General features: G+C 36.6%; 4 protein-coding genes across 5 annotated transcripts in view; all 4 read right to left on the bottom strand.

Annotated features, from left to right (window-relative positions):
- Positions 1-15,287: 15,287 nt before the first annotated feature.
- Positions 15,288-17,084, bottom strand: LOC126706170 (15-cis-phytoene desaturase, chloroplastic/chromoplastic). The gene has a single exon (XM_050405485.1). It carries the CDS (start codon positions 17,012-17,014, stop codon positions 15,554-15,556), a length of 1,461 nt encoding a protein of 486 aa, XP_050261442.1. The 5' UTR covers positions 17,015-17,084; the 3' UTR covers positions 15,288-15,553.
- Positions 17,085-19,324: 2,240 nt separating this feature from the next.
- On the bottom strand, positions 19,325-21,211 carry LOC126706171 (zinc finger CCCH domain-containing protein 15-like). The gene is made up of 2 exons (XM_050405486.1): positions 20,703-21,211; positions 19,325-19,972 (listed from the first exon to the last, which is right to left on the bottom strand). Exons 1-2 carry the CDS (start codon positions 21,192-21,194, stop codon positions 19,601-19,603), a joined length of 864 nt encoding a protein of 287 aa, XP_050261443.1. The 5' UTR covers positions 21,195-21,211; the 3' UTR covers positions 19,325-19,600.
- A 3,790-nt stretch (positions 21,212-25,001) lies between these two features.
- LOC126707040 (uncharacterized) lies at positions 25,002-30,068 on the bottom strand. 2 transcript variants are annotated; one of them, XM_050406629.1, is made up of 3 exons: positions 29,872-30,068; positions 28,168-28,385; positions 25,002-27,420 (listed from the first exon to the last, which is right to left on the bottom strand). In XM_050406629.1, exon 3 carries the CDS (start codon positions 27,087-27,089, stop codon positions 25,152-25,154), a length of 1,938 nt encoding a protein of 645 aa, XP_050262586.1. In that variant the 5' UTR covers positions 27,090-27,420; positions 28,168-28,385; positions 29,872-30,068; the 3' UTR covers positions 25,002-25,151. The 2 variants fall into 2 exon arrangements, with proteins under 2 accessions (XP_050262586.1, XP_050262587.1); XM_050406630.1 differs by lacking the exon at positions 28,168-28,385.
- Positions 30,069-66,275: 36,207 nt separating this feature from the next.
- Positions 66,276-72,089, bottom strand: part of LOC126706953 (sulfate transporter 1.3-like) — a 10,740-nt gene continuing 4,926 nt past the window's right edge. The window contains exons 5-14 of the mRNA XM_050406544.1: positions 70,246-70,420; positions 70,057-70,122; positions 69,864-69,977; positions 69,651-69,767; positions 69,420-69,546; positions 68,936-69,222; positions 68,662-68,852; positions 68,083-68,168; positions 67,918-67,994; positions 66,276-66,624 (exon numbers count right to left, since the gene is read on the bottom strand). Of these exons, the coding sequence (XP_050262501.1) occupies positions 66,487-66,624; positions 67,918-67,994; positions 68,083-68,168; positions 68,662-68,852; positions 68,936-69,222; positions 69,420-69,546; positions 69,651-69,767; positions 69,864-69,977; positions 70,057-70,122; positions 70,246-70,420 (1,378 nt within the window). The 3' untranslated portion in view covers positions 66,276-66,486. The remainder of the gene's footprint in view (positions 66,625-67,917; positions 67,995-68,082; positions 68,169-68,661; positions 68,853-68,935; positions 69,223-69,419; positions 69,547-69,650; positions 69,768-69,863; positions 69,978-70,056; positions 70,123-70,245; positions 70,421-72,089) is intronic.

Raw genomic sequence — 72,089 nt, forward strand, 5'->3', positions numbered from 1 at the left:
CACTAGGATGACCTAAGGGTTCAAAGACTTGTTGCACATGGGAAGTGCAGTCATGTAGCCAACGAAAGTGGCTTGTATTTTAGTTTTAATTTTTCACTTTTAGTAGACATGGATGCTTTGTGGATTGCTAAGGACTAGCAAGATTTAAGTTGGGGGGTGTGATAACGTCCTAAAATGTATACTTGTTATATATTTATGTGGGCATTATCTCCTTATTACTATGCTTAATTTGTATAATTAACCCATGATTTGCATTAGTCACTATTATTTATCTTTACATAATTTCTTAAATAAGATGTCATTCATTGCATGTAATTTTTTACTTTTAGGAAATCATATGAAAAATATGAGTTTACAGGAGTTTGTGAGAGAATTGAGGCCAAACTAGAATTAAAGAGGAGCTAAAGGACCATGCTTAAATGTCTAACTAGAGTACTTGGGTCATCTACCATGTTTGGAAGCTTCAAATAAGGAAAGAAATCAAAGAGGTAGAATCTGAAAAGGAAAAATCAGATTTGAGCACTGATCAGTATTTTGGGTGTCTCTCTCTTCTCAAAATTCCAATTGACACAAAACTAGATGGGTTGGAACCATGACTTAAATATCTACAACTTTCCAGTTTTGAGTTTTTCAAAATTCACAATTTTTGAAGGCCGAAATTAACTTACAAGTTACTGCTGTAAATTTGGACGAAAATTAAAATAGTAAAAGTTTTATTTTCTTTGGACACTTTGACGTTAGGGTTTTGAATGGAGGCGGAGCAAAACAAATTTTGGAGAATAAACCTTGTATTTACCTTTCTCTAATGGTAGCCTAAACTCTTTGTTAGGGCTAGGGGTTATGTATTTTTTAATTTATACGGTATGAATATTCAATGTGATTCTTTTTAAGATTTTATCAACAACACATTTGATTGTTCAATTAGATTTCTTTTGATGTATTAGCTCTTCTATGCTTTCAATAAGTTCAATCATGTTTTCTTATTGTTTAGATGAATTTCTAATAGTTTCAAATAGAAATCAGGTTTTAAAGTGAATGGGTTTTTCTGAAAATTTTTCTAACCACATTATTAATCTAGGTTATCATGCGTTCTTGAATTGTCTCAGTTCAACCAAATCATAAGTATTTAACTGTATAAGAACAATCAATTTTGAAATATATAATTTCTTAAATCACAAAGAATTTCATATCGATATAAGGAAACAGCCCGATTGCCTATTACTTACATTATTGACTTAAATCAGTTATCACTATTATTCTTGTTTACAATTACCAAGCAAAAATTATTCTTCATCTTCACCAAAAGTTTTTTTTTTTTTTAATTACATTTTCTTTGAATTTACCCCGCTCTTTGTGGTTCAACCTCGGTTCTCTGAAAATTATATTGTTACGATCTCCTGCACTTGGGAGTGAGAAAGCAAGCAACCCCTCATTCATTTAGTCTGTGCTTGCTGTTCTATTGTTATTGGATTTGTAGAGAAATTTTAAAAATATTTTGTTGAGGTTTTGGGTTTGATTTTTTAGGTTATTTGATGTGTTTATAGAGATATTTTTGGAGATCCGTCTAGGATTTTTTTTCTAGTTTTTTCAGTGGGTTTTTTTGTGGCTTTTCTGTAGAGTTTTCATGAGTATTTGGCTAGGAATTTGAGTGTTTTTCTATGGAGAGGGTAGAGACGCGAGAGGGAAAATCTAAGGGATTGAGAGTTTTTTTTTTTTTTTTCCTTTTTTCAGTGGAGTTATTGGAGATGTTTTTTCTGGTGTTTGGTTGGATATTTTTGCTAGTAATTTGTGTTTGGTTCTAAGTATAAGAAAATGCAAGAAATGTTTATCTTAGTATCATGTTCTTGTCGATAAATTTTTTTTTTCTGGGTTTGTGTTATTGTGATTGAATTTTTTGGGTTTGTGTTCTTTCTTGTTCATGTTTAAGATGAAACTAGATCTGAATTCATGTGTATTTTGGGTTCTAATTTAGTGTGCCAACAGTACACTCCGTCTACCACGTAGGATATTTCCATTAGTAAGATGACGGTAAGGACCAAAATGGAACGCGTTTTTCATTTTAGGGACTAAAAGTGGTAAAATAAAAAAGTAGGGATCAAAATAGAAATAGGGTCAAAATGTAAGGACCAAAAATGCATTTACGCCAAGGAGGCAATTGAATCCTCTCTCTTAAGTTTCAACTTGGTTAGTGATATAAAGCAACAATATTTTTGTTGAATGGTAATCGTGGGTAAGAAGGAGGCAAAAATATCATTTTGGACCCTTCATTTTGGGGTCACAGTTAATTTAATCCTTACATTTTGAATGTTCAAATAGTGTATAAAACACTTTGAACGTTTAGACCCCCAATTTACAAATTACCAATTCAAGCTTATTATCAAATAATATATGTGCAGAACATGAATATAAGCTAATACAGAATTGATAAAACAATCTAAACCATAAATAATCACAACCACATTAATAATTAAATGGCAAAGATAAAGGGAAGAGAGATGCAAACACAAAGACAACACAGCAATGTGTTATCGAAGAGGAAACCGAAGTCCTCGGCGTAAAACCTCTCCGCCGCCCTCCAAGTAGTTAATAATCCACTAAAGAATGAAGTTGGGATACATGAACAGCAGAAGACCCTCCAAGCCTAATCTACCCAGTGTACCTAAGCTCTCCAAGCTTTTTGCTCCAATGAGGTTATGCCGAACCTTTGTCTTCTTTAGCTTACCGGATTCCGCTATAACCCATAGCATCAACCAATATCAATTAGTCCCTTCCTAATTGCTTCCCAAGCACCAAACATCCTTCTCACAAATATGGGTATGGTGAGAAAAGATTTTGGCTAATGTACCTCTCAAGGATTTAATAATGGAGAAGGTGAGAGTAGAGGAATTTGGAGAATTAAAGGATGAAGATTGTGGATAAGTCAATCTTATTTTTCTCTAGGGTTTCTCTCTCAAAATTCTCTCTGGAAGCTCTCTACATTTCGTGGGTATAAGGGGTATTTATACTGGGGTGTGTATGGAATGCAAAGAGTCAGTTTTTCCCAAATAGAGTGGACTGGCGACTTGGCCTCGCGACTTGATTGAGTCGCGAGTCCAAACCGCGAGCTAACTGAATGACCAGACTGGACTTTTTGTCCTGTAGTACTTCAGCCGACGTGACTGTTCAGCTCCTCTGCATGCTTCACTCGTGTGCATCCTTTGGCGACTTGCAAGCCGCGAGATCCAGTTACAAGTCCCTTCCTAAGTGCACAATCTTGAGCTTTTCTTCACACTCTCTCACACACTACCCTTACATGATTCCCACCTAAATACAGGGTTTCTAAGTGCTGAGTTACAAGCAAATTGGCACGGAATAAAGCCAACAAAATGGTTGATTAAATTCAACCTTACAATCTCTCCATTTGGCTATTCCGTGACAAAACCCTAAAACAAACTTTAGACTTAACATGTGAGTTGGGAACAGTTAAACAAAACTCATTTACACCTAACTCTAGAATCTGTGTAGCTCTTGAACCATAAGAACAAGTATCTCTTGAAAAACAACAACACAATATGATCATTGTATGCAAAAAACTTGTAATGCATATGAAGTAAGCACAATGCGATCAAGCAAAATGGAATAAAGCAATAAACCATGGCTTGACCAAAAATGAACAATCACTATAAATAGTGACCACAATGCTCATTCACACAAGGAATGAACATCCGGACATGCAACCTAATAAGCTCAATGCAAAGTATCATTTGCATGTCCAACACTTAACCAATGCAACAATGCAAGGGAATTGCATTAAGGATATAAAATCCAACAATGTACTTAAAGAAAATGCATAACATTTAACAACAAGTACTAAGTTGCAAAGCATGGGTACAAAACACAGTAAAATTAAACTAAATATAAACTTATATAAATAAACCAATGTACCACAACTTTAAAAAAAAAAAAAAAAAAACATAATCACAAAAGCACTGTAACCATGACCAAGAGTATATATAAACTATAAGCAGATAACTGTACTAAAAAAAAAAAAAAACTAAACTAGCTAAAAGTTAGGCTATCCAAAAGTATGTGCGAGTGTATGTATCAGCTTCCTCCTCTTAAGCACACAACTCCCCCTTTCACTATGCACACTTCCCTTTGTGTTGCTTTCCCCCTTTCACTATGCTCTCCCCCTTTTTGGCACGAATAGCTAAAGGTTGTCCTCTAGCTTTGCTGAATAGCATCTAGCTGTGTCTCCATTGCCGTGAGACGCATTTGGACCTGATTATTGGTGGAGTAGAGAACTTTTTCAAGCCGGCAATACGCAGATGCAAACTCTCAAACAAAATACCCAACCTGTCAGCTTAAGGACCAGATTGTTCTTGCAGAGTGCTGGTCGTCTGTAACTCGGGAGTAAAGGGAGAAACGGTATCGATATGCATAGGTGTAGCTGAATCATGACCAGATGGAGTGGCATGGGTGAGTGGCTCACTCTTAGGTGCCTTAGAGGAGTGACTCTTGCTTGCTTGGAGAGTTATCATGGATATTGGTCAAGGACGTGTCACAATTTTTCCATCTGTTGGTGGACGGACACCTTCAAGAAGCATGATCTTCATGATGAGACTACAAAAAGGAATACATGTTCGTGCTGCTGATCGAGTCGCTGTTTTCCCAATGGTCTGAAAGATGTGGGCACAGATGTCAATCAGAACTCTGGTAATGAGATCACATAGAAATTGTGCTCTTCCAAGATTGATGAAAGCGGTGTTAGACAATGGGTAGAGGTTGGAGAACATGATCAATTTTAGAGTCGTCAGTTCAGGCGTAAACTGTGCAGTGCCTATAGATGAGCCTTTGCTTCTAACCTTATGATCAGGCCCAAGAACTTCAAGAATGTCTTGTACCTAAACTAGTATGTGATCATACAGAGTGAGGTCCACATTTGTTGGTCTGGTGATGTGAAGAACCTTTGCAATGTATTCTAGATTGATGGAGAACTCTGTTCCTCTTACCCAACATTTCAACTCTACTTCGGTGTATCTGGCATTAAAGTAGAATTCCTTAACCAATTCATCAACCGGGTCTTCGAAATTCCCGAACAGATCAGCCCAATCTCTTGCTTCAAAAATCCTAGGGATAAATGTTGTTCCCAAGGTATCAAATTGTACTACTCGTTCCACAATAGTAGAAGCATCTACAAAAATGCTTGAGTAAGTCTATGAAACAAGAGGAGTCCTGAATCTTTCACTGTTTGAGTCTTAAGACGACTGAGACGAGCGTCGAGTCTGCTTAGCAACAGGGGATGGAACATCAATTACAATATCTTTTCCTTTAGAGGAACGACGTGACATCTACAAAAGAAGAGACACACAACAGAGAACCAAGAGCAAAGACACAAGACACAAACATCAACTTGATTAGATTCAAGTTAGTCAAAGAAATGAATACACATTGATATTTAGAGAGATATATCACTCAACCACAGAGCATGAACCAAGTCAGCAACATGTAAACATGAGAAACACTAGTGCATTATGTATATCTGGTGACAAAATATGATGAATGTGCAGGCACAGTAGAGAACAGTGTAATCTATGAACACCACAGAGTTACAAGTAACTGTCATTGTGACAATCTACTATAAACATGGCATGCACAACACAACACAAGCAAGATACACAACCCAACAATGGGAATAAATCATGAAAAAAAGCAAATCAGGCATCAGATTAACAAATCCAACAAAACCCATATAATCAAACTCAACACAATAAACCCAACCTATATCCAAAACAACACATAACTCAAAACCCAACAATCAACTCAAAAAGTCCGAGAAAACAAGGTTATAGGCATGAAATACTTAGAGAAAATAAGAAAACCCATACCTTTTCTTGAAGATTGAAGTTGATATGTCGAAGAAAAATGGAGGTTTTTGAGAGGAACACGGCGAGTTTGAGAGAGAGTTGAAAGGACAAGACAATGAACAGTTAAAAATGTTCGAGGGAAAAAGTGAAAAGTTTTAAAAAACTGTCCCTAAAGCGCAAAACACGCGATTTTCACGACTGAACCAAGTCATGTGCAAGTTGCCAGGACAAGCCGCGAGACACATGAGACGAAATTTTTGAAAAATTTGTCTAAGTGTTTTTCATGACTGGAAGTTCCACCTATGAGGAAGTTGCGAAGGGAGCCACGAAAATTTCTGTGTAACCCTCGCGACTGGAGCTACCACCCACGAATAAGTCGCCAGTATGAGTCGTGAGAAACCTAAAAACCCAGATTTTGAAAAATTTTCTAAGTATTTTTCGTGACTAGGACTTTGACCCACCAATGAGTCGCAAATATTCTTTGAGTGAAGCTCGCAACTGGGGGCATGCGACTGGATTGACCTGCGACCAAGTCGCTAGAACAGGGCAATATTGTTTTTGAAATTTTTGACATTTTTGCAAAAACAAAATACTTTCCAAAAAAACTAAAACACTCAAAAATCTTTTTGTGTTTGATTAACAAAAATTGAGCATGTGAAAACACATTTAATCAAGTACAATCACACAAATGAATATAGCATTCGTTGAATATAGACATGTGTGATGTGTGTGGATATCAATAATGAGATAGTCTTTATTCTAATGTGAAGTTTCAATGATCAACTCAACCAAGCCATACACAATTAGCACTAGATAAAGTGACACATCTCAATTATAGAAATATGCATATATGACCTCCCACATAACTTGATAACAAAACTTTGAAGCTTTTCATTTGGCTCCATATACATCATTTCATTTGATCTTTTTGAATCATTACATCTCATTGTGAGATCGATGCTTGAAATTTTTGATATTTCAATTGATGAGTAAGCCTTTGACTTTTTGGGCATCATACATTTTATATAAAGTCGCTTTCCCTTTTTCCTAGTCAAATACTAGTGTGTGTGACAGGCTTTTGTAGCTCATTATCTCTTTTCATTTGGAGATTTACATTTGTTGAGCTCTTTAAGCAAAAACAATAAAATAAAAGAGTGGGAAGATATATAGGCACAAGTCTATGCATGTCTCAAGATCAACAAAACCATTAGCTAATCATTCATGACAAGTTTGAAGATCTATTTACAACAATCACATAGAAGTCAAGATTTCTCCCATAATAATATGAGTGCATAGGGAACAAGCTACGCTTGTAAATGCATAAGGCCACTTGTACAAAGGTACAAGGCAAAATATGCTTATGACAATACACAATAATGTCAATTAAACTTCTTGGATTTTCTACTTTTTATGTGTTTTTGGATTTTTGACACAAAAGCAAGAAAAGATTGATAATAAAAAAAAAAAAAAAAAAAAAAAAAAAAAAAAAAAAAAAAAACAATGTAAAAACATTTAAGGTAAAACAAACAAACAAACAATTTTCAACACAAGCTAGCAAAAAGCACACAATCAAGCATAGTCACAAAACATAGGAAGTATTAATGCACGGACATGTTGTAATGCTTATGCATGAGTACCCTTCTTCACCCACACGTCATGTGCGTTTGGAGTGATATCCCTATAAGATTGGGTACGAGTGTTAGGGCTTTCAAACCTTTTGGTGAAGCTTGCCAAACAGGTGGTGAATGCATCAATCATCTTCATTACATCCATCACACTAGAATCACCATCTCAACCTCTTGATTACTGAACAGCCCAATTCCTTTTTTCATTTCTTGGTCCTCTCAACCTTTGAGCACCTGAATTCTTCAATGCTTGCAGCTTATGACAATTGGGTTTGGTGTGACCTTGAATTCCACAGTGATGGTAGAAGTGTTATGTTCTCGGACCTCTTTGTGACTTTGGGAGTGATTTCCCATTACCCTTAGATTTGACCACTGATTGTTTAGGAGGCTTAGTCATAAACCTTTGGTCAGTCACATTCTTCTTCTTCTCCGGCTTCACTTTCTCTGCATTTGTGGTAACTATCATCGGTTCTTTAGCTTTCACAAACTTCATATCTTTGGTCACTTTGACATTTGAACTACTCTCACTGGTGTATCCCAATCCGCTTTTATCGGAGAATGGCTTTTGATGAGCAAGTACTTCATCTTGGTGGACACTCGCTCTACTTTAGCATTAGCTTGAACCACCTCAAGCTCAAGAAATTTTATCTTTGAGTAGGCTTTGGTCAGCTCTCCATTCAACGTCTCCATTTCACATTTGGTCTCCTTGTATCAGATTAGAAGACTTCTACAATCTTCCTCTACCCTTTTCATTTTTTTTAATGGCTGCATTGGCCACTTTTGCATATTCACCGGTCTTTTCAAGGAGGGAATTGTAGGTCTCTTGCAGTCCCACTGTTCCGTCATCTTCCTCATCATCAGATTCCTCCACTATCCCAATTGACTCCAATTCAGTGTGCTCACCAAGCTCTTCCACTAGCACACTCAAATCATCCGAAGATTCTACATGGTCAATGGTCATGAAAGCAGAGAAATTTCCCTCTCCATCACAGCTTTCATCTGAACTAGAAGAATCTGAATCACTAAGAGTAGTGGCATACACCTTGCCCTTTGCTTTCAAATAATTGGGACACTTTTTCTTGAAATGTCCATGTCCGTTGCATTTGAAGCACGTGATTCCTTGAGAGGATTGAGAGTCCTTCCCATCTTTCCTCTTGAAATCCTTTTTCTCCTTTCCGAAACTTGGGAATTTTACTTTCTCAGCAAACTTTCCATTTTTCTTGAACTTCAAAAACTTTTGGAAATTCTTCACAAGGTATGCCACATCTTTATCGACAACATCCTCATCTGATGAGTCGTGAGCTTCTACCCTCTCATTGATCGTCTTAAGAGCAAGAGATTTGCTCTTTCTTTGTGAAGGTAGAGACAGCTCATATGTTTGAAGTGAGCCAATCAGTTCTTTAACTTTGATGTCATCAAGATCCTTACTCTCTTCAATTGCTATAACTTTTGCATGGAAGCTCTCTGGCAATGATCAAAGGATTTTCCTTACTATCTTTGAGTCCTCCGTTTTCTCACCCAAATTGAACTTGCCAATGACCACCTCATTCAGCTTGCTATAAAAAGAGTCAAATGACTCATCCTCACTCATTTTCAGCTCCTCAAACCGAGTGGTCAGCATCTGCAACTTAGTGTCTTTCACTATCTTCGTTCCTTTATACTTGGTTTCCAATATTTGCCACACCTCCTTGGCAATAGAAATGTGAGATATCCTGTGGAACTCATCTGGAGATACACCACAAAAAATAGCATTAAGTGCTTTGCTATTTGCATTAGACGCCGCGAGGGCTGCTTTATCCCACGTGAATTTGGCAACCTCCGGCCTAGTCCATCCAATATCCACCGCATCCCAAACGGTTTCATCCATTGAACACAAAAATGCTTTAATTCTGACTTTTCAAAAGGCATAATTGCTACCATCAAAATATGGTGGAGCATTTAAAGATTGAGACCGATCCATCTCAAACGGGGTCAAGGATCACACTAAGGTAATTAAACCACAGCAAGTGTACCCGCTCTGATACCAATTGAATATTCAAATAGTGTATAAAACGCCTTGAACGTTTAGACCCCCAATTTACAAATTACCAATTCAAGCTTATTATCAAACAATATATGTGCAGAACATGAACATAAGCTAATACAGAATTGATAAAACAATCTAAACCATAAATAATCACAACCACATCAGTAATTAAATGGCAAAGATAAAAGGAAGAGAGATGCAAACACAAAGACAACACAGCGATGTGTTATCGAAGAGGAAACCGAAATCCTTGGCGTAAAACCCCTCTGCCGCCCTCTAAGCGGTCAATAATCCACTAAAGAATGAAGTTGGGATACATGAACAGTAGAAGACCCTCCAAGCCTAATCTACCCAGTGTACCTAAGCCCTCCAAAGTCTTGCTCCAACGAGGTTACGTCGAACTTTTGTCTTCTTTAGCTTACCGGATTCCGCTATAACCCATGGCATCAACCAATATCAATTAGTCCCTTCCTAACTACTTCCCAAGCACCAAACAACCTTCTCACAAATATGGGTATGGTGAGAAAATGTTTTGGCTAATGTACCTCTCAAGGATTTAACAATAGAGAGGGTGAGAGTAGAGGAATTTAGAGAATCAAATGATGAAGATTGTGGATGATTCAATCTTGTTTTTCTCTAGGGTTTCTCTCTCAAAATTCTCTCTAGAAGCTCTCTACATTTCGTGGGTATAAGGGGTATTTATACTGGTGTGTGTATGGAATGTGAAGAGCCAGTTTTTCCCAAACAGAGTGGACTGGCGACTTGGCCTCGCAACTTGACTGAGTCGTGAGTCCAAGCCGTGAGCTAACTGAATGGCCATACTGGACTTTTTGTCCTATAGTGCTCCAGCTGGCATGACTGTTCAGCTCCTCTGCATGCTTCACTCATGTGCATCCTTTGGCGACTTGCAAGCCGCGAGATCCAGTTGCGAGTCCCTTGCTGAGTGCACAATCTTGAGTTTTTCTTCACACTCTCTCACACACTACTCTTACATGATTCCCATCTAAATACAGGGTTTCTAAGTGCTGAATTACAAGCAAATTGGCATAGAATAAAGCCAAAAAAATGGTTGATTAAATTCAACCTTACACATTTTGCTAACAATCAATTTGGTCCCTCTTATTTTCAATTTGCAATTAATTCAGTCACTACATTAACTCACTAGCAGAAAGTGCCTAAATGACAAGGGTGTGCATTGCCGGCACACTTGAAAAAAGTTTGTGGCTACTAAATTAACAGTTAAAAGATATATTGACATAAAAAAAATGCCACATCAGGGTTCTTTCTCTCTACTAATCGCACTTTCTATTCATCTTCTTCATTACATATGATGGGTTTTTAACCAATTTTTATTAACCGACGACATTTGTGGAAGAGGAACAATCAATGAGTAGGAATGTTTGTAGAAGGTTTTAACATTGGAGTGAGGTTTTAACATTGGAGTGAGTTTTTAACCATGGTTTCAAACCCGAATCAAGCCGTACAATCCAACCTAATTAACCGGAAACCAGATTGTACGGTCCGACCCCGTTTGGTTGAAGGGGTGAAAAAGTGAGAAGATAGAAAATGGGGAAGAGATGAAAAAGTGGGAGAATAGAAGAGATTTAATTTTCTCTCATATGTGTTTGGTTGGGAGGATAGAAAAATGGAGAGATGGAAAACTCATTTGTTTGGTTAGGAAGAAAATTAAAAGAATAAAATGTATAGTTTGTGTAAATTTACTCTTATGCCCATATTTATATATATATATATATATATATATCTAAGCAGCAAAGTATTTTCAACCCTCTTTTAAAAAAAAATTAGCAACTAAAAAGAACCAAAAAAGAAAAAGAAAAAGAAAAAAGTTTAACCCAAATTTAAATATATAAAAACAATGCAAGTAACAATTTCATTTATATGTAGGGAAAGGTTTTGTTGCATACTTGTATGCAGCAATTACTGCATATAGGGGTACGTGGCAGCAAAAAGAAAGGGACGTGTTCAAAGATCATGTGCAATGCATATGACCAGATGAACCTTAGACACATGTCAACTTCTTTTTGCTGCCACATACCCATGTATGCGGCAAAACATATCCCTTATATGTATACATTCCTACAAGTGGCACTATGGCAGCAACAAAAGGATGAGAATTATTAATTGAATAGAAAAGCAAGCATGAATAGACACCAATACCACACCACAAGCCAGCATTAATAACAAATGAGGGAACCCATGTCATTTCACACTAACACATCTTTTCTCTACTCTCGAATTTGGGAGGATTTGTTTTTGGTGGGCCCGGAGAGAAAACACTTGGACCCCACCAAAATCCATCCTATCTTCCCTCTCTACCAAATAGCCAAAAATTCTCTTTTCTCTCTATTATTTTCCATTCTCCCAAAAATCACTTAATACAAACGCACCATAAAAACCATTCTATGAAGAAAAAAAAAAAAAAAAAAACGAACCATTTGAACCACAGTTAAACTATTTGGGTTTGAAAATCATAGTCGGTTCTCACAGTTCAAGTCAAAGCTAAATATATATATGTGTATGTGTGTGTGTATGTGTGTGTGTGTGTGTGTGTGTGTGTAGAGGGTCCCATTTTTAAACAAAGTGAATGCAACCAATTAAAATTAGGCACATGTAATACCAAAGAGCCATACATGGTGACACATGTTCTGTACATTAAGCCTACACATTTCCTTGAACATCTACAACCACATGGTTATTTATAAAAGGGGGAGAGACCATTTGGAAAAGAGGACACTCTCTCTCTCTCTCTCTCTCTCTCTCTCTCTCTCTCTCTCTCTCTCTTATATTTTTTTAAAAATTCTCTTAGAGCACTGGTCCTTTGAGTGATTATCTCCCTTTGGTTGAGGAGACTTTCTAGAGCACTCTCTTAGAGTCTCCTATGTACTCCCTCTAACTTGGCCGAGGTGCACTAGGCCGAGGACTCCCTTTGACACTCCCAAGTACACACTCTTTGATCCTATTAGATACACGCTTTAACTCTTACAGGTACCTTCTACCGAGGACACCCTCCCTATGACTCATGATGTACTTAGTTTCAACAGAGCCTTCTTCAAATAACAAATTTATTGTAGGAAAGTTAACGGAATCATATTTTCACCCGCTACAATTGGTGCCATCTGTGGGGAACCAAACTAAAGCTATGGTACAACTTGAGATTAAGGTCTAGTCCTTGCATAAAAGTAGCTAAAAAGCAGCTACTAGCCACACATCAAATGGGGGCTGAATTAGGGTGGTCTATCATAGAAGACTCTTGTAAGTTTCTCTTAGAATGCATCAAATAATCAAAATCCTGATCAGCCCAAGTATGACCAAGCCCAGCGCCGCCATTATATCAAAACCCAAGCCAACCCAGGTATGGCCGAGCCCAGCATCACCATCATCTCTAAACCCTAGCTAGTCCAGGTATGATTGAGCCCAATGTTGCCATTATATCAAAACCCTAGGTAGCCCAGCACCGCCATCATCTCTAAATCCTGGCCATCCCAAGTATGGCCAAGCCCAGCACTGCCATTATTCTCTAAAGGCTTATCTACCTAGGTATGGCCAAACCACGAGTTATCCAAGGTCCCAAGAGTGCATCCAATGTCCATTTCCCCTCCTCCAATCAAGCAGATGGAAACTGGGGGGCTATTGTGGGGGGTCCCATTTTTAAACAAAGTGAATCAACCAATTAAAAGTAGGTACATGTAATACCAAAAAGCCATGCATTGTGACACATGTTTTGTACATTAAGTCTACACATTTCCTTGAGCATCTACAACCACATAGTTCTCTATAAAATGGGAAGATACCATTTGGAAAAGAGGACTCTCTCTCTCTCTCTCCTTCTCTCACTTTCTCATTCTTTTTAATTTTCTTAGAGCTTTTACCCTTTAAGGGATTATCTCCCTTTGACTGAGGAGACTTTTCGGAGCAATCTCTCAGACCCTCCTAGGTACTCCCTTTAACTTGGCTGAGGTGCATTAGGTTGAGGACCCCCTTTGGCCTAGGAGACTTTCTAGAGTACTCTCTCAAACACTGCCAGGTACTCCCCCTAACTTGGTCGAGGTCCATTAGGCCGAAGACTCCCTTTGGCCAAGGAGACTTTCCAGAACACTCTCAGACACTCCCAAGTACTCCCTTTAACTTAGCCAAGGTGCATTAGACCAAGGACTCCCTTTGACACTCCCAAGTATACACTATTTGATCCTATTAGATACACACTCTAACCCTTACAGGTATCTTCTACCGGGGACACCTTCCCAATGACTCATGATGTACTTAGTTTCAGCAGAGCCTCCTTCAAATAACAAATTTATTATAGGAATGTCAATAAAATCATATTTTCACCCACTAAAATATATATATATTTTCAAAACACTGTAAGATGTTTTATTCTTCTTCTCTTTCTCTTTCTCTTCTCTCTTGTTTTTTTTGCGTATTTTCCTTCTCTTTCTCTCTCTCTTCTCTCTTGTTATTTCTATGTTTTTGCCTTCTCATTTGCTCAACCTGACTATCAGCCACAACCTATATTCTTAGGCTTTGATTTTAAACTGGTGGACAAAACAATTTTTTTCCTTTCCCATTCTTCTAGTTCTCTAGCTTTAGTTTATATTTTATTTTTAAAATTTCATTAGGGAATGGATGAGTACTAGAGTCTTAACTTTTTTTTTATTTGTCTCTCAAGTCTTAACAAAAGTTTAGCGAGCAGACAAACCATTGTCTGCCACTGTTCAAACTTTTTTTTTAACTTTTATATTGAGTTTCATTAAAAAAAAATGGTTTATTGGATTGTATGGTCAAATATTTGGAACTGTTTTAGGTAATTTTTCAATTTTTATTAATTTAACATATTTATTTATATTCTAAATAATTATTAAATTAATTATGATATCATCACGGTTCGACCTCGATTCAACCTCGGTCCAGCTTCAAAAACCTTGAACCTCTCATTTTTACAGTTCGTTAAACGGTCCAAATTTGAAAACCACAATTTTGGGTAGGGTGGCTGGTGTTTTCTTCTTTTTTCTTTTTATACTGGTGGCTGGTAGTGGGTATGGGATTGTAGGGTTGATAATAGAGAGGTGGGTTTGCTGGGTTGAGAAGAATGATGTGTGGGTTTGTTGGTTGCTTTTGCTTCAAAGAAGAGAGAGAGAGAGAGGGGGGGGGGGAAGGAAGAGAGAGAAAAAGACATAGAGGAAGAATAACGAAAGAATATTTAAATGAAGTGGTCAAAAAAAAAAAAAAAAAAACTTTAATGTTGGGTGTATTATAAAGTAAGGTGTTGAGTAGTTTTTTGAGTTGCCAAAAATCTTTAATGTTGGGTGTATTATAACTTTATAAGTAAAGTAGTTTTTTGAGTTACCAAAAGTTAAATTATTTAGTACTACCATTATGAATGCTCTAAGTTGTTGTTATATTTATTTATTTATTTTTAATTTAAATAATTTTAAATCTCCAATATGCCTTTTTAATGAACTGCATAGTGAACCTAGTGCTTCCTTCTCAAAACTAGCAAGTGTCAACAGAGTATAATTTAGGAGTTCATCAATTCAACTAACCTCTTCTTTTTTTTTTTTTTTTTTTTTTTTTTTTTTTTTTGAGAAAGTTCACATATCGTGTTAAGCATATGCATAACAAGAGGAAATAGACATGCATAAGCAACTTTCTTAATATACCTTGACAAGTGAGGGAAAATCATCATTTTGGAGAATTAGAAATATTGAGGTAACAAATTTTTAATAATACACAATAAAGTATCCATAGCATGCCAATATGAGTATCAACAACTTATTAACTTAACAATTGTGACAAATATTGTGTTTATAGCAATTTTTGTTTGATATGTGCATTACAGATCAATGATAGGGCAACACTTTTGTACAGTAATGGGACACAATGTAAACAACCAAACATGCGATGAATTCAACATGTCCGAATGGTGTCGAGTGCAGTGCAGTCTAATACTGGACCCATACCAAACCCCATAACCGCAACAATATCAAAAGAGAAGGAGAGGGGGGGTGGGGGGATGAATTAACTAATAAATCAATATGTTATGAAACAGAAGTAGATACCCTATCTCTAAGCAAAGCTTCAACTGCTCTCCTCCCAGAAACCAAAGCCCCATCAAATGTAGCCGAAGTCAAATAATCACCACACACATACACGCCCGACCCAACTCTTGGATTTTTCATCAAATCCGTTGGTGGACATTGATTCGGTTGTGCATACCCAATCCGATACGTTCTCAAATGCCTCCACAACCTCACTATTGGCTCCCCAAACCAACCCGAAAGCTCTTGAACAACCTCAGCCGTCAGATCATAATCGGACATATCCTCAAACATCCCAATCAACGACACTGATATCAAAGCCTTGTCTGGTGGGCCATAAGAAGGAGCCACGTTGGTTGCGAAGAACATGTTATTCACAATCCCCTTACCCGACCCGTTTAGAAACAAGACGGGTTCGCGAACCGGGACTTGGGTCCGATCCGCACTGAAATACAAACAAACCGTGGTTCGAACTGGTTTTGGATTTGGCTTTGGCTTTGGCTTTATCTCTCCCAAAAGCTTAAGAGCCTCAGGTTCTTCAACTGCAATTATGACACCAAGTTCGCTCCTCAAAACGTCACCGTTTTCTAACCTCAAACTCGGCGGCGATTCAGATTCGGATCCATCGAAATCGATCGAAACAACCTTCGAATTGAACAAGATGGAACCGGGTGGCAATTTGTCCCCTAATTGTTGTGGAATTGCGGCAATGCCATTGGCGGGAAGAGCATTGTCACCGAGAGCAAGACATTTGAAGATAAAATCGAACAACCTCGACGAGGTTTCGAGGTCTTTGTCGAAGAAAATCCCACCAAAGAAAGGCCTAAAGAACCTCCCGACAATGGAGTCCGAGAAACCGGTTTTCCTCAACAGATCAATGGTGGGAATTTCGTTTGAGGTGATAATTTCCTCGTCGGATTTGGTGAGAACACGAATTATATTCGATGCAATAAGAAGCTTATCGAGAAGTGATCCAATTGGGTTTTGGAGAGAGTTTAGGGAGTCCCAGAAATGGCGTAGAGGATTTGCAACGGTGTGGAGTTTTCCGTCGTAATAAACTTGAGCGCCTGAATAGAACTTTTGGAGGTTTAAGGCTTGGTAGTTGAGGAGCTTTTGGGCTTCAGGGTAGGCAGTGATGAAGATTTGGAAGCCCCGGTCTAAAAGAAAGCCGTCGAGGAAGTCGGTTCTGACACGGCCGCCGACGGCGTCGGATGCTTCCAGGAGGAGGAAAGGAATGTTCTGGGAGTTGAGGTGAGTGGCGGCGGCAAGACCCGCGAGGCCGGCACCGATGACTATGACACCGGTTTTGGAGTAGGATGAGGATTGGTTGGATTGTGGGGGATTGGAAGAGAGTGGCAGTGATGCTTGGGGTTTGAGTCGGAGACTACGGTGATGGTGAGTGTGGGTGTGAATGTGGATGTTTTGGGGTGAGAGTTGAGGCAGAGAGAGGAAAAGAGTCATTGGTTTGGATTGGATTGGATTGGATGAGGTTTGGGATGCTTTTGTTATTGCCTGATGGCCACTGCTGTGCATTGCGTGCTTCTCTCGGCGCTGGTTTTGTTTTTGAACCTGCTCACGTGCCTTATCTGTCCACGTCGGATTAAGACCGTGACTCCTCTACGTTTTTTAAGGTGAGTTTTATTTTTACAATTCTCTTTTAATTCATTTACTTTTTACCATTTCCTTTTCTTTTCTTTTTTGTTGCACCAGGTTGAGAGTAGATGAACATATAATATGTGAAGTGTCTGTTTTAAATTGTGGTAGGAAGCAGAAATTTGGGGTTAAAAGTTTGGCAAAAAGAGAAAAATTATTATAGAAAAAAAAAACTATAAAAGCATTCTCATCAAGTATGTCAAATGCCAAATATTTGGCATTTGACACACCAAACTCTAAAAAACCGCATCCATCAAGTGTTTTAAATGTCATAATATTTGTTTCAAAAAAAATGCCATAATATTTGGCATTGATGAACAGTGCAATCTCATATTTGAGACCGCACTGTTCACTAATTGTAAAATTTATATTATTTTTTTATTCAATGGGTCCACTTTCTTTTCTTCTTATTATTCCTCTTTCTCCCTCATTTTTTTTCTCGACATTCTTGAGTTGGCGCCTTTTTGGTTGGAGTTGAGATTGGAGAGGCTAGGCCAATGGGGTGGTGGTTATTTTTGTGGCTAGGGTGGGTTTTGGCTGGGGTTTTGCAGTGGGTTTTGGGTGTAGAAAACTAATTTGAAGAATGGAAGAACAAGGGAAGGGTGGTGGGTGGTGTTGCTCGATGGGTCTTGCTAGGTTATTGTTGGTGTTTTTTTTATTTCTTATTTATTTAAATTTTACTCAGGTTGCTGGGTAACGGTGGTGGGTTTGTGGTTGGTGTGTCGTGGGTTGAGGCAGGGAGAGGATGAGAGGGAAAAGTGGGTTGGTGTGTCATGGTTGGTGTGCCGTGGTTGTGTTGTGGGTTGAGGCCGGTGGGTTATGCCGTGAGTGTTGCTGTGGATGACGTTGTGGGTTGTGCTGTGGTGGTGCCGTGGGTTTGTGGTGGCTTGGGTGATGAGAATAAAAAAGAATAAAAAATGATAAAAAAAATAATATTTTAATTAAGTGGTTAAAAAAATAGAAGTTTTGATGTTAAGTGTATTAAAAAGTAATGTGTTAAATGGTATAAAATTGGGTTTTTAGATACTAAATGCTAAAATTTTTAAAACTCTTGATAGCATTTGAGAAACTACAATTGTAAAGAGTTGAAAATGTTATATGCATTTGATTTTGATCGTAGAAGGAATACTAACTACTATTATTCAATATATAAAAACTAGTACTTATCAAAGAAATATAAATAAAAAACTTAAGAGCATTAATCATAACATAAATAATTGCGTTTTTCCACTCATTTTATTTATTTCCTTTGAGGAGTGCTACGTCCACAACATTTTCACAACAAATCATAAGTGATAAGTTGTTATTAGTTTTAATTTGAATTTACAACTTAAATTATTTTTTTGTCCACCAATAACAACCTACCACTTAGAATTTGTTATGAAAATATTGTAGACATAGTATTTCTCTTTTCCTTTGGCCAGCGGGTTCATTACAAATTATTTGATGATTCATTCAAAAGATCAGCAGCTAAATTTATACCAAAATTTCTAATCAAACCTAAACTTAGGTCTCTCTAATCGTGAACCACAAGAATCCAATAGCATCCAGACTCAGCTAGGAACTCTGCAACAATACTAACAAGTAACAACACTAACGTTAACATAAACAATTGAAAATCAGTAAGTCTTATTGATTGAAAATAAGACTCAAGCACTACTGGACTCCTCATTCTTTTTTACATCACCATCTCACTCCAAGTAGTCAACTGCTTCCAGAGTGGAACTAACCGCTTCCGCTCCATGGCCCATGCACATCCCACTTGCACTTCATGCATGTATCAAAGTAATAACATGTGTCCAGAATTCAATTTTTAGTTGTCCCAAATTACTTCTCCCATTTTAAATGTCAGTGATCCTTAATTCCCTAAGTTAAAGGTTTAAATTTTTGATAGTTTATAAGGACAATTTTAAAGTTTACATAAATTTTCCTTTAGAAACAATGTATTAAATGATACTCACTTAAACAGTTAGATTTTCTAAAAATGGACAAACAAAATGGGACAAAAGTAGTTGTAGTCCATGCAATTTGTTCCATATATGATATAACCAAATCACACCATGCTGTTCTCCTACCTCTGCAAGTAAGCTTACAAACAAAGGCAGAAAGAAGATAAAGTCCAGAATTAGGAAAATTGCATTCAAGTCCAATTATCCAAATGTGATTTGTTTGTAAGGTAGTATAGTAACTGTCTCATCAGCAAAATGAGACACAAGTGTGTACCTGGCCAACTAATATGACTATCAGTCTAATTCCAGTTACCTGCTATATGAGGAAATGAAAGCTGGATACGTGGAAAACAGAATATTAGGAGTCCCAAGTATAGTATATATTGTTCCTAGAGAATGTGTATCATATACCTTGCTCATGAGACCTGTTAAGCAAATGAGATCACTACTCTGAGCAAATTTCAGCGAACACCGACAGTCTCTTTCTCGGGGGGCCATAAAGGACGCCATGAATATAGGCATCAACATCTTTCTGTGATGGAGGCTCTGCAGTTGAAGAATGTGGCAGTACAACCTCAATGCCATCATCTTGGGGTGACCAGTCATCTCTGCTGGTGATGATGGAAATGGTGGTGGTTGGGATTTTGCAGCTGGTGTCGTCTACAGATAATTTGGTAGGTGATTCTGTTTGGATTGTCATCCCTCCTACTGCCATGATCTGGTTAAGAAAGCGACTCTTTGACCTGTTAATGCTCAAGTCAGATTTGTTCCTTGCAGAGAAACGAGGTGGACGTAGCTCTTCCTTTCCGTGTGCAAACTGCAAATTCAAGAAATTGTTTTATCAATACCAAAACAGTCTCTGTATGTTTGCATCAAGCCATCAAAATGATGAATGATGAGGTTGGGAACTTTGGTTTGATGGTACAAGTTAATTGCTTAAAGCAGGCTAGGATGCAAGAAACTCATTCCTTGGAAAAATGCCTCTTGACTATATACTCTATATTGAATACCAAAAACTGATTACATATAACACCTGCCTGCCTCCTTATAGTTAGAAAATGATGCATGCCATTGGCCCATTTTAGTGTTAGGACAATTATTCTCGTTATTATACATTGTTTAAGCACATTACCCATTTCACGTTTTATGTGTACAACATGCATGAAATCATGAATGTTGTGCATACAAAGTGTAAAACAGTAAGTGTGACTAAATATTTTTCATTAGTGTTATAGGTTCTTACATCTGATTGGCTCTTATGCAAATAATTAGACTCCTATGTATCTTATTAGGCTCCTAGCTTATCCTTTAACTTTTCTATAAATAGTACAAGCTTGTTTGTTACAAAAGCTTCAACTGGCATAATTCACAATGTTGGAATTGAATCAGAGAAATGGTAATTCTTAACTAGAAAACTTTGTTTAAATCTCCACATAATCAATGCTCTACATTATTATCCCTATGTAGTAGCATGTACCCCAAATCAGTTTAGTCCTAACCATTTGAATATAAACACTGAGTGAACAAATGAAGTGAAGTGAGGTAACCTGGCATTTGAAGCCATAGCGGCAGGTTCCAGATTCCTCCCAGGAGCGGCAAATGTCAGTCTTGTTCACACTCCTCCCACCTGATGACGACGAGGAGGAAGGACTAGAATCAGTAGCAGATATAGAAGACCTAGAGAACCTTCCAGCAGTAGTTCCAGTAGAGGGGAGAAAAATCCCATCCATGACAAGGGTCCCGTCCTCGTCAACCTTGATCGGCGTCACGGCGTAATGAGTGGGGGAATTATTATTAGGCGACCAGGCAATGTTATCAAGCGTCGACAAAGGGAGAGGTGGAGAACCGCTCCTGTTACGGAGGTACCTGAGGAGCGGCGGCAGCGGAGGCCGTGACGGTGACAATAACTCTCCTCCCAATAGCAAGTGGTGGTTGTTGCTGTTGTTCTCTTTGTCCATCTGTGAAACGCTGACGTTTAGGTTGCTGGTACTCTTCAGCCGAGCCATTTTTTGGAATTTGTGGACCAGTCCTGATTCCATTCACAATTTGCAAAATTCACCTTAATTTCCAGCAAATGAAATTCAAAGATCATTTTTGAATTCGTATCTCACATAAAAAAAATCAATCAATTGTGATTCTGAATTTCTATTTGCTTGCTTTCGATTTTATATTTAAAATTTTCCCGCCAAAATCTTCTTCTTCTTCTATGAAAGGCGATCTGTTAAATTTAAGTGTTCTTTCAATGAATTAAACAAGAAAATATGAAAAATATATATATATTTAAAAAATTAAAGAAAATAATAATTTTGAAGATGCAAAAGCATTTCGGTTTCCAGTAGAAATTCGATGCTTTGAACGAATTCGTTTCTATTCTGTTATTTTCACAGAGAATTTTTCTTACAGATGATCGATTTTCAATTTAGGTCTTGAAATTAATAAATTTCAAAAGCATAAATCACAGTATTTGCACTCAAATTACATTTCAAACAAGCAACAATCAACAATACAAAATTCATCGAGAAGCTGAACTAGAACATCACCAGGCCAAAAAAAAAAAAAAAAAACAGAGAATCGGAGAGAAAATTGAAAAGAAAATTTGAACATATAACAGAATTTCGTTTTCCACTAGAAATTCGATGCTTTGAACGAATTTGATTCTCGAACTGTTTTTTTTTTCACAGATAATTTTTCATAATTCATACACATGATCGATTTCGAATTCAGATCTTGAAACTAAACAAAAAAGAAGAAGCATAAATTACAGTATTTGCACTCGGCAACAGAATTCAAACAAGCAACAATCAATGATGCGAAATTTGTCGAGAATCTGAATTTGAAAAGAAAAAGTAATAAGGCTGAGAAATGGTGAGGTAGTGGAAATAGTACCTTGAAGTTGAAGGCTGTGGCTGAGTTTTGAGTGCTCTGCTACGGAGAGAGATTTTGAAAAGGAAATGTGGTTTTTGCTTTGGTTTGGTTTTGACCTAATTGGAATTTCTCCGATGAGTTTTTTGAGAGAAAACTACGATCTTGGACTTAAAAGTTGGGACTGAACAGAGTATATATAGGCACTGAAACTACGCGGGCAAGGAAATAGTGAACACCGTACAGAGCTACTAGAATTTTCAAATTCAAAAAGAGAGAGAGAGAGAGAGAGAGAGAGAGAGTGAGAGAGTGTTTTCAATTTATGCCTTGTGGTTTTGAGTTATTATAATTTAGTACATAAACTTTTAATTGCTATATTTGATCACCTATGGTTTGAAGTCTAAAATTATCAGGGTTCTACTTCTATTTTAAGTACTCCTAGCAATTTCATTTTAATACGAAGTTTGTGGCCAAAATGTAACAATTGAAAAGGCTTGTGAGACTAAATTGCTATTGGGTCAAACCATAAGAAGGAATTATTTGTCCAAAAAATGAAAGAAAAAAAAAATTGTTAATTTGGCGAAATCCTAAAATTTTCAATTTTTTTTAATTTTTTAATTTTAGATGGTTAAATATAGTAATTGAAAGTTTGTGTGCTAAATTATAGCAAGCTAAATCCCAAATAAGTACATTTAATTTATTCAAAAAAATATTTATTAGTGGTTCAAGTATTATCTCCTTCATCAAAAGTCTTATAATTCAACTGATACCTTTTGATACTTTACAACAAAAACATGCAAAGTTCAAATTCTCTATTTTCCATGATTATAACGAATTATAAAAAAAAAAAAAAAAAAAAAAAAAAAAAAAAAAAAAAAACAAAAACAAAAACAAACAAACAAACAAATTATTGTCCCTTCAAGGATATTTGATAAAAGTTATTCACAAAACCAAAGGATAGTAGATCGTTCTAAGCCTAAGGGCATGTTTGATACAAAATAATAGATCTTGTAATGAAATAGTTATTCATATAGATTAACTATTCAGTTGCATTTTTCTTACAAGGAATTGTTTTTTCTCAATTTTGAGGAATAATTATTCCTTGCCAAAAGGACTATAATACCTCATCCTTAATATGCGTAACAAATTTTTTTCTAAAACTTGTAATCCATATTAATTTGAAAATTGAGCAATGATGTGAATAAAACTATAAATGAACCAAGTCATTTATAAACAATTTGGACTTAACTCAATAAAAAGCTTATTCATGTTTGTTTATTTATAAATGAGCTAAATATGTACCTTCATTTTAGGCTTATTTAATAAACAAGCTAAGCCCCGAGCCCAAGCAAAAAATATATTCATGAACAAGCTCGTGAACAATAGGGTTTGATAAAAAGCAAGACGAGCTTAGCTAGGTTTATAAGCTTGGTAATAAATTTGATATAATCTTAAAAAATAAACTCATATCTTACTAAGCTTTTAATTATTTGGGAGTTAGGACCACATGTTCAAACCAAATGGAATTGATAATATGCTTAATATGAACTTGATAATGTATTTGTATTGGATCTTGAGCTTAAAAGCTTGATACGGAGCTTGAGTTTGACTTGACTATTGAATCAATTCAAGCTAAGCCTTAGTCAAGCCAAGCCAAGCTCAACCCTTTAGACTTTCTAACAAGTTCAAGCTCAAACATAGTTTGTATGCTTGGTTCAAGTTCAAGCCAAATTTGAACATTTTACCTTTGTTGTTGAGCTTGATTCATTTACAGCCCTTGTGAACTTTAATAAATATTCATTTTTAGGATAATTAAGTCCCACAATAAATGAAAACATAATTGTATAAATAAGCTATTTTATAAATACAAATTTGGACTTTTATTTCAATTTTACAACTACAAATAAGAATATATATTCCATTATTACAACATCTTCAATATTCAACAACAAATATTACTTGTATTATTCCTAACATGATTTCCAAAGGTGCCTTTAGATTAGACTTGCAAAAAGCCCGGCCCATTTGAGAATGAGACGAGACTAGACATAGCCCTATGAAATTTGATACTAGAGAGGGTAGGGAAGTCAAGATTAATTTCGGGTAATTTGATACTAGTTGAGCTTGCAAAAGGCCCGTTTAACAATGAGATGTGTAGCTTAAGTGTGCGTTTGGATTGCAATTAAAATTATAAATTATTTTACTATTTAGCTTATTTTTATTACTATTTATAGGCTCCACTGCACTTTTTGATACTATTCATGATCCCACTGTACTATTTCAATTAAGTTTTACAGTTATCTACAATACTTTCAATAATAAGTTTTTAGTTTCAGCAAAATAAGCGGTATCCAAATAGAATGAATTAAATTGGCAATTAAGAGAGATGAAATCTTTATTTATTGTTATGTTGGCAAGTTTGCTACTAGCAACCACAAGTCTTGCAGTAAGCCATTGCATTTATGGTGTCTGCTTCGAATAATTGTGTTATTTATCATTAGAACCAAAACACTAATTAATTTTTGGTGTAGACGAGAATTGAACCCTAAATTTTTTTTTAACCGTAAAAAACTTCACTAGTTGAGCTAACTAGAACCGACCTATACATATCACCCATTTATTTTTACTCCATATTCAGTGTCACCATGACTTGTTTCCTTCCTCTAGGTTATTTAGCAAGGCTAGTAACTTTAAAAGGCTTCATTTTTCCGTTTGGTTTTGAAACTTCAGGTAGCTCCTATTCCTAATGCAGGAATTAAAATTGAAATTCCATGGCTATGGTCAATGCAGTCACTTGCATGGCTTTCTATGGTGCTCCAATGATGCCATTGCCGCTGGGCCATCACAAAAACCCCGTCTTGAGCATTTGTTGAAAACAACACAAATGCTTAAAATCCCGCTAAGCCTAAAAAGAAGGTGTCCTGAGGCTAGATTTGGAAGGCTGTTTCAACAATTAAACCAAATTTCAAATACTCGAAGCCCAGTTACAATAAAAATACCATAACATTAACATTAACCCCATTAATTGACACAAACTATAAATGAGTCTTTGAACAAGCACCAAACCTTATACACAATTCAACAAAGAAAAGCCCCTAATTCACAATAAAATCTACTAGTTAACTCGAACAACTTCAGATCCCATCAATTGCATTCTTCAGATTCCCACCAAACAATGACATGAGACCCCCACCGTGTACTCTCCCCTCTGGAGCAACAAAGTCAAAGCTTTTACTCCCAGCACTACTGCTGATGCCAATGCCACAAACTTTGGTCCCTCCCTCTGTCTTCTCAGCACTCAAGAAGCTTGTATCAGATGAAAATGACTTCATTGATTGAGGAACCAATACCTGTGGGGGTATAAGTTGTCGTTTTGCTGAAGTTTCAAGCGACTCAATGCAGCTGGGGACAACACAGACTCCAGAGGAAGAACTACTGTTTTCAAATCCACTCCCTGTAGTTGTTGAATCACTAGATACAAGGCCATAGAAGAGTCCTGGTGCAATCATACCTTTCTTGTTTATCTCCCGCTCCTGGACCATGCTACTGTGAGCAGCACAGAGGCCACTCTTACCCCTTGCGAATTTCTCACATTTGCCCTCTCCCCAAGTGCATCGCTTTCCACCACCATGAGCCTTGCAGTAATCTGTGCTCCCTTGAGCACTCTTGCCACAGTTATCAAACTTGCACCGCTTCCCTCCCCCATGTCTAACACAACAATCTGTTCGGCCACGTGCACTTTTTGTGCAGCCTGGCACAGCACATCTCTTTCCACCACCATGGGCAACACAAAAGTTTGTACCTCCATGGACACTCTTTGGGCAAATCCCACCACCATCAAAGAGGCAGCGCTTACCCCCACCATGTCCCTTGCACAATGGAGTACTCCCTTCTGCGCCTTTGGTGCAACCTGCAAATATGCATCGCTTTCCACCACCATGTGCCTTGCAATACATGGTACTCCCTTGCGCACCCTTTGTGCATCCATCAGACTGACAACGGCGTCCACCCCCATGAGAGATGCACAAACCAGCCTGTCCTTCAGCACTACGAGTGCAGCCATCGACCTTACACCTCTTACCCCCTCCATGTCTAATGCAAAGGCCTGACTTGCCTCGTGCAGCTTTGCTGCACCCACCTGCATACCCACATCTTCTGCCACCACCATGTGCTATACAATAATCCGTCTTCCCCTCAGCACTTTTAGTGCAACCCAAGTGTTGGCACCTCTTCCCTCCACCATGGGCCTTGCAATAGGCAGTTCGGCTCTCAGCACCCTTGTTGCATCCTGGTTTCTGGCATCTCTGACCACCCCCATGACCAATACAAAGACCAGATGCCCCTCGTGCACCTTTTGTGCAACCCAAAAATTTGCATTTCTTAGAATTGCTGGTTCGGTGGTCTGAAGATGTTCCAGTAGTTGCTTGCTCAGAGATGGTGCCCATTGAGTACTCTGTTGTAGAGGACAGTTCATAGCTCGACTGGGGCTTGGTCCCGAGCTCTAGAAGTTCAAGTTCCTGTGTTTGCATTGAAACCTTGGCATTGTCTGTTCTTGGAGCAAAAAGAAGTGATGGCATATAGCCACCTGATTTCTTTGCTGAGGTAGAACCCTCATCAACAACAGGAATCATAAGATGATTATCTTCAACAGATACTTGGTTTGGGAGAGGGAAGGTATTAAAATCAGCCTCTGTTGAAACTGAAATATCAAGAACACTTGAAGAATCATTAGTACCTCCAGAAAGACTGAGTTGTAGGATTGAATCACCCTCGGATGATACCCTGTGAGGTAATGTTGTGGTGGCTAATCCTTTGTTCTTCTTAAAGCCCACATTATTATATTTATCAGAGTATGCACTTGGTGTTGGGCCCAGTCCAAGTACCAATCTGCAGCCGTCATCAGAAGCATTGGATAAGTTAACCCCAAGATTGCTTTGGTTACACCCATATCTAGCTGTGTCATTGCCTCCATAGCCAAGGCAGTTCAGGCGCAGAGTAGTATCACCCGAGGTGTCATTTTTTATGGAAGCTCGATCGTAAGATAACAGTACCCCCTTCTTGTTCAGATCCATTCTCTAAACAATGTACACTACAGTTCTAAAAGGCCCAACAACAAAAAATAATTTACAACAAGCTACCAGAAGTTCTATATATCACCGCCAAGTTAAAACATAGAAGAAATTCCAACACGCTACTTCCCCCACTAACAAAGCCAGATGTGTCTGCTCTGTCCATCTTTAGTATATGTTGGCACCCAAAGCTTCAGTGAAAGCACGTTCTTTATAGAATATCTGATAACGTTTCTTGGATAGAACCCTTTAAGTAGAATGGTAAATACGGAAGTGCAGAAATCTTTGGAGCTTCTTGTGCTCCTTGCTGAAAAATCATAAAGCTTCATCAACCCTGACAATGAATAAAAAAGGAGACTGCATTAGAAAATAATTAATCAACCAATTCAAAGGAAATTAATGTTCTGCTCAAAGATACAAACCAACAACAAACATATTAGTGGTGGAAATTTAGTTTGCAGGTCTGAGTGGAAGAAAAGAAGAAAGACACCAAAATCTCATTTTAACATAAACACACAAAAATCTAAAGGTTGCCAGTAATTGGCGGAGAACCTTATTAATTAACAAGGGTCTAAGCAAAACTGATGGTAAAAAATTATAACCAAGTTTCGAATGCTAGTCATCAATCAACCTGTAAACTTTCTATCCCAGCATGTATTACATTATTATCTGAACCTTCCCACTTCTGCTAGATTCTACCAAATTGAAAATTTGAAAACTACTGCAGACTTTCTAAAAATGCAGTTCATGTTCAACAAGACAGGTCTGGTACATATAAACATTACATCCACAGTTAGTTTTGAATCCCATCTGCTTGCTTCTAAGTTCCTCAGTATTATACAGAAATTATTTAAAAGAGAAATATCAGCCATAAGGATCCCCTAGTTGTTCCTATGTGACGTTTGGCTATCCAAGGAATGTCAGCTTTATAGATTAAAAGACTATACTACCCACATACTAAAATTCTTATGCTCCTTTTTTGAGCTTTTTAATGAAATTTATTTACTTATAAAAGGGGAAAAAAAAAAAGATAAATAAAAGATGCCAATGACCTTGTCCTTCTTTTGGCATTCCGGCTTACCAGTTGAAACCAACAGGAGAAGTCAGGATTTCAAGCCACCCCATGTTGTTATTCAGATATGAAGGAAAGATGGTAATAGCTGCTATCTAAATATAATAATTTTTTTGAAGGAGGGTGTGGGAACACAACTACATCAAAGATAATTCTGATGCCGACTTAATTCCACGCCCAATTCAACAAAAGATACACTCTGAGCCTTCTTATTAACTCTGATCAGCCTATATAGTGTAAATAAAATGAGTAACTTATTATACTGAAAATCAATCACAAAGTTGATGAAAAAGATAATTAATCAAAAGAAAACGAGTAGAGAGATAGCTAAAATGTTTTCTACATGATCAAGCTGTGACAAAAGCTATAAACCCATAATCATTGAGTACCTGTTTATATACATGAATAATTTGCGCATATGTGCCAGAAAGAGTGGAGGGAAGATTTTTTAAATTCTTTTGAGGATAAGGATAGTGCATGATTTCATTAAAAGTAACCCAACTTTTCCTTTAAAAAAGAGAGTTGCACCTTAAAATATGCAGAGCAAATCAACAAAAAGCCCACAAAGAAAATCTATGGCTGTTTCTCTATGGAATGTGACCACATAAAAATCAAAAGCTTCAGACTTGGAGGGTATAACAAAAGGCACTTCAATATCTAAGTATTAATTTTGTACCCAATTTACACCAATTTCAACTTCATCTTTCAAAAAAAATAAGTAAATTAACAATATAGTTGTGAATTTTTTATTTATTTTTTATTTTATAAGTAGCATCTTTAAACTAACAAAAAAAAAAAAAAACTGTTGGATTTTTCTCCAACAAAAACGAATGAGATAAATACACCTAATCTTTTCAAATCTATATACAAGGAAGGCTTAAATCCATCCATGAATTTCATCAATACAAAGAAAAATATGTTTTTGTTATGCTTTATTCAAGTCATTTAAACTAACAACTGAAATACAAATCCATCTCTTCAAATACTTCTGTACAAATGAACCATAAATGAATTCAGTATATCAGATTTTAATTAACACCATCTTGTTTAGCTGAATATTATTAGAATACATATATAAAAAATTCATAGCAAACAGAAGAACTAAAAACCAACAGAATCTATTGCAGACCTCTTTATCAATATCAAAGGACAAAAACTCATAAAAAATTCAAGTTAAATCAAAAGCTAAACATTTTAAGATCTATCCAGGGACCCCAAAACTCAACAACTACTAAAAACTATAGAACAGAAACTCAAGTCCTATCAACACCATATATATGTGTATACATATTGGATGGACCAAGTCAAGAACACAACCAGATCAGAGATGTTAAGAATTTGATACCCAAGATCATTTCCACCCACCAAAGTAAAAAAACAAGAACAAAAACTCAAAGACCCATTAATCAAAAATAGGAGAACAACAAATTTCTGCAAAAAAAAAAAAAAAAAACTATAACAGAAACTGAGAAGGAGCTCTGAGAATACCCAACCTGTCATATTATCTTTAACAATTCCAAACCATAAAGTGAAAAAAAACCAAAAACAAAAACAAAGCAAAGCAGGTAAAACCCAAACCTATAAGAAATAAAATTATCTCATAGGGAAAACAAAAACAGTACTTTTGAAATAACACACAAAAAGTTTCAGTAAAATAAATAACAGCTACGGATTAAAAGGAATAAAACAGAGATGAATTATTAGCAGATATACCGTGATAATCAGTTTATGGAAAACCCAGAAAAAGCTGGCGGATCTGAGAAGCGGTTGTGGACATCTTAAAGCTCAAAAACCCCCCACAACACCAACAAAAAGATGAGGAAGAAGAAGAAGAAGCGATTTGTTGTAATTGTAGGTGTGCGCACAGACAGAGAGAGAGAGAAAGAGAGAGAGAGCAAATGCAAAAGCAGCCAAATTACGTAATAGGCTATTAGGCTTTATTAAATAAATGGAAATTGATTTGGGCGGCTCTATTTCTTTTATTATTATTGTTTGGCTCTGTTTTTTTAAGCTGGGGGCAGCCACGAGTAGAGTCAAGAATTGTGAGATACCAAAAATGGCCTTGTTTGTCCCTTCTGGGTGGTCTCGGGGGTAGGTTAAATGAACTTATCATAAATTCGAAAGTCTCAAGTTTTTTTTTTTTTTTTTTTTTTTTTTTTTTTAGAGCATCTCATGGGTAAAAAGTAGTAGAGTTTAACCACAATACAGAGAGTTTGAGACACCACACTTCAAAAATATTTGGATTGTGGATTCAATTGACTTGAAAGATATCTTGTAAATTCAAAATACACAAGTTTCATCTACTACAACATCGACTAATAAGGTTTCTAGAGTATCTCATAGTAACGTCAACTTATAAACTTAGCTTTTATGTATGGTTTTTTAAAACCTCATTTTCTCCTGTATTATCTCACTTTTTCAAATTTTTTCAAACTATGAATACACTTTAACACACTTTCAGCAAAACGTATTAAACAAAAAGTTAGATTAATTGTTACCAAATGGGCACCAAAATGTCACTTCCATACATATTTGAAATAAAACAGGCCTTTGTTTTGCTCTTGAGTGGGTTCACAATACAAACAAAGCCAACCCAACTGTCAAATGGTTTTGAGCGTGCATACTTTTAGTTGAAAAGGATATATAACGAAATGTCCGAATTGCCATTCTTAAATGAATATTCAACGATGTTGAGAGAGGGTTGTTTTGTCTATCGTGGTTCAGTTTCTCTTTTTTTATATAATATCTTTGAGGGGTAGGGCGTGGCGGAGAGAAACTAGTGGACGAGGAGAAGAGTGGAGGCGTGGTGGGGGCGCCCATAACACAAATCTTACAAAACAACAAACACAAAGTGCGCACAAGCAGCAGCAATCTTATATTTGATGATTTGATATATCTATGATAGATAGTGTGTATTGTAGTTGGAGAGTATTACTTTACTATTACTTTTACTATATGTCGAAAAGTCTTATTAACGAATCTAAGCGCTGGCTTCTCTAACTGGCTCTCATGTCAACGGCTTGGTTTGTTCACAAACGACTGACATATCTTTGCGCATGCCATTGCCAATGCATCTCTATGGGGACACGGTTATTTTTTTCTACCTTTTTATAGAATAAATTTAAGGACACGTCTAATTTATTTTATATATGTTGACGTGGTTGCTGATAAGCATATGACACAACTTTTGGTACCATTTTGACGTAATTGATGATGAGTAAAGAAAAAAAATGATAAATTTATGTAAAAATAATTATTTATTACACATAATTAACTATATTAAAACTATAATTGATTTTATATAGTTCCATCATTTTTTTAAATTTTAGAGTGTGGGGTCCAATAATCAATGGGTCAGGCCCGTTTGCTGATGAAGGGCCCAAAGGCCCAAGCTCGAAAGGTCATGGCTAGAGTTTAAGAATAAAGTGGCCCAAGTGGCCAGGAGACGTAGCCGAGGACAGTGCAGTCCTCGGCTGACCCAAGAAAAAGGGGCAGAAATGTAAATGGACGTGCTCGCAGGGGAAATCTAAAATATCTAGGAAAGGCTTCCTTTGCCGCCTTCCCCATGCATATCTCTGCGCCTGACAAAGCCTTATCCATAAACTTTATCAACAACTCTCAACGACTTAAGTCTGAGACTGATGGGACACTTATCAGTCTTGAAAGGGTCGACCCTACACGTGGACGAAGGAAATTGAACGCATGCGAGTATAAAAGAAAGAGTATGTAACCTAAAAGGGGGGCTCCGGGAGTTCCAGAAAAAGAAAAAAGAAGAAAAGACTTCAGAAGCAAACACACTGGAACCATGCATAAATATCTTAACAAAACCACAGCCGGGTAAACACAACTTAGCCTTTCGATCCCACCCTCTACAAATGATATTGTATGGGCCCATTTACGTGCGAACTCAACTCAACTGTGGTTCAACGCAAATCGTGTGCTTACAATTGGCGCCGTCTGTGGGAAAGGCTTGCGTGTTAGCTCGAGCGGTGGCAAGGTTGAGTTTCTGTCGAACAAGGGACTATGAGGATGCCTGTATCACCGGCGACACATTGTTGCTATTCCAACATAGGCTCCTACTAGGGGCTACGTTCCACGGTGTCAACGACATGGGCAAGCCTAGGGGCTTCAAACATCAGGTCGACTTCCTCCACCTTATTCGAGGAGCAGAACCTTCGGAAGAATAAGCAGACAAGTTTTGGACAGAACCAAGGCCTTGCATGGTCCTCGGACCCAAGCCTCTGGGGAAACCAACTACTTAAAAAGGATCATACAAGTTTTGGACAGAACCAAGGCCTTGCATGGTCCTCGGACCCAAGCCTCTGGGGAAACCAACTACTTAAAAAGAAGCATACAAGTTTTGGACAGAACCAAGGCCTTGCATGGTCCTCGGACCCAAGCCTCTGGGGAAACCAACTACTAAAAAGAAGCATACAAGTTTTGGACAGAACCAAGGCCTTGCATGGTCCTCGGACCCAAGCCTCTGGGGAAACCAACTACTTAAAAAGGAGAATACAAGTTTTGGACAGAACCAAGGCCTTGCATGGTCCTCGGACCCAAGCCTCTGGGGAAACCAACTACTTAAAAAGGAGAATACAAGTTTTGGACAGAACCAAGGCCTTGCATGGTCCTCGGACCCAAGCCTCTGGGGAAACCAACTACTTAAAAAGAAGCATACAAGTTTTGGACAGAACCAAGGCCTTGCATGGTCCTCGGACCCAAGCCTCTGGGGAAACCAACTACTAAAAAGAAGCATACAAGTTTTGGACAGAACCAAGGCCTTGCATGGTCCTCGGACCCAAGCCTCTGGGGAAACCAACTACTTAAAAAGGAGAATACAAGTTTTGGACAGAACCAAGGCCTTGCATGGTCCTCGGACCCAAGCCTCTGGGGAAACCAACTACTTAAAAAGGAGAATACAAGTTTTGGACAGAACCAAGGCCTTGCATGGTCCTCGGACCCAAGCCTCTGGGGAAACCAACTACTTAAAAAGAAGCATACAAGTTTTGGACAGAACCAAGACCTTGCATGGTCCTCGGACCCAAGCCTCTGGGGAAACCAACTACTTAAAAAGAAGCATACAAGTTTTGGACAGAACCAAGGCCTTGCATGGTCCTCGGACCCAAGCCTCTGGGGAAACCAACTACTAAAAAAGGAGAATACAAGTTTTGGACAGAACCAAGGCCTTGCATGGTCCTCGAACCCAAGCCTCTGGGGAAACCAACTACTTAAAAAGAAGCATACAAGTTTTGGACAGAACCAAGGCCTTGCATGGTCCTCGGACCCAAGCCTCTGGGGAAACCAACTACTTAAAAAGAAGCATACAAGTTTTGGACAGAACCAAGGCCTTGCATGGTCCTCGGACCCAAGCCTCTGGGGAAACCAACAACTTAAAAAGAAGCATACAAGTTTTGGACAGAACCAAGGCCTTGCATGGTCCTCGGACCCAAGCCTCTGGGGAAACCAACAACTTAAAAAGAAGCATACAAGTTTTGGACAGAACCAAGGCCTTGCATGGTCCTCGGACCCAAGCCTCTGGGGAAACCAACAACTTAAAAAGAAGCATACAAGTTTTGGACAGAACTAAGGCCTTGCATGGTCCTCGGACCCAAGCCTCTGGGGAAACCAACAACTTAAAAAGAAGCATACAAGTTTTGGACAGAACCAAGGCCTTGCATGGTCCTCGGACCCAAGCCTCTGGGGAAACCAACAACTTAAAAAGAAGCATACAAGTTTTGGACAGAACCAAGGCCTTGCATGGTCCTCGGACCCAATGCCTCTGGGGAAACCAACTACTTAAAAAGAAGCATACAAGTTTTGGACAGAACCAAGGCCTTGCATGGTCCTCGGACCCAAGCCTCTGGGGAAACCAACTACACAAAAGCGCCATCGGAGCTCCCTAACTCCCAGTCGACTGCTCGGATAGATTGTTTATAAATCATCAACCTTGGACGACATTCACGCGCTTATCACAGGATGTCCAACTGATATCCCGGTTAGTTTCGTAACTTTGATTTATTACAAATTATCGGTATAATGCCTGATAGTGATGACAGATGAGATTTGATTAGATTATGCTTCAAAGTAGCTTTATCACAAATATTCTCAGAGCAACACATACATAGAGCACATTCGTTCACAGAGTTGTGTTGCCCATTAGATCAACGCTTAAAACATGTAAATCAACTTCCATTTTTATTACGATGAAGAAAGAGTACAGTGTACAAATGAAAAGCTGGGATCAGCCCACGTCAAAGCTTACTACATAAGCAAGAAAAGAAAATACAAGAAAGCTGGAGAAAGCCGAGAAGGCATGTCGGAGGAGAGGTTGGCTACAGCTCCGAGACCTTATTCTTCCCCCACTCCCTTACATGCCCATAACTCAGGCAGCCAAAGAGACCCAACTTGAACCTGACACCATTGAAGAAAAGGTGTAGGGAGTTGAAGGTGATGGGGCTTTCTCTAAATATACGCCTACCGCAAAGCAGAGGCGCTGATGGAGGAAAACCCTTCTTCTGCCGCACCAAAACTCTGGCATGGACAGAACCTGCTTCGGATTTTGACTAAAAGAGGGGAAGATCCCTTTCCCTCCCGGTGGAGATGAAGTATTCTCCTGAATTTGTGCTTCCTGTGCCCATGCCTTATTGTTATAAGCCTCATGAAGACACGGCGCTTCGGCGGCGGAGGAAGTTCTTTATTCCCAACCCTCGCTTTCAACATGTTATGCCAAGAAAGGAGAGCTCCGAATATGGGAAGCGTGATGTGAGAGAAAACTGAAAGAAGGGGTGTTATATATAAAGCAACCATCTCTCCCTCCTATTTATTTGAAAAGACAAGATGATGGTAGTCAACTCATGTGGCGTCCCAAGGAGCACTACAGACAAAGTGGTCTTGGCTCAACTTCCAACATCAACTGCAACCACAAGATTAAAGAGCCTCGTAAAGGCGCACTTCGGTCATCGTGACATCAAAGAGTACCACGTGGCCAGAAGTTGCGGAAATATCTCTTAATTCATGGGCTAGGTGGATTCGTGGCCCCGGGGCCGCTTTGTGTAAGGACCCAGGTACTTTGGCCGACGCCGAGCAGCGGTCATGGCCGAGGATAATCACTGTTGGGCACCTCGGGAAATGCTCAAAGATAGGGGAAACCAAGTACTGATGCAGACATTGGTCTTGGATAGAACCTAAGGCTTGCATGGTCCTCGGACTCAGGCTAAAAGGGAAACCAAGTACTAGTGCAGACATTGGTCTCGGACAGAACCTAAGGCTCGCATGGTCCTCGGACCCAAGCTAAAAGGTAAAACCCAGTACCGATAAAAACCCAAGCCTCTGGGGAAAAATCAAGTACATAAGATAAAACGCATACGTTTTGAACAAAACCCAGGTTTTGCAAAGTCCTCGGACTCAGGCTGCTTGGGAAGTCAACTTCCCGAATGAAGAAATCTCTTGGCTTAAACACTGGAAAGGGATAAGGCTCGCGTATCATGGAGATGATGGAATAACCTAATGACCGGCAACTTAAGGAGGCCATTCATCCGGTAGGTAACATGTCCTCGGACAGTTACTTTTTACCTATTATCTAGCACTTGGCCTCCATCTCGGCCAATTTAAGGTAAGCCTAATTTCTCACTGGTCGGGTTGTTATATCAAATAATAGTAATTCTATTAAAGTTGTGGTGGCGTCTTTTTATTGACAAATATTTCAGCCTTAGTTACCATTAATTCAAACGCCATATTATTGTGCCGAGCAGCGTGAATAAACTTATAAAACATGAAAATAGAACATGTAAAATAAATGAATAGTAACTTTTATTAATATGGAAAATTGTTACAACGTACAAAGAAGGGCTTAGACAAGCCTATACAAAAGTGAACTGTCAAAATAACACTAGCATCCGCAGTACAGATAAGTAAATAATCAGCTGCCCTTTAAACTCGCCTTCAAAGCTTTTTCGATCTCTGCCTCAGTGCTGCTCATATCAGGGGAAGATCCTTATACAAAAATAATGAAGGAGAAGGAAGAAGAATTAGAAGACATGGAAGCACTTCAACAAGCTCTTGTTGCTGAAGAAAGCAAGGGAAAAAGAAGATGGAGGACATGAGCGGGAAGGAGGAGAAGAAGAGGGAAGCAATGAAAAGAAAATAAAAGGAGCAAAAGAGGGAGAAGGGGAGCCTTATTAGGTATGCTCATGAGAGAGCAGATGGAGATGACAAGGGAGGTTTTCGACTCAGTCACACCAGGAATGGGGTGTGACGAGTCCCTGCTTCGGATTTTGGCTAAAAGAATGGGGAGGCAAATCTTGAGCCTCCGCCACCCTTGCCCCGACCGAGCCATCTCGAGTTTTACTAGGGCATGGCGTTTCTGGAAAAGGAAGGATTCATTCATGGCCGACTACTATGGTGGATGTATTATTGGATTAGGAGTAACCGGACGGAAGAAGTGAACTATAAGAAGGGCCTAAGGGATTCAGATATGAAAGAATCACCTCTGGTTTTCTCCCTTTATATAAGGGAACAAGACAGGGGTATGTAACACGTTCTGATCCCCAAGGAAATCTGCGAATAAATGCACATCCGTTTCGTTTCCCCACGTTATCAGTAACCGTAAGATTTGGGAAGTCTCGTGAAAGGAAGAAATTAAAGGCGTGCTACGGATAACCAAACGGTATAAGCGCATCACGCGTAAACCGGGGGAAACATCTTGCAGACCGGCGCGTTCCTCGGGGAGGTGAAGAGTCGTCAACATTGATCGAGGGCCGAATTAAATGAGCAGTAATAAAGGCTCGGAGTTACCAAAACCCTCCTCTCCAACCCAGAGGCCGGACAGCAGGGTTTTGAGGGGCTATTGTGGGGTCCAATAATCAATGGGTCAGGCCTGTTTGCTGATGAAGGGCCCAAAGGCCCAAGCTCGAAAGGTCATGGCTAGAGTTTAAGAATAAAGTGGCCCAAGTGGCCAGGAGACGTAGCCGAGGACAGTGCAGTCCTCGGCTGACCCAAGAAAAAGGGGCAGAAAGGTAAATGGACGTGCTCGCAGGGGAAATCTAAAATATCTAGGAAAGGCTTCCTTTGCCGCCTTCCCCATGCATATCTCTGCGCCTGACAAAGCCTTATCCATAAACTTTATCAACAACTCTCAACGACTTAAGTCTGAGACTGATGGGACACTTATCAGTCTTGAAAGGGTCGACCCTACACGTGGACGAAGGAAATTGAACGCATGCGAGTATAAAAGAAAGAGTATGTAACCTAAAAGGGGGGCTCCGGGAGTTCCAGAAAAAGAAAAAAGAAGAAAAGACTTCAGAAGCAAACACACTGGAACCATGCATAAATATCTTAACAAAACCACAGCCGGGTAAACACAACTTAGCCTTTCGATCCCACCCTCTACAAATGATATTGTATGGGCCCATTTACGTGCGAACTCAACTCAACTGTGGTTCAACGCAAATCGTGTGCTTACATAGAGTATTATTGTTTTTTAATTTTAGTATTAGTAATTTGTCTCGATCCTCTTATGACTTTAAAAAAAGGGGATTTCTTTTTTCCTTTTGATGGCAATATAATTTGGGCATCAAGCTGAGGCCTTTTTATTTTATTTTATTTTTCGTTTTTAACTTATAATGAAATTTTTTTCCTAAAAACAAAAAAAAAAACTTATAATTAAATTAAATTTTTATATGTCTTACTTTACCTTGCCTCAACTTGACATTTTTTAATGCCATATAGTCATGTAAGAGTATTTTAATATGTTTATTTCTAGTTTTTTCTTAACTTCTTTTTAACTATGTTTGTATATATAATATAACCAACTAAAATTTAATTTTTTGTATTAGCAACATTATTGTTGAGTTACGTCATGCTTTACATCATCACTAAAGAGGAGAAAAATCACCCTCGTCCAAAAGAAGAGAAAGCCAGCTTCATCCATCAAGCCAATATCGTTCATTTGACGAACGACTAACATTAAATAAGTTCCTCATAAATGACATGAGTAACGGTTAATGCGTCAGACATGAAAAAACATAACCAACGAACCAACGGGCAAAAGACCATTGAAGTTTATAACGTCTCTACATTCATTACTGATGAGCGGTAATTTATCAAGATCGTCCATCTCTCGATAGACAAATCAAACGATATTCAATGCAAGGCGTAACGTACAGACGTCAATGACAGACGAAGCCATAAAAGACATTCAATGCCCAAGACAACTAAGGAGTAACGTATGTGCACCAACAAACAAATAGCCGTTGGCAAAAAATAAAAGCTTGCTTGCTCATTCCCAAGTGCAGGAGATCATAGTAATATAATTCTCAGAGTACCAAGGTCGAACCACAAGAAACAAGGTAAATTCAAATACAACATTGTAAGGACACGAATCGTAACGAACCGTAACGGTGTTGGGTTCGCACGTAAAAAGGCCCAAACAACATCATTTTTAGAGCGTGTGTTTGAAAGGCTAGGCCTTGGTTGCCAAACGGTGGGTTTTACGTGATATCCATACATGGTTAAGTCGTCGTCGCCCTAGGAGTCTTTCTCCTGGAGGCGGGCTGGGAGGCTCTGGATTCTGGCCATTTTTCCCAGCCCCGGATATGAATTGCTTACTTTTCCTTTTATACTAGCAGGTGTCCCTTATCCTTCGTCCACGTGTAGGACCTACTTTTCCAAGATTGATACTTGTCCCATCAGCCCATATCCAAAGTGGTTGGGGGTGGTTGTAAAAGCTGAAGAGCATGGATTTGTCAGGTGCAGAGTATTGAATGGCAGTCAGGGCAGCTTTCCTTTTGTCCTTTAGCCGTTTATTCTATCCAGTGTCTTCCTCTTTATTGACCTAGATATTTTAGATCTTTTTTTTTTTCAAACTGTTCCTATACCGTTTTTGCCATTTCTTTCAGTGAGACCTCGGACATGCCGATGACTGAATCGTCCTCGGCTGCGTCCCAAGATTAGTTTGTACTCGTATTATCGAGCCTGGGCTACAACCTTCCTCGGCTCGGGCCTTGGGCCCCGATGAATAAATGGGCTAGGGCCTCAAATCGTTGGGCCCCACAAACATAATTAAACAACAATTTGGGTGAAGAAAAAAAATACTTTTGCTTGGTGATTGTTAACAAGAATAATAATAAAAACTGGTTTAAATCAATAATGTAAATATCAGGGCATCGAGATGTTTCCTTATATCGATATGAAATTCTTTGTGATCTAAGAAAATATATATTTCATTATTGATTGTTTTTATACAATTAAAAACTTATGATTCGGTTGAACTAAGACAATTTAAGAACGCATGATAACCCAGATCAATAATGCGGTTAGAATAATTTTCAGAAAAAAACCCATTCACTTTAAAACGTGATTTCTCTTTGAAATTATTAGAAATTAATCTAAACAATAAGCAAAACATGATTGAACTTATTGAAAGCATGGAAGAACTAATACATCAAAAGAAAGTTAATTGAACAATCAAATATGTTATTGTCTAAAATCTTAGAATCACATTGAATATTCATACCATATAGAAGAAACATAACCCCTAACAAAGAGTTTAGGCTGCCATTAGAGAAAGGAAAATACAAGGTTTTCTCTCTAAAATTCTTTCTGCACGGCCTCCCCTCAAAACCTTAACATAAAGTGTCCCAAGAAAAATAAGACTTTTACTATTTTAATTTTCGTTCAGATTTACAGTAGTAATTTATGAGTTAATTTCGGCTTTCAAAAATTGTGAATTCCGAAAAACTCAAAACTGGAAAGTTGTAGATATTTAAGTCACAGTTCCAACCCATCCAGCCTTGTGTCAATTGGATTTTTGAGGAGAGAGATATGCCCAAAGAGAAATTATTGTGTACTCCTATAATATTGATTAGTGCTCAAATCTAATTTTTCCTTTTTAGATTCTGCCTCTTTGATTTCTTTCCTTATTTAAAACTCCCAAACATAATAGACGAACCAAGCACACTAGTTGCACCTCCTTAGAAATTTAAGCATAGTCCTCCTTAGACATTAAGCATAGTCCTTTAGCTCTTTAATTCTAATTTGGCATCCAATCTCTCATAAACTCCTGTAAATTCATTTTTTTCACATGATTTTCTGAAAGTAGAAAATTACATGCAATGAATGACATTTTATTCAAAAAATTATGTAAAGATAAATAATAGGGACTAATGCAAACCGTGGCTTAATTATACAAATTAAACATAGTAATAAGGAGATAATGCCCATATAAATATATAACAAGTAAACATTTTAAAGCGTTATCAAAGCCAGCCATTAATACCAACGGTCAGACAATGGAGACAGGGGCTATAAAACCCACACAAACCAAAGCGCTAGAGGTACACACAACTCTTATCCCAAAAACTACTCCCAAGTTGAATTTTTTTGTAATATACTTCAATTGAATCTCATTCTAACTTAATCAATGGAGGGTGTTTGGCAAACACCACACCAGTGTACTTTTTTCTCCATCTCACATCTTATTGCAGGTTCGTCTCGAGACAAAGCCAACAGCTTCATCCATATGTATTGACAAGGAGAGAAGAACAGCACCAAAAGGTCTGTCTTTGGACGAACGCTCAACGCCTTCGTCCATCTGTATCGACAAGGAGTTCAACTGATAATTTTTTGCATCATCAATCACTATTAAGTAATAACTACATAAAGTCACGACAAAATGGGACTAAAACTAGTATGTAATCTACTTAAAAAATAACCCAACCCTAGTATTTAATCATGATATTGCTTGTACTAAAATTTCGGCACAAGTATGTTTATTCAAATTCATCATCTTTGTATAATCTTAATTTTAATTATGTTTAAACGCTTAGCAATTGATGCCATAGATAAGGTGAGATTTCATCTAATTCTATGTTTAGAAATTTTGGGGAAGAGAAGAAATGAAGAGAGACAATAGTAATGTTTATTAGTTTAGAATATTTTAAGAAGGAGAAAAACACTTTCCTCTTTTTTATGTTTGAGGTGGTTCATAATTTCCCCCATTGTCTTTGAAACTAACCAATTTTCTCCCACTATGTTTGGGAAATAATCAAATAACTCCTATTTTTTACTTTCTCAGTTAAATCCAATGAAATTTTTTGAAGAAATTATTATTCATACACCATAAAGAAGTGAAATTGTCGAGAATTGCATTATTGTTTTGTTGGATTACATTTGTAATCATTGTGATTTCATTGAATTTAACTCAAAAAGTAACGAATTTAGCATATTTGCTCACTTTTCAAATATAAAGAGGGAAATTAATTGGTTTCAAATATAAAGGAGAAATTGTAAATTACCTCAATGGAGGAAGGAAATTCCTTTTTCCTCCTTTTAAGAATATCTTAATTAATCATCCAAATACAACAATAACAAATTCTTCTTTAAAAAAAAAAGAAAAGAACAATTATTACTTACAGAAATAGCTAAACATGGAATGGCATAAGAAACCCAATTATAATTTAGTAAATCATGAACCAATTTTACCATCATGAAATCATTGTTTATGTAAGGTTTCCAAAGCCGAATTAAACAAAAACAAATAAAAAATCTGAGATGTATTTCCAATTTCCAAAGGAGCAAATTGGTAGAACCTTGGCCCCCAAACTTTTGGAAATGCTATAAATTCCCTAATATTCACGGCATTTTTTTAGTAAAATATATGAATGGCACTATAAATGTTATCTGTTAGCCATATAACCCTATAGTCTTTAATTATACATAATCCTTTTTCTAGTTTGACCCCCAATTTTATACTCCTAATCCCATCCCTATGTATTTCTTTTCCTTTGTCCAAGCATCCTTTTGAATTTCATAAGAAAAAGATATTTTGATAGTTGATACATAATCTTATATTTCTGGAAGTGCTCCTATATATTTTTACAATTAAAAGAATAAATACTTCACCTTGGGTTTCAAGAAGTTGAGGTTACAAAGTCAAACCTCTTTTTTGCCTCTATCTAAGTCCAAAAATCATTTATAAACTAATAATAATAAATAAATAAGAACTTCACCCATAGTTGAAATTGTAATATTTTTAAATAACAAATAATATTTCACCAAAAAATACTCCTAAAATAGATTTAAAAGTAACGTCTATAAATTTCATTCACTCATCTCCTTTTTCACTTACCTAGCATTTTTTCAAAAGATAATATGATCATATTACGTAATTGTGAGTAGATATTGACTTTCATACGTGTCCAATTTAGTTAAGGATCAGATAACGCCTTTTAAAGTAGGATTAGAGCTAAGGCTATAAATCAGCTAGGCTAAGTCCAGTAGTAAAAATTCACAATTTTTATTTTATTTTATTTGAACATAAGCTAAGCTTGAGCTAACACCAAACTAGATTACATGCTCAAGTTTGGTTCATTTTCTTGTCAAAGAAGCTTAAGTTTGATCATGAGCTATTTAATTAATTTATTCATTTTCATATATGCTAAATTTAATTGATTCTTCACAAATCTATGCTAATATTTAATAATTAAATTACAGTTGAAATTATATTATTTAAGTTACTTAAATAGACTGATTTTTTTATGAACTTATAAAAATTATATAGAATTTTTAATATAAAAGTACTATTTATTTTAATATTATCAAATAATATTTTGATATCTTATAATTATTTTCAAATTTACAAAATCCAATTTCAAGTATAAGTACATATGTATTTGTATAGATATTTAGTATATATATAAAATTATATATAATTAAATTAAGTCTCATACTCATGTATTTGTTCACTAACACATTATTATGCTCATTCTAAATAAAAAAAAAAAACAATAAAAAAAAACACATTATTATGCATTAGCTTACTTGTTTATTAATTAAACATAAACTTAGGCTTTGGCTTGATTCATTTAGGGTATGTTTGGATGAAGGGGGGGAAGGAGGGAGAGTGGAGGGGAGTAAAGTAGAGTTGAGTTGGCAAAATCTAGGCTAATTTTGGGCTAAATCTATTTTACTTCCCCTCCTTCCTCCTTAATTCAAACGGACCATTAATAATGAACATAAAGAAGTTATTTCCTAAACCAAGATACGCACCATATTTATAAAGTTAAAAAAAAAAAAAAAAACCACTTTTTATTTTTATTTATTTGCATCTTCTACATATTCTATTAAAAAGAAAAGGAAAGTTAAGATAATCTTCCATCATTGTGTATAAAGAAAAGGAAAAAGAGATGGAGGCCCTTGCTCTTTTTAGTGCCTTGCTTTAGGAAAGTTTCCTTTTACTGTTTCTAAAGTGTTCAGGCAAACATTGCTCTAATTGGTCTCTCAAAAGAGATGGAGAGGAGGACTCACTCTCTCCCTTGGTTTGAAAAGTGCTGTCCAATTCTCTTTCCTATTGTTCACTCTGATTTTTGTTACTCAAAATTCAATTGATTGTGTCCTCTATTAGAAACGAAGAGTATATTTCCTAATCTCATAATGAGAGAACAAATACTTTTAAAGGAATAAAGAGAGAAATTATAGTGATTCCAAAATTTGTCCAAGTGTCAACTTATGTATCTTGTAGAAGTCACTACCTATCATCCTTTGCATGACCCAAAAAAACACACTTAGCAAAGAATACAAAGACTTTGCAATTTAAAAAAATAAAAAAATAAAACAACCTAGGGGATGGAACTTTTTCTGCTGATCTCATGAACTCACCATCAATGGCCCTCCTTGTGTCCCAAAATTCCCACCCATCCTCCTCTTAAATCTTATGTCATTCCTGCTACTTTTAGGGGCACCTTTTGTTGCCTCCTAATAAGTCCCAAGAGTCCTCTCTACTCAAGTTAGATATAAAAATAATAATACAAAGGTAGTCATCACAAAAGAATATAATAATATATAGTAATAAAATAACTATTTCTTTCTCCCAAGGAAAAAAAAAAAAAGAGTTTCTTAAGAGTCCCCTAGTCTGTCTAGTTGCTTAGATATCACAAACAATAAAGACAATGGTAATAGTCTAATAGTATAACCATTTCCCTCTCCCAAGGAAAAAAAAATTCCCAACACCAAGAGTCTTCTAGTCTAGTTGATATTTAAAAACAATCCTCTTTCAAAAAAAAAAATTAAAATAAAAACAATAAAGACATTAAGTATATAATAGTATAAGAAGTATTCATCACCAAAAAGAATAATAATACATAGTTCCCAAAAAAAAAAAAAAAAAAAAAATGGTATAAAGCTATATCTCTTTCTACCAAAAAAAAAAAAAAAACTATTTCTCTCTTCCTTAGAAAACAAAACAAAATAAAATTTTAGGTTGGGTTCCAATTTGCACACTGGCCACTAGCACACCACAAAACACATGCGGGCATGGGCATTGAATTTAGAATCTGGCTAAAGCTATAAGCCGACGGCTAAGCCCAATGGGAGGTGAGACTTGAGAGGGTCTCACTCATCACTCACTCACTCCAATCACTGTGTTCCACTCACAGCCAGTTCGCTGCGTCCATCCGATGTGTTATTCGCGAGAATCTAACAAAAGGGAGAGGTGGCACTTTTTTACAGGCTAGTCGGCTAATAATTGTAAGGGAGAGGTGGGGGCCATGGATTCTCGAAATTGAAAAGTACATGAAAACTCTCTCTCACACTAATAGCAACTGCCCAATAAACCCTTTTTAGATCCGTGCAGCCAGCAACGTTGTGCCGTATGACCGTGTGGTGTGTGCACCTATAATTTGAGCCTAAAACAAAAGAAAATTATAAATTTCTTTTTTGATATAATTAATTTTGTCAGTTTATTTTACTATTTAATTTATTTCTAGTTAATTTTTATTTTTATTTACATTATTTTTAATAAAGAATTTTCAATTTCAGCGAAATATTTATTTTTGTTATTATTCATAGGTCTTATTATACTTTTTGATATTATTCATGAGTCTCACTGTATTATTTCAGTTAACTTTTACTTTTATTTACAGTAATTTTAGCAAAAAAATTTTAATTTCAATAAAATAAACGAATCTCAAACAAATCTTAAGTGTGAATTTTGCATGATCAATTTTGCTAATTTATTTTATTATTTAACTTATTTTTGTTACTATTTATGGGTTCTATTGTACTTTTTAATACTATTTATAGGTTCTATTTACAATTTCAACTAACTTTTACTTTAAATTAAAGTATTTTTTATAAAAAAAATTTCAATTTTAACAAAATAAACTGATCTAAACATGCTCTAACTCTGTTTTTTCTGCTGTTCTCAAAATGTGAATGCAAACAAAGTTTGGAAAAGTGGTGAGTGAGTGAGTGAGTCACGGAGAGAGAGAGAGAGAGTCGGTGGGGCCCAAAATGCCAAATCAACGTTACGTGGAAGAGATTGACTAACAGACGCAACTGCTTATTATTGGACACTGGACAAACCAACCCTCCACAGGCCCCACGCCCTGTGACTGAGCGTGACACTCCAACAACGTCGCCAACTATTCAATTTGAGATTTTTTTTTTTTTTTTTTTTTTTTGGAGAAACGGCACTGTAATGTTTTAAATCACGCAATACCAGCTAAATCAGCATGGTAAGAAGACAATACATCGGATGGAACATCTTTCATCTATATTATATAATTTGTCAAATTCACTGTTAACTTAGCCAAATTATGTGCAACTGTGTTGCAATTTGAGATTAATCCTAAGAAATAAAACAAAATATAATCTAGTAAAACAAGAAAGTATAATTTTGCTCATAACTTTCTACGTGACTAACCGTAAATTGGTAGAGAAAAAAAATTGTGTATTTGTGTAAAAGTGATAAGCGACTATTATATTCTGCCATTTAAGAGAGTTGTTATAAATATTGTGAATTTGTTTGTGATGATCTTAAAAAAAAAAAAAAAAGGAAAAAAAAAAGATTTACTTAAATTTGAATCTTGTTTACACCTTTCAATAGAAATTGAAATGTTATATTTGGAAAAATCTCTCATATGTCAGGCGCATGAGACCTACCTCTCACAGGCAAGTGAGCCCCACATGTGTGGGGCCCACCTACTTGTGAGAGGCAAGTCTCATGCGCCTAGTGCATGAGATACCAAGTTACCAACTCGTCATATTTTTATACAGAAAAATTGAGCATGACACACACAATCATACCCCATATATACCCAAAATAATTTAAAAACTTAAAAACTAGAGAAACGTTATCTCTACAATTTTTTCACAACAAATTTTAAATGACAAGTTGTTACAAGTTGTCATTGGTAGGGCAAAAATGTAATTTTAGTGGTAGGTTCAAATTAGAACTAATAACAACTAACCACTTATGATTTGTTTTAAAAATATTATAAATATAGCACTTTTCTAAAAACAAAGCCTAACTTTAGCATGCAAAATACTAGTCCAATGCATTGGAGGCGTCACCAAAGTCTTAGAAATAACTATGCTTCAAGACTAACTCATCTTCTATGGAGGGAGGTGGCATCGCGTGGAGGAGGGCAACGAATTTTAGGTTAGGGCAAAAAAAATTTCTTTCTTATGGTCTATTTGTATTGAAGGAGAGTAGAGTAAAATTGGCCGAAAATTAGCCTATTTTCAGCTAAGTCCCCTCCATTCCTCCCTCAATCCAAACAGACTCTTACGCTTTTTAGATTGAGAATTTCTTTTGGGATTTCCTATTAGGAATCGAGTTTGGGATTTGTTTTGAGTATTACCCCTGACATGTCAATTTGTTTTGTAATTGTTTTATAAAAAATATCACATTATTTAAAAAGCCTAGGTATTGACAATAATTGTAATTAACCAAATAACTAATAGTGCTCATTTTTTAATTTAAAAAAAATCAATTATGTTCACTAAGCAAGCTTCAATGACCAATAGTGTATTTTAGCCTTATTTGTAGTATCTAGGCTTAGAATTTCAGACCAAACGATACAAATTTAGTGATTAGAATGATAATAATTTTCTTCTCAAAAAAAAAAAGAATGATAATAATTTATGTTATATTCGGTAATATGGGATATGTTCTCAATTAGAATGCTTAAATAGTAAGTTGGCTGTCGGTATAAAATTTGTTTGGATAGGATCCAGAGATACTTAACGTCACTTTTGTTAATGTTATAGCAATTAATAACTTTGTACTTTTCTATGTGTGGATTTATGATCAAGTTGTAGTTGACGTCACTTTTGAAAGTTTGTACAGTGTTATAATAATTAATAACTTTTCTAAATTACAAACTGTACCTTCTATATTATAAACTGTACCTTCGAACTTCACCTAAAATTCAAATCTATTCTCTAAGTTCATTTTTGTTCAATCCAGTTTTTTGACTTTTAGTTTTATTCAATTTAGTCATTCCATTAGTCTTTGTCATAATTGCGTTGTTCAAAACAAAATACTTATTTTGGAGTTTTTAACGGCTCAGTTTTAATGGAGACTAAAAAAAAATGACTAAATTAAATAAAGTTAAAATTGAAGTGAAAGAGTGTAATTTATAATTTAGCATGATAACTTTGTACTTTTACTTAAGGTTTTAATTTTAAACAATCTACGTGGATTAGATTATCTTTTTACAACTTTCATTCTTAAAAAGATGTCAAAATAATCCATAATCAATATCAATATCATCTATAAAGTATTTATTTATTTTTAATTTTAAAATTATTTATAAAATATGATTTTATGGATTAAATAGTAATTAATATAATGTAATTTAATGGTGAAAATTTTAAAATATTAAAAAAATTATTAAATGACGTACATTAATACAGAGTTTCACAAATAAGATGGGTTTAAGTTATACCTAGTGTAACCCTAAAAAGTTACACATTTTCTAAACCATTGGACTTAAGTAGATTTAACGATAAAAAAAGACACTCACTAATGCTAATATTCTAATTAGCATCTCATTAATTACCTCTTATTTATTACATTTTATACTTATCTCTAAACCTAAAAAAAAAGTATAGGTTTCTCTCTCTCTTGTCCATTGCTCTTCCACCTTCACGGCTAGGACGCCAGAAAAAAAAAAAAAAAAAAAGCCACAGCCGTTGGTTGCACAACTAGAATTTCTAATACTAGGGAGTATCACATGTTAATGCGCTATTTATCTTATCACCTTGCTTTGCTTGGTCCCTAGGTTTATTTAAAAGGAACTGTGAATTTCACATATATGATTATTGGAATGTAAACTCATCCACTACAAAATTTTGAAGATGATCAGTACTAATGCCAATACCGCAATACCAATTTACTAACTAAAGCGACTAACAAATTGGTCCATAAAATTTTTCTCCTGCTTGTGCTATGTTCCTTTTGTAATTAAGCAAGATTGAAAAGAATATCTAGAGTCTATACCAACAGTTTTTGCTTGTTAGGTGACAGATCCACCAAATCCTCTTCAGTGTAACACTAAATTAAGTCCTTTTTTTCTTTTTTTTTGCCGGCAACCTGGCCATGGAGGTGGAAGAGTGGTGGAGGAGAGAGAGAGAAACGTGCAGTGGAGGAGAAAGAGAGCGAGAGACATATATATATATATATATATATATTTTTTTTTTAGGTTTAGAGATAGGTATAGAATGTAATAAATAAAGGAAAATTAATGAGAATCTAATTAGAATATTAGTATTAATGAGTATTTTTTTTACTGTTAGATCTACTTATATTCAATGGTTTAGAAAATGTGTAACTTGAACTCATTTCTTCACAAATTATATAATGATATAAAAATAATACATATTGTTGGCTGACAAGGAGGGGAAGAGAGAAAAAAATTTCATTTAGAGAGAGAGAGAGAGAGAGATCAGCTACCAAAACATGTTTTTTGGAATCTTGGCCCATGGATGAGAGAAGGGACATGCTGGGCAGTAGGCCACGGCAGCTGGTTATGCATCATGACATATATGAATATCTAAAATATTGTAAAAATTACTCAAAATCAGCATGATGATATAATCTCGACTTAATTTAAAATTTATTATACATTTTACTTCAATTCTTATTTTTAAAATAATCTCATTTTAATTTGGGGTAAAGAAAAATAGAACAATTTAGATGTGTCGTGTATTTATGTTTGGATTGGGCCCATTGGGGTTACACTCCTACCATGTTTCTTTAAGGTGTGAAAGAAAAATGTTTGAGAATTGAGAGGATTTCGAGTGATTTTTATCCCTCAAAGTCGCAGATGTCTTTCTTTTTAATTTTTCAAATTGAGAAAATTTTGAAGGAGATGATACTTTGTTTATGAGCTTTTATGTACTTTTAATTTAAACATACTGGAATATTATTGATAGAATTTTACTTAAAAGTATAGAAATTTTAAGTTGCTTACATATAGTGCGGTGAGGATTTTTTTTAATGTGCCATTCATGTAGTATATATATATATATATATATATATATATATAAAAGACATCCACACATTAATTGGGCATAAAATTACAATATATAGAACACAAATTTTTCTTGAGTTGTAGATGATATGATTTCTTAAAATTGTGACCAATCCATGTAGTTGATAGTTATGGCCGTGTAATTAATACCTGGGCTGATATTATTAATTGTGCTAACCTTGATATGAAAATTATGCATGAACGTAATGCTCATAATTTCCCTCTAAACTTAGCTTTTGTCGAAGCTACATCTACAACTGGATATATAAGTTATTGAAAATAAGTATGAAAGGAGCAATAATCAACTTTTTGTTTTATCAAGAGGGTTGACATTAACAATATATATACAAATGGATATATAAGTTATTGAAAATAAATAAGAATGGATCAATAATCAACTTTTTGTTTTATTAGGAGGGTTTACATTGACAATATATACATATATATGTGTGTGTGTGTGTGTGTGTGTTTGTGTGTGGGTGCTCGAGAACCAAGGATGGATCTGAAGAGTTACAATATGACTGTGGGGATGTTATAGTCCACGGGCCTGAGGAGGAAAGACACTTAAGGAAAGGAGGAGATGAGTCAAAGTGCTCTAAGGGATTCCAAGTGGGAGCGAGAGTCTGAAGAGAGAGAGAGTCAATGGTTATAGGGGAAGTTTCTGGCTTGGAGTAGCCTGTCGCCTCCGCATTAAATGGTGGGCAACAGTTTTAGCAGCTGCATTGATGAGGAAGTGACTTGAACAGTGCAAGTTACAGCTAAGCAAGCTCCTTCCACCATCTTCTTCAGATGTAGAAGAAGACAAGTGTCATGAGAGGAAGCTAGTTAGGTAGGGATGGATGGTTGAGATATAAAGAAAGGAGAAGTATATAAGAAAATGGGGGTTTACAGAAAAAGGGATCTGAAAACACAAGTATCTAGAAAAAAACAGAAGCACTAAACAAAGACAAGAAGAACATAGAGAAAGGAGAGTGAACAACATAGTTTTTTGTATAATCTTAGCCTCCTTGGGCAAGCTTGTGAAGGGATACATGCTCTTCTATTCTATAAAACTAACATTTTCTTCTCTATCTTCGTCCTTGGGCAGAGCCCCCTCTTGTTGTTTGTTTCCCTCTCATACAATTTTATTGATTTGGGCCAAGGTTGAACTATACAACTCACTGTTCTAAGTGGGCTTGGGCCGCAAGATCTTCTAGTCCTTACAATATATATATATATATGTTTAGATAGCCTAAATAAAATATTTTTACTTCTTCTATTACATTATTCTCATCTTTTTAATTTCTACATTACAGAGAGTCAAACAATGAAAGTGATATGATGATATCTATTATTCTCTCCTCTATTTTACTAATTTTAAAACCCTATTCCTTATCCCTTTAAACTTCCCAACATTGTTTTCAACTCATCAACCTTTGTCATAGAATTGTATGACCAATTAATGTTGGCATATATAGTCAAACAGTCATTAGTGCCTCTTGGCGTACATTGAAAGTTGTTTGGTTTGTATTTTCAAACAATAATTTTCAGTTTTTAAGTAACATTACACGTATTTTTACACATTTTTTCACCGATACGTATTTCCATAAATGTTTTCAAACAACAATTTTTAGTTTTTAAACGTATGTACCAAATGGGCCTGTAATTTTTTTTTTAAATTTCATATTGTACGTTTTTCAAAAAACAAAGAAATTAAGAAAGAAAGCCTAGGTCTTATTGACTCTTTGGAGTAATCCAAGCCAAATGTTAATCAAGACTTAAAGCAGTCTAGGTTCATGCAAGCCAAGTTTTTGTCCTTCTCATGCGTGTTCACCATGACCACTTTCCGCGTTACGTTCTCATAATCAGGGACTGACCCACTAAGGGGCAGGGGAATGCCCCCCCCCCCCCCCCCCCCAAAAGCCATTTCTTTGAAAAATTTAAGTAATTTTGGTTTTATAGTTGGTCCCCCTCAAATTTTTGGATTGGTCCAAATGGTCCAAAAGAAACTAATCACCTAACCCTTTCTTTAGGCCCGTGGTCCCTCCATAGTTCAAATATAACACAACAAAAAATCCACAAATCACCAATATCATAATTCAATAATTCATAACAAAAAAAAAATCTCATAGAAAAAAAAAAAAATTCCCTTACGGGAGTGACAATAATTTATATGACTTTTTAATTGATTTATAAATTATGGAAAAGTCAATTACAATATTCAAATTTTTGCCAAAAGATAAAATGCAAAATTCTTTTAGAAGCCAATATTGATGATGTAGCATTGCCAACTTTTAATATTAATATCCCAATTTTTTAAAATCATCAAACAAAGTTTTGAAAACTTCATTAGTGTGATTTTCAGTTGCATCCAAAAGTATGGGTTTATCATATTGTGAGTTGGTCAACGTGATAAAATCAACATATTAATTGCAATTACTTAAAATCTGGAGATCCGAAGTCTTCTTTTTTTATTCTTCTTCTTCGAAAAGGTTAGAATATCATATTGTAACTTTCAACTTTTTTGGTTCATATTATTTCCTTCTTGACTTAAATATTTATGGTAATAAAGTGCAGTTGTTTTGTCTACCATGATTTTTTTTTTTAAATAGACCATGTCACTTGAAATTTTTTTGGTTCATACTTTGGCCCCCCCTATGTTCAAATCCTGGTTCTGTCCCTGCTCATAATTATCGTAATTCTCATTGGTCAATACTTGATAGTTGTTGATACGCAATTTATTTACAGAATATTCAACCAAGAGCAATTCCCATATCAATATGTATTGTAGTTGTCAAGAAAAGAAAAAACCCTATGGGCTATGGGTTTATTTATATCAAGGTTTGAAAACTCTAGGTGGGGGCATCTATACGCGTCTTAATCATTGTCTTCCTTCAACTAATTCACACTTTGGTGATGTTGAGGTTATGTACAAACCAACCTCTCTCTCTCTCTCTCGACTTGCTCCTAATGCACACCCGAGCATCTGTCGACCGTTATCACAAGTATCGCTTTGAGATGGGACCTTCCCTTGCATTCAGCCTACTAGGGGGCCATGTGCCGCCTTTCTTGGGGATCTCTTCGTCTTATTTGTGGATGTTAAAATACCGATTTTACTAAAAGTTTAAGTTGTTCAGAGATGATATTAGCACAAGAGGTCTTCGGTACAATTCACTATATCCATTATACCTCCCATTTAAATTTTCATGTGTTGGGCCCCCACCGAATGGCAGCTTAGGTGGCTCACATGTGAAGAGGGAGTGTTAGATCGGGGTGGCTCTATATAGAGTCCAAGGTGGTCACATGACTACCTTAACCTGGAAAAAAAAAAAAAACAATTATTATGTATAAATTTTAAAAATTTATGATTTTTTTATCCTTAAAAAAACTTTGTGACTACCCTAAAATTTTTTTTAGGCCCAACATAATTAAAATTTGGACAAAATTTGGCAACAAACTTGGTCATAGACTAAAACTACAACTCTATTCAATATATATATGTGGGGCCCAAAATCTGCGGTCCCAGCCCACCTTGTATTAAGGGCCCAAAGCTCAGGTCGAGGAGCCCTACTACCCAGGACGTATGATGAAAGTCCCTTAAAGGCCCAAGAATGTGGCCGAGGAGGATCTCACGCTCAACACCTCACAAAACGCCTGAAGTAAAGGACAAACTCAGTACAAAAGCATTACAATGAAGAAAGCTGTCCACGCCGTAATGTGGAGCCCAGCACCTGACAAGCCCATACTCCAGACTTTGCTATTCAACTTTCCCCAACCACCCCCAACCACTCTGACGTATGGATTGATAGGACGAGTACTGACCCCAACAAAGGAAAAACTGACACGTAGGTGAAGAACGAGAAGTAAATACTAGTATAAAAGGGAAATAGAGCGGAGACAAAAAGGGGGGGGGGGATCCCATAAAAAAGGAGAATGGTGAGAATGAGACGCTCCTCGGACTTAGTCCGAGGAGACAAACCTTTCAAACCACATCCGTGTAAGGCTTAGCTATACAGGCCAAATCCACCTTCGTATGGGCTTCCATGAAAATCATGACTAAACCGCCGCCCAATGACCAAGGTCCAGCCTTTCTATCCCACTCTCTATGAATTATGTTGTTCGGGCCTTTTTATATACGAGATCAACGTTATTCTTGGGTCGTTAAAAATCGTGTCCCTACAATTGGCGCCGTCTGTGGGAAGGCTTGCGCGTTGGCGCGGCTGGCGGTGGAGTCAAGTCTTTATCAAGCAGAGGTCCGCGAAGCTTCCTGCATTTCCAGCAACATGCAGTTGTTGCTCCGACATAAACTCCCGCTAGGGGCTACGTCTCGTAGTGCCAATGGCACGGGCAGCTCTAGGAGCTTCCAACCTCAAGCTAACTCTCCCCACCTTGGTCGAGGGGCTAACCTTCAAAGCAAAACAACAAGTTTTGGATAGAACCAAGGCCTTGCATGGTCCTCGGACTTAAGCCTATGGGGAAACCAACTACTTAAAAGCAAAACTACAAGTTTTGGACAGAACCAAGGCCTTGCATGGTCCTCGGATTCAAGCCTATGGGGAAACCAACTACTTAAAAGCAAAACTACAAGTTTTGGACAGAACCAAGGCCTTGCATGGTCCTCGGACTCAAGCCTATGGGGAAACCAACTACTTAAAGGAAAAAACTACAAGTTTTGGACAGAACCAAGGCCTTGCATGGTCCTCGGACTCAAGCCTATGGGGAAACCAACTACTTAAAAGCAAAACTACAAGTTTTGGACAGAACCAAGGCCTTGCATGGTCCTCGGACTCAAGCCTATAGGGAAACCAACTACTTAAAGGAAAAAACTACAAGTTTTGGACAGAACCAAGGCCTTGAATGGTCCTCGGACTCAAGCCTATGGGGAAACCAACTACTTAAAAGCAAAACTACAAGTTTTGAACAGAACCAAGGCCTTGCATGGTCCTCGGACTCAAGCCTATGGGGAAACCAACTACTTGAAAGAAAAAACTACAAGTTTTGGACAGAGCCAAGGCCTTGCATGGTCTTCGGACTCAAGCCTATGGGGAAACCAACTACTTAAAAGCAAAACTACAAGTTTTGGACAGAACCAAAGCCTTACATAGTCCTCGGACTCAAGCCTATGGGGAAACCAACTACTTAAAAGCAAAACTACAAGTTTTGGACAGAACCAAGGCCTTGCATGGTCCTCGGACTCAAGCCTATGGGGAAACCAACTACTTGAAAGAAAAAACTACAAGTTTTGGACAGAGCCAAGGCCTTGCATGGTCCTCGGACTCAAGCCTATGGGGAAACCAACTACTTAAAAGCAAAACTACAAGTTTTGGACAGAGCCAAGGCCTTGCATGGTCCTTGGACTCAAGCCTATGGGGAAACCAACTACTTAAAAGCAAAACTACTAGTTTTGGACAGAATCAAGGCTTTGCATGGTCCTCGGACTCAAGCCTATGGGGAAACCAACTACTTAAAAGCAAAACTACAAGTTTTGGACAGAACCAAGGCCTTGCATGGTCGTCGGACTCAAGCCTATGGGGAAACCAACTACTTGAAAGAAAAAACTACAAGTTTTGGACAGAACCAAGGCCTTGCATGGTCCTCGGACTCAAGCCTACGGGGAAACCAACTACTTGAAAGAAAAAACTACAAGTTTTGGACAAAACCAAGGCCTTGCATGGTCCTCAGACTCAAGCCTATGGGGAAACCAACTACCTAGAAGAGACAACATGGGGTTTGGACACAACTTGGACACTATATGGCCCTTAGAATCTACCCTCGGATCCTCAACACCAAGAGGATTGATGCAATACAGGGCAATGTGTTGTCAAAAATACAGTCAAAATCCCTCACAGCTCGGCTACCTTCTCGGATGAATTATTTAGAGTTTATCGTTCTTGGACGGTCGCCTTGCATGCATTACGAAGCGCTCAGCCGTTATCTCGGTTAGTTTCAGGAGTTTAATTTACTGGGAATTACCATTACTATACTTGATAATGTCAATAAGTTCAAATTAGTAGGAATTTATTTCAAAGTTTTTCCTGCCCTAAGCATCATTAAAGGAAAATGCACATCTAATATTCATGCACAAAGTAGTGATTGCAAAAAAGAAAAGTATTTGAGGGTAAGCAAATCCATTTCTTATTAAGACAAAAGAACAGTACAATGTACAATAAAAGAGCTTAAACAAGCTCATACTGAAACTAACTACACAAGCGAAAAGAAAAGATACAAGGGCATGAAGAAAAAGCCGAAGAAGAGATGCAGAGAAGAAACGTGCTGCCGCTCCAAAATTTTGTCTAAGGACGCCATTCCTCAATACTTTTACATGCCTATAACTCAGGCAGCAAAAGAACCCAACTTAGGGCTTGCACCGTTGAAAAAAAGGTGTAGAGAGCCCAACTCCGGGCTAGCGCTGCTGAAGAAAAGGTGCAGGGAACCCATCTTGCAGCCAGCACCGTTGAAGAAAAGATGCCGGGAGCCGGAAGTTGATGAGCCTCCACATAATCACGCCTGCGATAAAGCAGACGACGCTGATGGCGGAAAACCTTGCTTCTGACGCACCAAGAATCTGGTGCGACCAGTACCTGCTTCGGATTTTGACTGAAAGAGGGAGAAATACCATCTCCCCCTTGTCAAAACGGGGGACTGACTTGAATCTGTGCCTTCCTTGTCCGGACCACATCACCTTGAGTATCAGAAGGATTCGGTGCCTCTGAAGCGTGTGAAGACCTTTCATCCCCACCCACGCCTCAAACATATTGCTCTGAGGCAGAATGGTACTAGAGATGGAGATCGTGGGTATGGTGGAAGGATTATGATTATGAAGAAAGCAGAAGGGTTTATATGTCAGGGGAGTGACCCCCTATCCTATTTATACAGAGAGCAAACCGGTGGCATTTAATCCATGCAAGTTTCCAAGGAATGCTATAGACAAGGCAGACTTGGCTCAATTTCCAACCTCATCCGCAGCCGTAGGATCTGAAGATTCTCGTGAAGGTGCGTCTCGAATACTGGAACATCAAAGGGCTCCGCGTGAGTGAATAAAGGAATGCCTCTAAATGTGGCACGTCTCACATGTAAGCGGGAAAACACAAATATTAGTAGAAGTACAGAATTCAAGTGAGCCATGATGTGGGCCCTATTTCACCAAAACCCTCCTCCCCAACAACAAGGCCGGGCAGTAGGATTTTGAGGGGCTATTGTGGGGCCCAAAATCTGCGGTCCCAACCCACCTTATATTAAGGGCCCAAAACCCAAGCTGAGGAGCCCTACTACCCAGGACGTATGATGAAAGTCCCTTAAAGGCCCAAGAATGTGGCCGAGGAGGATCTCATGCTCAACACCTCACAAAACACCTGAAGTAAAGGACAAACTCAGTACAAAAGCATTACAATGAGGAAAGTTGTCCACGTCGTAATGTGGAGCCCAGCACCTGACAAGCCCATACTCCAGACCTTGCTATTCAACTTTCCCTAACCACCCCCAACCACTCTGACGTATGGATTGATAGGACGAGTACTGACCCCAACGAAGGAAAAACTGACACGTAGGTGAAGAACGGGAAGTAAATACTAGTATAAAAGGGAAAGAGAGCGGAGACAAAAAGGGGGGGGGGGATCCCATAAAAAAGGAGAATGGTGAGAATGAGACGCTCCTCGGATTTAGTCTGAGGAGACAAACCTTTCAAACCACATCCGTGTAAGGCTTAGCTATACAGGCCAAATCCACCTTCGTATGGGCTTCCATGAAAATCATGACTAAACCGCCGCCCAATGGCCAAGGTCCAGCCTTTCTATCCCACTCTCTATGAATTATATTGTTCGGGCCTTTTTATATACGAGACCAACGTTATTCTTGGGTTGTTAAAAATCGTGTCTCTACAATATATATATATATATATATTTTATTGAATGTGAATTTTAACAAATCCACCATTTAATTACATTTTCTTCTTAAATCCCCCATACTTGCAAAATATCAAGAAGATAAAAAATCAATAGCTATGTCATCAATTAAATATTTAAATTTCGAGTTTTTATAGTCTAAAATTATACATAAAAAATAATTTTATGGATTGAATGATAAATAATATCCGATTAACATGAAATTTGGACGTGTTTTAAGAATATAGAGAACATGTAATTAATTGATTAGATTTTCAAAATATGTAACAATGTTAATTTATTTAGTGATAATGACTACAACTAAGTTTGTAGCCAAATTTTATTCTTAAACTTTGGTCCCCTTAACAAAATATTAGGTCCTTACAAATAAAAAGTTCAAGAAAATTTTTATTTAATTAAACTTTTGAAGAGATATAGCTTGCAACATTGATAATGAGACTATCATGTAATGATTTCAAAATAAAAAAATTTGTAGAATTAAATTGTAAGATTTTATGTATTTGCGCGCGCATGTGTGTTTTTTTGTCAATGTATGAAGTTCTCTTTTTATTAGATTTTGTATAATTTAAGTTTCTTAATGACCAAAAAAAAAAAGTTTCTTAATGACCAAAAAAAAAAAAAAAAGGTTTCTTAATGATCACTCTTAAAAAAATTCCTAGAGCCTCCATTGGTGTTAGATTAGTTAAATAAATTCATCGTCCCTTAACAGCTTAAATTTTTGGAAGAATTAGTAATTTAACCGTGGAACTTGCACTACTCCTATTTTGGAGTGTCACCATGGATATGTCGCTGCAATGCTTGGAGCTTTTCTCTTTGCCTTCGTGGGTCACCATCCCTTCCCTTCTGGATGTTTGACTCAGAAAGCAACTTATTCGCTGGGTTGTTTGTTTTTTGATCTTAATGATAGTAACTAGTTTTTGTGTGGGGATCTTGATTTCTGTTTTATGTAAATTGGAGTTTTTGTTTGACTATTTTTTCTTGTGCTAATTTTCTCCAAGGAACTGTGTTCTCCCAACATATATACTCTTGTAAATTTTTTATTAAAAATAATTTTTTTTTGCTGATGTCATAAAAAAAGAAACTATTCAATTTTAATTGTATATATTAATTTTTGGGATAAAGAGTTTTAACTATTAGTGTGTAAAGCATTTGGCAAAATGCAGTGCTAAGAGCTTTAAACTATTTGGTAACCAATTACTAAATAGCTTTTAGATGACAAAAGAAGACATGATAAAAATATTTTGGTATTTTCATACTTGAATTTAATTAATTGAATTAACAGTACCGACATACCATAATAATAATATTATTATTATTAGGGCCTAATGGTCTCTCTTAAAATGGGTGACTAATGACTATTGCCAATGGCCTTGTGGCCAAGTGGCACTTGGGTTCCTTTGTAACCTGCTGCTCGGGGGTTCTATCCCCTGCACTTACCAAGCAAAAAAGAAAAAGAAAAAAAAGGTGACTATTAAGTGTCATTAATTTTAAAAATAATTTTGGACTTTATATCAATTCATTATTATCTTTGTTTTGAGATATCAATTTGTTATTTTCTTCTTCTCAAAAAAAAAAAAAAAAATTGTTATTTTCGTGAGTTCCAGTTAGTTTAACTGATAAAGTCTCTAATAGTTGAATAAGAAATTTAAAGTTCAATCCCCACATAAACTAAAAACTAATTGATATCTTGATTTGATGATAAAGAACTATCATTAGAAGCAGATGTCATAAATTGAAACTCTTAAAAAAAAAAAAAAATCGTTATTTTCATTAAAAATTGGGGCAGTGCATTACAGAGCTTTGACTCTTTATCTCAAAATTTCAGCTGTAACCTTAAATCTATTTTCAGCTTTAAGGAACACCTTAAAGCATTTTGGCAAAACTACCGAACGGGTCTTAACTCAGGCTCTTTTTTTGACCCTTGGTGATTGAAATACAAAGATAACAATCCCTATGAAAATGTACAAGGTGAACAGCTTACAGCAAGTCCAGAGATGCATGGGCATACCGTATGACTTGAACATTAGACAACTTCTCAGGATGGTGTAACAGTACTGACTTTACAGGGATTGTTTTGACATAGGCTAATTCGTAAGATGGATGTTGTACGTGGCTCTTACGCTTTGTTTGGTTAGGAACAATTTGGGAAGAAAAGAAAAGAAAGGGAAGGAAAGGAAATAAATTCATTTGTTTGGTTAGGAGGAATTGGTTTGAAGGAAAGGAAAAGGAAGGAAACAAATTCCTACATGGCTCACCATATTCTTTCCTCCCAAATTGGGAGGAAAATGAGAGAGAAGAGAGAGCACTTATGGTAGGACTCACCAGTAAGGTGTGTTTCCCTCTATTTTTCCCTTACAAACCAAACAAGAGAAACGAAAAAATTTATCCTTTCTCTTCCCTCTCCTCTCCCCTCTCTTCCCCCCTTTCCCTTCCCTTCCCTCCCTTTTGCTTTACCAAACACAGTGTTAATGTTCAAGATCAACTTGGGTGGACGTGAACCTTCTATTGACGGCTTTAAAAATTTATTTTTAAGATAGTCATTAAGAAATTTAAATTATACAAATTCTAATAAGAAAATAACTTGAATATATTAACGTCACCAAAACACACACACACACACACACACACAAATACATGAAATATTACAATTTTATCTACTAACAAAGAGGAAAAAAAATCTGATAAGAGATAAATGAGGATTGTGAATGCTGAAATAAGAGTAATAAAGATAGAGAGAGTCTAAAATAATGATAATAGAGAATAGAAAAATGAAGAGAGAGAGAGAGAGAGAGAGAGAGAGATATTGGAGTCATGAGTTCAATATTGTTAATCACTCTTCCTTTCTCTTCTTCTCTAGTGGAGTCCCAAGTCCCCTTGAAATGACCTACCCTTAATTCCTCAAATTGCCATTTTTATTTTTTATTTTCTTTTTAACATTTGATATCAGAGTCAGTTACCATGTTGAGTAATCACACATAGTTCGTTGAGTATGAGATCAAATGAGTTGTGACTTTGTCATCAGATTTCAGAATGGACATCCTAGAGGCTAGATTAAAATGTTTTGCTAAGTTATTGAATAACTAATAGTTGAGTGGAGCCGCTAAGAAAAGTAAGAGTTACCATTGAGTTAGTGTTGATAAAGTGAGTCGTCATGACATGCGTGGTGGTATGCTATGATTCAAGTTTCTCGTATGGGTTAAGTGCAAGTTTAACCATTTGTATGTAAGTTTTTGGACATTTCTCCCTTACAAGCCGATTTTCAAATGTGAGTTTTACCATGAGTTTATATCAGATTTCTACACACTTTCAATCGTTGAAATGGTAAAGATGCAATTTTTTAATTTACACACATTCCAATCAAACAAGGTCAATCTTGTTGGAATCATGGTCTTGTTAGGACTCTAATGGCATCGTTGGTGCTACCGGAAAGTAACCTTATTAGCATTGGTAAGGGCAAACATAAACAAGGTGTTTATTGCTTTGTGACAAAAATGGTTGAAAAGGCATCTTAAAGCCATTTATGGGCTTGAAATCAATGAGAAAAAGCTCTATTAATTTGATACAATGTAAGAAATAGATAGTTACATGGTGTTGCATCAAACTTTTTGGGTTTTGAATTACCTTACTGTTTAGCCAAACCCACTAGGGAACTGTGAAGTGTACGAACCCAGGCTCCTTTCCATGTCTGGCAACCCTCACCAATGAATTCAACATGATGATCGTTTCTCTTGTTCTATCTTAGTACACTTCCTATTAGAGTAAAATACTTAAGTAGCATCTTGTAGTAAATCTTAGAGTTAGGCTTTTTTCTAATGGGCTGCGCAGATGGACATCTATTAGACCCAATCATATGATCCAATGCCAACGATAATTATGGTGAAATTTAGGGTCATACTTCGGGCATCATTTTTCTAAATCTTTAGTCCACTTTATAATGGTCAGTTTAGTTTAGATTATTTTCACCTATTTAATCACTAATTTTTTAAATAATTATTAAAGAAGTGGGAAGGGGAGATTCAAAGCCTAGTTTACGGTTTACCTGGGGCTATCGGAGGATTCTTATAATCAAGCAGAGGAAGTGTCAACTGTAATTGCAGCTCTACAATATTCTGGTATTGAAAATAATGAGCTTATCATTAGGATTAAAATCCCTGACAACCCTACTCAAAACAGGGAGCCAAACTTCAGCTGGAATAGATCAACCTCTCAGCAGTTACAAGCTAGTTTGATGTTATCACAGATTCTGCACCTTTTGGCCAACCTGGGGCTATCGGAGGCGGCCCATGAAAGGCCTCCAAAGCAACCATGAAGATTTTGGCATGGAACTGTAGGGGTCTAGGCAATCCCTCTACAGTTTCTCTATGCTCAAAGATTGTCCAAGCACAATGACCATCCATTATGTTTTTGATGGAAACAAAACAAAAGGAAGGTAAGGGTAAATATTGGACACATAGATGGTCTTTTGAGAATTTTGAAGAAGTGGGTAGAGTGGGTATGTCAGGGGGTCTTTTGTTGTGTTGGTCAAATGTTCATCTTGTTGTGTTGGATGCATCAAAGAATATTATCCACACTAGAATAAAAATGCCAAATGTTGGTTTTGTCTATTGCACTTTCATATATGGTCATCCAACCACACACAAAAGGAAACATGTATGGAATCATCTTTTATCCCTTCGTAGCACTGTAACAGGACCTTGGGTATGGATTGGAGATTTTAACCAAGTCCTTAACCAAGAAGATAAATTTTCCCTTAGGAATCAAGCATGTCCAGGTGCAATAGACCTACACAATTGTCTCCAAGAAGCAAGTATGATCCCTATGGATGCCACAAGAGTACAATACACATGGAAAAATAATAGGGAAGGGGAAGAATTTGTGTGTGAACGGCTTGATAGAGCCTTTGTTAATCTGGATTGGCTACACACTTATGAACATAGCAGTCTGGAAGCTTGGCCAATATCAATTTCAGATCATGCTCCTCTAATATTAGATACCCATAAAAGGCTAACCTTTCACAAAAGACCCCAAAGATTTGAAGCTATGTGGTTATTACACCCGAGCTGCAAAAAACTCATAGAAGAGACATGGCAAGAAAAAATATCAGGTTCAGCTGCATATATATTGAAAACAAAACTCAAGAGAGTGCAACAGGTATGTAATGAATGGAATAAAAATGATCTGGGAAATATTCATAAACGTCTAGTAGATCTGAAGAACCAATTGACGTATTTGCAAAATCAACATTACACTCCAGAGATAGACAAACAAGAGAAAGAGAAACAGCAGGAACTACAACTACTGTTGGATATGGAAGAATCCTTCTGGGCACAGAAAGCTAGAAAAGACTGGATACAAAAAGGGGATAGAAATACAAAATACTTTCATGCTTTAGTAAAGCAAAGGAGGATAAATAATCATGTAGTTCACATCAGACAGGAATCGGGGCAATGGTTGGAGGACGATGAATCTATTAGAATACATATTAGAGAACACTTTGAAAAACTTTACCAAATGCCAGAAGAGATGAGTAAGGAAGACATACTAAGGAAACTGGATAGTTACAATCTTCCAGGGTTATCTTTCATTCATAGGCAAGAACTAGACAAAGACTTCACAGAGAAGGAAGTTAAGGATGCTGTTTTTCAGTTGGGAGCCTGGAAGGCACCTGGACCAGATGGTATTCCTGCATTGGTTCCCCAAAAATGTTGGAATATAATGGGACCTACAATTACACAAGCTACTCTTGGGTTCTTAAAATCAGGTTTCATCCTCAAAGAACTCAACAACACTTTCATCTCCTTGATCCCAAAGTGCCAAAGTCTGGAAATGGTCGGAGACTTTAGACCAATCAGCTTGTGTAACGTTGCCTACAAGGTAGCATCGAAAGTTTTGGCAAACAGATTAAAACCCATTATGGAAGACATTATTACCCCATACCAGATTGCTTTCATCAAAGGGCGTCTAATTTCAGACAATCTTATAATTGCTCATGAATTACTCCATACCATAAAATCCAAGAAGAAGGGCCGAGCTCGATTTGCAGCTATAAAAGTAGACTTGAGTAAAGCTTATGACCGCCTAAGTTGGAATTTCTTAGAAGCTGTCCTTCAAAAAATGGGATTCAGCCAACTATGGATTAACTCTATTATGCAATGTGTAAGCACAGTAACCTACAGAATCCTAATCAATGGTGCACCAACTGAAAACATCAAACCAACAAGAGGTATCAGATAAGGTGATCCGCTTTCCACTTACCTCTTTATTCTTTGTGCTAATATTCTATCTTGCATGCTACTAGATATAGAGAATAAAGGACTCATACAGGGTATTGGCTTACGAAAAGGAGAAATGCCTATATCACACTTATTTTTTGCTGACGACATCCTTTTATTCATGAAACTAAACAACCATACTCCAGAAAAATTGAAAGAGGTCTTGGAGAACTTTTGTAAAATGTCTGGACAAAAAATAAATGATAGCAAATCTGTCATGACTGTCAGTCTGAACTGCAACTCTGAAGAAAGGGAAGAGTTGCAACACAAGTTCAAGATTCAGATAAAAAACAAGATTGGAAAATATTTGGGGATTCTCATTGATCCAGGCACCAAAATGAAGGAAATAGGAAATCAAATCATTGACCGAATTCAAAGTAAATTACAGAACTGGAAAGGTAAGTTATTGTCCCAAGCAGGCAAACTCACCTTGATCAAATCAGTCATGCAAGCTATGCCAATTTATACAATGTCGATACATCTCCTTCCAAAGGATACTTGTAATCGAATTGACAAAATAGTGCGAGATTTTTGGTGGGGTGATAATATTGAGAAGAAAAGGATTCATACAATTGCTTGGGAAAAGATTTGCCAAACAAGATGCAATGGTGGTCTTGGAATTAGGAAAATAGAAACATTCAATAAAGCCTTAGTAGCAAAACAATTTTGGAGGATAGGGCAAAATCCTCAATTGTTATTAGCCAAAACCTTGAAAAGCAAATATTTCCCCAAGATCAACAATATATGGGAAATAGATCGAGTTCCTAAAAACTCCAGTAAGATGTGGAAAAATATATGGCAAACAAGGAATTCCCCATTGGCGCAAGCAAAGTGGCAAGTGGGAAGCGGGGATAGCATTAGATTAAGAGACTCCCTTTGGTATAAGCCGAGGAGTGCTGACCATTTAGATCTTCTTCAACTACAGTATGGTACAGTTAAAGACCTTATGGATCCTATATCAGGGAACTGGAATAGCAATCTGATTAATACAGTTTATAATAGGACTGAAGCAGAAGCTATCCTGAGCACGACTTTCTCCAAATTTGGAAATATTGATAAGGTAATTTGGCCCTTCTCTAGTAGCGGAGAATATCAAGTAAAAAAGGGCTACAAGATATTAACGGCCTTATATCAAGAAAACACTGATCGTAATGACCATACAAGGAAAAAATGCTGGCTTAATCTATGGAAATCAGGATTTCCTTTTAGGGTGTCTACTTTCTTGTGGAAATTTCTTCACCGTGGACTACCTACAAGAACCGAATTAGCCAAGAGGCAGATAATTACGGATGATACTTGTGCGGTTTGTGGAGAAGACCAGGAAACTCTAGATCACCTGTTCATGTCATGTCACTTTGCTAGAGCTATATGGTATGGTTCTGCTCAAGGGCTGAGAACTCATCTGATATACACAACAGATATGGCTAACTGGATGCAGTCACAAATTGAAAAGTGTAATATAAAAAGTCAAGGGGATTTAGAGATATTGACTGAACAAGGAGCGATTCTTTGGACAATTTGGAAGACAAGAAATAGAGCTATTTTTGAGAGACTAGAGCCAGACATCCATCAAGCTTTGCGCACAATCCAAAGATTAAAGAGTGAATGGATGCAAGCAATGACTCCCCAAGAGCAACACTTCTACAACCCACAAGAGAAAAGAGATTACATAAATTTCTCAAGCTGTAAGGGATGGCAGATTTTAATTATCATAGGAAACAAAAACCGTCGCGGCAATACAAATTGGGATGGAGGAGCCTTTGTGATTAAAAATCACTTAGGACAGTCCGTCAAGAAGGAATATTTTTCATGGCATACGAGGAATAAGAAGACCAGCAATCTTTTAACTATTCGCGAAGCGCTCTATATTGCTTGGAAGGAAGGATATAGAAAAGCCATCTTACTTGTTAACTCAAAAAATTTAGCGGATGAGTTGGCAACCATAAATACAGACAACAAGGAAGCAGAGATTCTCCTAGAAGATATCCGAACCCAAAAGAGAATGTTTCAAAGTCTACAAATCAAAGTTGCTCTTGAACCCATATTCAAGGAAGTCCAGCAATTGGCGAAGATGGCAACCCAATCTTTTACATACACTCTTTGATTTTCCATTGTTACAAAAAAAAAAAAACGGTTTACCTAATAAGGGAGACTAGGCAATACCACATTGAGGGACAAGTTTCTTTTTTGAAATTCATATTTGGTTAACCAAAATGATATAGATATTTTAAAAATTCATTCAACAAAGAGGTGATTTTTAATGGCTTCCCATATTTCAAACAGTAGTTCTTTTAAATCTAGGTAATTTTTTTTCTTCAAATAAACACAATCGTTACCAATGACTTCACACTAAGTTTCTTTTTTCTTTTCATTTTTTAAAAGAAAATTCACATTAATAAGTTGATTATTCAAAAATTACTAATTAATTTGAAAATAATCATAAATAATGAAATAATTCACACATAAAATTGGTTATATATATATATATATATGTATGTATATATGATTTAATACCCAGCTATCATTAAGTGGTTTGTGGGGGGGGGGGGGGGGGGGGGGGGGAAGCAAAAAAAAAAACTTAGTGTTCATCACCCATAAACAAATTGATATTATACTTAAGAAGTAAGAACATGAGTACAGGAACGGCTACGATATGGGAACATGAGCAATTTTTGAAAATTTATAACATAACAAGGAAGGTATGACACCGATATAACACATGTATAACACCTCAAATGAAGTGTCTATGTTTCCTAAGAAAAAACAAAAAAAATAAAAAACCGAAGTAACAAAAAATCATATTAAATTTCTAGAGCTCCTTCAATATTGGCAATATGGCACCGTTAATTGATCCCCTCTCATTCAAGGTTCCTCTGTCTTCGGAACATATTGGACTGCGTCGGCAACGGACAGAAAAATCTTGCTCTCCCCAATCAAGGTTGCAATCTTTGATGCATGCAACTTGTTGACCACAACAGTCCCTGGATTTGCTAGAAGTAACTTTCAAATTACAATTAAAAAAAAGAAAAAAAAAAGAAACCTTCCCATTAGTATTTCTGCTTTGCTTTTGTATTGGCCAAATAAATTGCATATGTCATGAACACTTAATACTGTGGCCTCGATTTGCCAGCTAAGATTTGGCAAAAAAAATTGGCTATGCCAATATGAATGCTCCAAGATGCTATTATATATTGTGCAAAAAAAAGATGCTATTATATAGAAATGTTTAATGTGCATTTAAATTAGCTTATTTTTATCAATTTATTATACAAAAATATAAATGTACCTTAAAAAATTTAATTAGACTAAATCAATAGGAACAAGTAATTAGTGTATTCAGTATATATAACCACGTTCTCACATATGAGTGAATCCCATCATTTTTAGTTCAACAAGGTGAATATATGAGTGAATCCCATCATTTTTGGTTCAACAAGGTTTAGATTTGTACAATTCGCTAAAATATCTTTATCATTGATTAATTATTCTATTTCCAACTGTACAAGTTTCAAGGAAATCAATAATAAACAAGTTATCACCTATCTCAACATTTCTACACCGATATTTTCTTTACTTTTACATTGAAATGTGAAGATATTAATTTTTTAATAATTGGCATATATTTGGGACAATTGGTACAAAGTTTTGGGCCTTTTGGCGGAAATATATAAAAGTTGAAAAACTAAGCCGAAGACATGAAAAATATTAGTTACATAAAATGAAGATGGATAACTAGCAGAGAATGATATATAAGATATATAATTAACAAAAATGATAAGATTGAAGAAAAGGAGCCTGATAAAAAAATGTATCTCACTTTCCTCAAACTATGTTTTGGCATGAGTTTGATCTACCAATGTGATTAAAAAGATGACTTTATCCATATGAAATCACATTTATTTATTTCAATCCAAAGTGGCATTTTAACTCCCATATCCTATGTATAAATAATGTAGGGAATAATTCTTTAATAATACCGGAGCACAGTGAATAGTATTCATTCCTCTTACATTTATGGCGTGATTCACACTCATTAAATTTATGGTTGGTTCATCATAAATGTGAGAAGAAGGAGGCAGAACACTATTTCACCATATTCCAAGAGTATCTAAGAATTTTTCATTGTAAAAAGAGACCAAAATATTGTAATAATTTTTTTTTCCTTTCAATTTGAATACATTAGAATCACGAACTAAAAGCAAATTCAATTAGAACACGAAGTTTAATTTCTGCAAACCAAAAACCTCGATAACTCACAAAATAATTATTTTTAGTTTTGAATTGTGGAATTACCTGAACATCTCTCTTCTGAAGACTCCTATATAATTCTTCAAAGGCATGAATGCCACTAGTGTCAATGTCGGTAACAGCTGCAATAATGCAAATTCATGAGACATATTCGGTTTTTGAGATTCATTACAAAAATGAGGAATTAGAACAACGTATCAATCTGCTTACGTGACATTTCAACAACCAAATACTGGATTGCAGGTAGACCCTTCTTTTTTAGCTGTTCTTCTTCATCGGTTAGCCATCTCAAAATCCTGCAAGAAATTGGATTTAAGCACTAATCTGCAATGGATTGCATATGTTGAAACAACCACAAACGGGTCTACGGATTCAACTGAGAAATGTTGGCTGACAATAAGTATAAAGTTATAACATTTCCCTAATAAATTCTTTTAATATGTAATTATGTACTTTATATAAGTCATAAATTTAGTCAATGATATTCTAGTCTAATGGTACAATCAAGAACAATTTCCAGTTAGATACTTAAGACTTCTAGAACATTAGAAACTGTTGGAATTATTGTACAATGAACTAATTCACTATTTTGGAACCATTTAATTTTTTGGAACAATAGGAAATTTAACAAAAACCATAATTCACTCTGAATAAGAAGCACCAAAACTGAACATTTCCCAATTTTGTAAGCTGTTTGTTCATGCATATCCCTATAATACAAGTACTTCAGATAGGGGAAGGAAGGAGAAGCAAGAAATAGAGATTCAAATGAATTGAAAAAGCTAATACCTTTCCCTAATATAGTTGGAGTTTGAAAAGTATATAGCAGAATCTACTCTAACAATCAGGATGCCTGGAACCTTTGTTGCTTCTGGATATTGCAGGATGTTTCTGTAAACAGCAGTCCCTGGAAGGTTACCAAGTAATGCAGTTCTTGGCCTTGTCACTTGCAAGAGTATTTTGGCAAATGATATTGAGACCTATTGCAAAAGTAATTTAGTAGTGATAGATTGGAAAACCAAAAAAAAAAAAAAAAAAAAAACAAGAATGCTAGATTTCTCACCGCAATTAAAAGGCCAATCTCAACAGAAACAAAAATCACACCGAAAAAGGCTCCCATGCAAGCAACAAAATCAAATTTATCAATCTTCCACAATAGACTCACTGCTTCAACATCAATTAGGCCTACCACAGCAGATATAATGATAGAAGCAAGTATAGCATTTGGGGTGTACTTAAATAGTGATGTCATGAATTCCAAAGTCAAAAATACAACACAAGACATCACAATGTTGGACATGGCTGTGTTGCAGCCAGCCATGAAATTTACGGCTGAGCGAGAGAAGGATCCTGCATTAAAATCATAGACACAAACAAACAACGTTAATTCAATAACAATACATCCTTAGATAAGTACAAAAACTCAAGAAAAATTCTTATTTTGATTTTTTGCTAAAAGCAGGCTAAATGTAAAGTTTTAAAAAATTGTACATAAACAAAATAAGTGAAAAGTTAAATGAAAAAGCTGGTGGCAAATGAACACACACCTGTAGCAACATAACACGATGTCATGGAACCAACAACATTCATTGTCCCCAGTGCCACCATTTCTTTGTTTCCATCAAGATGATAGTCCTTTACTGCCGCAAATGTTCTTCCAATTGCTATAGCTTCCTAGAAACCAAAAAAATAATGGCTTTCACAACATTGATTGGTAAAATCTGCTGAAAAATTATATTACTAACTCAAGTAAGATGGTCAGTCTCATATATTCTTACCGTTAGTCCTATCATACCCGATAAAACACCAATCCGAAATCCTTTTCCAAAATATTTTCCAGTAAAATAAATTTCCTTAAAGGATGGTGGATTTATGCCCTTTTTTATATGCCGAACCTGAAATAATATAATTATTACTAAGAATTTGGCGTTATTTCCTTACTCATAAAGCTGGAATGAAAAAATAATCATGAAATTAATAAGAGCACTTACAATTTGAACACCATGCTTATCAGCATGGGTTATGTACACGAGAAAGGTGGACAGGATGACACAAACCATAGGAGCAATTGCAGGAACCCAGAAAAGTTTTTTGTTCTTTTTTCCCTGCTCAAATATATATTATAGAGGAATCAACTGGAAGACCTTCAAGATATAGTAAGAAGAGGAAGGAAAGATTTCTTACAGTGTGCTTGGCAAGTAGAAGGAAAGCCAAGAACGAGATGCCTATTGCCATTGTTTGCCAGTTCCACTGTAAAGCAACATAGGAGAGTATATAGTATAAGATAGTAAATTGTTCTACAATATATATAGCAACTTAGCTTGATGTCAATAATGTAATGGAGAATCAGAATAAAAATGTGAAATTAATTACCCCATGATGTATTGTACCCCATACTGAGCGCATAACAGAGACAATATCAGTCTTCCTCGTGAAGTTAGATATGCCAAGCAAACCTTTGAGCTGTTGTAGGGCAATGGTAATAGCAGCTCCACCCATGAACCCAACGATTGCAGCGTGAGAAAGAAAGTCAATCAAGAAACCCAATCTGAAAGCAGAGTTGATATATATTATCCTTCTAAACATTAACAATTAATATGCAAAAAGAACAGGGATAGACTTAGGATTTCAAGCTAGAGGAGGCCGGAGTAGGAAAAAAAAATCCAAATAGGCATTCATATAGGATTAACAAATTATAAATACATAAAATCGTTATTTCTTAATACATTAAGACGCAATCATCAACCAACAAAGACGAAAAAAAAAAAAAACGTTTTTTTTTTTTTTAATTTTTAATACTAGTCTGGTTAAGATTTTTTTTTTTTTTTTTTTAAATTTTTAATTTTTAGTTAGAGCATTCATGGTAGTGATGTTAAAAATTTTGGTTTTTAGCACCTCAAAAAAGCTAATTTATTTATTTTACCATCTCACTTTACAATACACCCAACATCAAATGTTCTATTTTTTTACCATTTCATTTAAAATAATATAAACAACTCATTAAAACAATAAAGAGAGAGAGAGAATTTGAGTTTTTAATTAATTGAAGGTAGAGAGATAATCTTAATAAAATATTGTATTTTATTTTTAAAAACTTGTTATAGTCAACTGGTTTTTATATCTGTGGAGGGGGGGGTAAAAGGCCGGGATGCCCACGTCAATGTCTACATTGGGCCAAGGGCCCAGTTCAACGAAAAACTTCTTCTTGGCCATGGGAAGAACCCTCCTCGACATGGATGTAGCCGAGGACAAAAGGAGCAACCTGCTACTGGCAATGACACTCCAGGTCATTCCACGGAACAGGAAAAGTACTAAAACAGAAAAGGGCAACAGAGAGAATGAAAATGTTTGAGGGAAAGGTTGCCATTATTGCATTCAGTACCTTGTACCTGACATAGCCATGCTTTTCTGCTTTTACAACCACTCCTAACAACTGGAAGGTAGGGCTGATGGGACAAGTATCAGCACTGAGAATCCAATTCAGGAGGAAGGAAATGACTATAAAAGAGGGGGAGAGGGAGATAGAAAAGGGGGGTTGAAAACCCCTATCATACTGGAGGCACCAGAAAAAGCTCCTCGAATCGTGCTGAGGACCAACCCTCTCTGGTAAACTCAGTTCATTTCAGTTTGATCGTGAAGAACACCGTGTTAACTGTTGTCCATACTCTAAGGTCCAGTTCTTTGACCCACTCTCTACAAATTCATTGCACCGGGCTCACTGGTTTAAGGTCCCATATATCTTGGGCTTGGGCTGAAAAACGTGACCCTACAATTGGCGCCATTGTGGGGAGAGCTTGTGCGTTGGCGAATACAACGGTTAATCACGATGGAATCAAGCTCCTATCAGCAAGAGTCCCTCGAGAAGACCATTTTGGCGGTGGTGCAAGCTATGCGAAAGCCTCCCTATTATTTCCAAAAACACATCGTCATTGTCATAACTCAGCTTCCGCTTAGATCTACACTTCGAAGTGTTGATTATGTGGGAAGGATTGCTAAACGGAGCGCGGTTCTAGAGGCTTTTGACGTCAAGTGTGTGCCTCGTGCACTTGTCAAGGGGCTAATTCTCGCGGGCCTAGTAGTCTGATTCGCTGAATTCCCTTCAGAGAAAGAAGCCGAGAGCCAAACCAGAATCTTTTGAAGCGGTTAAACAGAATCTCAGCTATGTCAGGTCCTCGGACCTCCGGCTTTAGGGAAATTAACGCGCAGTGACAACTTTC

The sequence above is a fragment of the Quercus robur genome, chromosome 11, assembly GCF_932294415.1.
Source record: "Quercus robur chromosome 11, dhQueRobu3.1, whole genome shotgun sequence".
NCBI classification, from domain to species: domain Eukaryota; kingdom Viridiplantae; phylum Streptophyta; class Magnoliopsida; order Fagales; family Fagaceae; genus Quercus; species Quercus robur.

Coding starts and splice junctions, on each gene's coding strand:
- LOC126706171 (XM_050405486.1), bottom strand. CDS start 21,194: ATGGAATCAGGACTGGTCCACAAATTCCAAAAAATGGCTCGGCTGAAG. Junction 19,973..20,702: donor GCTATGGCTTCAAATGCCAG/GTTACCTCACTT, acceptor TTGAATTTGCAG/TTTGCACACGGAAAGGAAGA.
- LOC126707040 (XM_050406630.1), bottom strand. CDS start 27,089: ATGGATCTGAACAAGAAGGGGGTACTGTTATCTTACGATCGAGCTTCC.
- LOC126706170 (XM_050405485.1), bottom strand. CDS start 17,014: ATGACTCTTTTCCTCTCTCTGCCTCAACTCTCACCCCAAAACATCCAC.